Genomic DNA, 72089 nt, shown 5'->3' with positions numbered 1-72089 from the left:
GTGATGATGAAATAGTGATGATCATGATGCGAATGGATCGGGTTGAGGCACCTATGGATAATAACCACTGGAAAGACTACGATGCTTATATTAGCATCATTCATGTTATGAAAGTGGACATGTTAGATGAAATCAAAACCGAAGTTCGTTCTAGGTCTGACAAATCTAACCATCTGATAATTCTAAACAAAGAACAAACCAATAAGTTTATTGCTGAAGAACAGAAATTAAACGCATATTTTGGTAGAAAGAAAACACGATTTGGTACCGTTCCCGATGAACAAAGTCCGTGGTTTGTCTTAAATGATGAAGAGGCGTATCGTCTTTTCGAAATTTTGAAAATGGAGAATACAAAAGAAGTTATGTAATAATTCATACATTTTTTCCCAATTGATAATAAATAAGGTTTTTATAACACCAAAAAATTCTGATATGCGTGATTTTGGATCAAGTATAGCCAAATAAAGAATAACTCATTTATATGCTATATTTAATTAATAAATCTATCTTTTAATAAAACCAAAAGAATAAACCATCAATTTTTAAGATGATAATGTTATTTAACCTATTTGATTTTTTTAAACTTCTATTCGTGTTTTAAGTAAAATAAGTGAAAAAAATTCATCAATTTTTGTCCTTTAGAGACTTTCCAGAAAATATTTTTTTTAAAAGAATAAATTCATATTTTAGAAGTTCATGGACGTATTTTGCTTAAATTGGCGTGAATTTTCTAATACTCGATTCTGCATCCCTGAACTATAACCTAGGATCCCCTAACCGAATATATTCTAATTCTAAGTTTAATTTTGTCAAAATAGTATTTTTATCTGTAAACTTTTCAATATATTAAGTAATTATTTATTTGTAACTGTTCACCCTACGATTCTCTTTTTTAACATTGTTAGATTCTAATTACACATAAAATTTCGTTACATTACTCGTCAGCTATATTTAGATCTCGTAATGAGGATTTCAATTTTTTATTGACTATCAAACTTGCATGCAGTCTGATAGATGTCAGGAACAATAAAAATATAATTCTGTAAGATATTTTGAAGTCTTAATTATTATAGTATTTGCATCTATCGTACTTTATTTAGTTAAACGACAAAAAATTTCAAAAAAAATATGAACTCGAGTATGCATGGACAATTAAACATCTGATAACTATTTGATCTTGTGGATTTCTTGCAGTGCTTCAACAGAACTCTATAAAATAACAGAAAAGTTGCGAAATAAAATCTAATAAATAACATACAAGTATATTTCAGAAGTACAATATTTATATTCAGCGAAGATAAACAAAACTTCTTATTAGCGCCAGCTTATTTTCATTGAATTCCTTTCTAAAAAAAATACAAATCTTTCTAAGATGCATATTTATAATCGTAAGCTTAATTTCAAATAGTAAGAATTAATTCTTTCTCACAAATTTCATATTATAAAGGTTTTTTTGCAAAAAATATTTGCAGAAATTAAAATCATAAACTGAATTCCCAATTTATTTTATGGAATAGTATGTGGTTCAAGTGTAGTCAATAAAGCTTTTTTAATTTCTAAACTTGTGCTCTATACATTTGATTTAAAATTGGGACATATATGTCTTCGATATATTTTCTGTTGTTTTTTTTTGGTGTGAGAAGAGATTTGAATATCCAAAAAATCATTTTTCTTAATGTATTTATCACCGTATATATATAGTTTTTACAATATAAACAAAAAAAATCCAATTTAAAGTTAACTTTTGTAAATAATTATTTTTATAATGCAGCTTAAGATGTAAATATCTGATTTCCGAGTTTTCAAATAGCAACATCCTTAAACATTCTAAAATACAAATTAAAATTTAAAAATTTTTTAAATAGACTTTAAACTTATAATAATCTTATTATAAAACTTAAATGAAAAAATAAATGTATAGCATCAAATATATATATGTTAAATTAAAAAAAAATTGATACAATTTATGGAAAAGCCCTGTTTTCAGTGAATAATAAACCACATTTTAAAAAATCTTAAATTAGCTGTATATTAACTTTTTGCGATTTTCTTTAAATATTGAAAAGTTTCCTTTCCTAATTTATATTTTTACCAAGATAAAGCAAACTAGTGGAAGCTAATATTACGTGAAACTCTTTTTGCGATATAATGAAACTTGAATTAGAATACAAGCAAAATTAAATCATATTAGATAAATATAAATGTATATACATGTTTATTTTGGTCTATAGGCAGTTAAATCTAAATATAATACAATAAAAATATGACCATTATTTAAATCTTTAATATATTATATATGGTTATTCAACTTACATTTTTCTATAATAATCACGGCTGAAAGCTCAATCTATTCCATAAATATATCCTCACCAGTAATTTATATTTTTTTTTGATTTTAGTAGTCTATAAAACAACATAAAATCATTTTAAAAAAAGCTTAAAACTAAGAAAATTAGCAATTTTAGTCTAAATAATATGTAATTGCAGCAAAAATTTATTTGAAGAAATTTTTTTCTGCTAAAACGGCATAATATATTGATATTTTGGGCATGTATCGGCATTATTGTTTATTTTTTATTGTTATATTTCTGATTTCAGAAAAAAGAAACTATAAATCAAGGTCCACAACTCGAATGCACTTATATTTGACTTTATTTTAAAATTCAAATGATTTGTTTTTATATTATTGTCATCTTTAATCTAATCATAACTATCGAAAAAATTTATATTTCCACCCTTTCACAAAAAAAATGTGCTTACTTCATTACAATTTTTTCAATGCTTCATCTAAATTGTATTATAAAATAAACATCATCTTCATCTTAGAATCCAATCCTGTCTGATAAATTCTCTTGGTTTTATATGGATGCTAGTTATATATTATATAAACAACACAAAAAATACTATAAAATTATTTTTATTTACATTATATTTAACATTTTTTTATTATCATTTGACATATATTTCTTATAATTAACATTGATCCCATAAATATTTTATAATTTTTGCCGTGAATTTTATAAGTTTTAGATCCTTTTTTCACAAAATATTTTGAATTTATTATACTCGTTCTCTTTTTTATAGTATTTTAATTGTGTACGAATACACATCTGCAAAAATCTTATCTAATTTTTCTAATATTTAAGGTGTTTTATATATAATCATATAGCAGGCCATTGAGCAGCTTATCATACATTAAATCTTTATTTTTCCTTTTTCCCCTACTGGTATAAAATCACAACAACTTTATTTTAGAATCCTATTTTCGTCTTTATGAATATACCCTCTCTAATTTTACCCGCATTTTTTATTATACATATATTTTTGTACCGATTTACTGTCATCTATCGCTTAATTTAGAGCAATTTATCTTTATACTTTATGTGGAGAATTTTAAAGTAATATCTATAATTTATTATACATTTATATGTATGGAAATCACTAAATATCGGAATTCAATTTGCATAGATTATTATTATTGTTTATTATAAGGGCTTTTTCTTTTGGAACTTAAAAAATACATTTTCGATTTTCATTAATTTAATTTTAACCGAAATTTAATATTATCTTTTTCCTTTTAATCGTCATCTGCATATCTTTTTTCTCATTGCGTCTAGATTATCTGTTTTAAACGTTCTGGTATTTAATATGAAATCACAGCATGAATTTTCTTGATATAAATATCCTTTCCAATTATATTTAATTCTGGTTCATATTTATATTAATTTAAAGACCTATGTACTGTTTTTAACTAAAATATGCGTTCATTAAATTCATTTTTGAAATTTTATATTCCACAAAGTATAAAAAACATCGCGTTTACGGTACAAAATATTTCTGCTCTATAGTAGTCAGAATCTTTGATGCACCCGTAATCATACAAGTTTATCATGATTATTATTTTGTAATTCAAATTGAAACATAGACATTCCTATTTCATTGGTTATCAATCAATATTCCTTTTTAATTCTTGCAGTTTAAATATACTAATCATTCTATATGCAAATTTTTACCTCTAGAGGAAATTTATGTATTTGAATGTTAAAAGTTTCAATTACCGCACAAAATTTTATATAAGAGGTAGATTGAATATATATAATAAATGATAAATTGACGAAAATCCTCAGATAGTTCAAAAAAACATTTAATTGCTGTTATATTCACATTATTCAAACAATATTAACTTAATGTTATTTAATTTTTCTTGCCTCTAATTTAGTTTCATTATTGTTTATGCCGGATCGCTTGCTTTTTTTTTTGAAAATTTCACATTTTTTGTTTTATTTTTACATATTTCATTTATAAAAACCATTATTTATTTGCTTAACTATCGTTTTTCAAAAAAAACACAAAATCATTAAAGCATTTATACATATTAAAATAACCTTTTAAATAAATAAAAAGACATTATATGCTACATAAGTCATAAGATTAAACTGGATTTACAAATACCAAAGAGATTGCACCAAGTAAATTCTTTTAATTCAAATTTGGACTTGTTTTTTCCCTCGGCTATATTGCACAGATATAAATCTTTATAGCTAAAAGAAATTCAATATAATTAGCTCGCAAATTGTATTCATTTTCTTTATATATCTGAACATTTAAAATGACTTTGGTCAATTTTTTAATTCAATTAGATATCAAACGATTATTATTATACTACATGCTTTAATTAAACTCCTAATTTTTTTTACAATATATAGCTGTTATTTTCTCAGTTCAAAAATTTTTCCCCATATTACAAATCCCATACTAGTTTTGCTAACTTTAAATATAAATGTTCAGCTTTCTGTGTAAACTCGAACACAAATTTTGCCAAAAAAGGTCTTTTTATTGATCTTTCGGTATCAAAAACATTTAAAAGCAACTTTATACGCTTATTAAATTATTAATACCTTTAAATCTGTTTTTTATTGTATATATACTATCTTACCCGCATTTTCTGTGCTTTTTTTGCTAAATCTAAATTACTTTTACAATTCTAAAGTTTTATTCCCAATTTCTTAGATTTAAAGGTTTTTTTTGAAAAGGTTTTGTAGTTTCTTATAAATTTTCTTCCCTCTAAAGTATATATTTACCTGATCCTTATGTTTTTAATCTATGCATTAACATGGTATTTCATCCTTGTTTTTCTTATTATCGCAATTTTTTGATTTATCACAAATGACAATACTTAATCCAATTGTAGTATACTGCCATTATTTTTGATTAGTAGCTAAATTAACGTACCATTAATAATAACACCACCCATATAAATTTTTGCTTTAAGTTTTATTGGTTTACTATAACTCCATATTTTCTTTCCAATCAACTCTTTTATAATTTTTTGATCATACTTTTATATAATAAATTTACTAGATAACTATATTAAGGCCAATGTTACTGCATTTTTTTTTAGCAACAATCATGGTCATTACTGGTTTTCAATCACAATTATATATTGATTTTTTTTATTCTCTAATATATATTACCAAAGTTTTCGCTTGCTTATATTTATAAACGTAGTTGTTCTAAATCTCAAGCATCATATATCCATCTTAATTTAGCCTTAATAATCTGTAATTATGACCTATAAGATAACAGAATTTCATAATTAAGCTAACAAAAGCTATAACAATTAATAGTACCTGGTTATGAAAATATGGTATAAAAGCAAAACTTTAGATCAAATTGTAAACATGTGTTTTTTTAGATTTCTCGGATATTTTTATATAATATACTTGTTATGAATTTACATTTTTAATTTGTAGAACACAATCGGAGATTTATAATCAATACATCATCAGTAGGGTATAATTACCATCATAAGTTTTCGGAATGTTTGTGTCCTTAGTTAATCATAAATATACTTCTGAATATTTTGGTATGTACTAATACAAATTAAAATTTTTTAGATTTGGGGTTTGTATCTTATCTTTTATTCTGTTGTGTGTGTTATTAAATGGTGATACCCAAAATTAAGTTTTACGACCCATGATGATTTTATTTCTAAAAATTGATGGTGTGCATCTTCTATGTCTAAACACAATTTTATTCATTTCTTTAGCTAAAAAAGCTTATTATTTGTTTCCGAACCTATGTTAAAAATTATAATTCATAAATATATTATAATTTGAAGAGCGATTTTCGAGGTTATATATAAATATGTAGTTCTAATTGTATTTTTTTTGGCATAGTACTATGTGCAATAATATAAAATTTTCACAAAATACCATAAGTCATATATTAAGGGCTTAAGACTTCTAGCAGCAGCAGAAGTGTACACATAAACAATATAATCGTAAGAAAAACTTAAACTAATATGTCCTGCAAGAAGAAAAAGCATTGTGCAAGAATTTAAATATAATATGGTTGAAAGTATTATTAAGAAATACTGTTCTATATAAAAATCCGAAGCTTTGCTTAAACAAGCTTAAAAAGCTAAAAAAACAAATTAAACTATAAAAAGTTATTTTATTTGGCCAATATTTCACATAAAAATGAATAACTAAAGAATATATGTTGATACATAAAAGAATATGATATATTAAGCACGAGCTTGTTATTATGCCGAATCCAAATATCAGTATGGATTAACGAAATGAATAGGTATATAATATAATAAAAAAACCTTTAAAAAAAATCCATTATCTTAAAGACGATATAAAGAAAATTATAGGGACTACGATATAAGCTTTGTTAAGAAAATATAATAAATTTGGAAATTTTAGTTGCATTATATTTTTCATGTAAAAATAAAATTACAACATAGACGAACGAATTCAAATCTTTAAATTTAAAGTGAAATAACATGATAAAAAATGTAGCTCCTTACAAACTCATGCAAGAAATACCACATGCACTTTCAAAAAATTATTTCATGGCATAGCAAAATTCCAAATAACAGTTTAAAGTAAAATTCTGTAGTTTAAAATATTTATAAGAATTTAAATTTAGCTTATTTGTGGGTTATTAAAAGTATTAATTGGTATTCTAAAGATTTTCTGCAATAAAAATTTTAATTAAAACTATCGCTGCAGTTTTCGAACATCTATGTTCTATTTTTTTGTTAAGGGTAAAATATATTTATTTATCGAAATATCGTAAAAAATTTATATTTCAAGAAATAAAAGCTTTATTTAGCAAATTCATAGTTGTGATAAAATAAGGAAGACTAATGCATGTAATTTCAAGATTAAATTGAAATAGATAATAAATTATATCAGCGTTTATTAGTAAAAATACTATTAATTAAGAGACAAAAAGCTGATCTAAAATTTTTGATACTATTTAAATAATATTATGCACAAAAAACCTTTATTTTACATACTACATAAAAAAACTTATTTGATTTATATTTTATAGTTCGTATAAAAACGCTTAGTTTTCTCTATATAAAAATATTAAAGATTAGGTTCGATGTAAATATTTAGCAACCAATGAATTATATTCTTTCTCTCATGGAAAAAATAATTAACATTGAATCAGCACAAATTCTTGAAAAATCATATTGTCTAGTTCCGTCGTTTATAAATGCATTGTCCATAAAGTTATCTATAAAGAATGAAAATACTATATTTGGCACAGCTAAATAAAAACAAAAAAAAGACAACGGAATTTTTTATAAAGTTTGAATATATATTAATACAAAAAACAAACTTAAATATTTAGCATAAAAACGAGCATGATGTTAGATGTAAAGATTAAAACTTTTTAAGCGCAGTAATATATAGTTATAATATGAAAACGAAGCTCATAAATCACAAAATATAAATTAAATTGTCATTTTATAAGTCCAAATATCAATAATTAAAAAAGAAACATAAAATTATATTTTACAACCTTTTAATCCATATCACAAAGATGATTGTATTTATAATAGTCGCTGGTTTTATCTAGATTCAGAATTATGGAAAATAAATCATACTAATTTCCATAAAAACAAAAAAATTTCAAGCTGTTTTAATATAAGTGTTCATGCAATTTTAGATATAATAAGACAATAATATTTTTATTTTACTTTTTATATGTGTTTTGACTGTCTGATACAAACAAAGGCCTCTTTTTTTATGGCACTGTAGATATTAACTTTAATCCTATACTATAAAATCCAGTCTATAATTCTATAATCTACACTATATGTATACATACAGTTGAGTTTTTTGTGTTTAATCACTTTTTGCGTGGATCTATATTACATACCATATATTTTTGATGGATGAAATTAAAATTTTTCAATTGTTATAATATAAAGAAATTTTGCAATATTGTGAAAAATTCAATCAAAATGTATATTTTTCTATGGTGAATGGTTTTATTTCGCTTACTTTTTGTTGCTTTATCCTTAAATTGATTGTAAAATTATGGAGTGGCTGGTTTGCACCACCTTTAATGGATGTAATCAAAATGTTAATTTTTTATAATTTGTATTTTTAACAACACATACGCTTAATTTTAAGCATTTTTTAAATCAATTCTAATTATAATGTAAGATTTAACCAAATTCACATTATGACTGGCTTTTAGAATAAGTAAAGGCTATTTGTTTATTTATAAACAATAAAAATAGCCTTGAAATTCATGCGTAAGGTTTCACTTTATTATTATTGTTGTTTCTGCTGATCTTATAGGTAACATGTCATCTATTCATTTTTAATAAAGTACGATTATTTTGAACGTATTAGTTTTTGAATTTTTATTACTATCTAAAAATTCTTTGATTTGATCAAAGATCAATAAACATGGACAAACTTAAAAAAAAGTTAAGCGTGTAAACTTGCTTGGAAAATAAATACAATTTTTTTTTATTGTGAAACCTCAAACCAAATGTCAGTAAAACAAATTTATAATTTATCAATTGTCTTTTAAAGCTGTAGTATATTGTTTTATGTATGAACCAGGTGGATTACCATCTTTTAACTAAATATAAATATATTCCCATGAAATTAGATTTTCTATAATTCCAAAAACCTTGATATTTAGTTTGTAAATAAAATCATGTTGTAGCCAATAATATAAACAAATGCCTTTAAATGGAAAAAATAGGCATAATCAGATTAATCGAATTTTTCATACCTTTATGAACTATATTAGAAGCATATTTTGCAATGGAACTCTGTTATAAAATAAAAAAGAATTTTGATAGCTTTTGTGATTTGAGTAAACGTATATTGACGATTCACTCACACGAATTATAGAAAACTATTTCCGTTCTAAGATATTATCATGAAAATATTGTAAAAAATAAATTAAGCATAATATGATCATTTATCGATTGATATTACTTTTACGGATCTATTTTAGTGGACAAAAGTTTTAAAAAACATTTTTCTCAGTTTCACTTCCCCTATTTTATAATAATTTCTTGTTTTTTTCTTAAGTGCATCATACTATTAGATGATAATGTCGTGAACCAGACTGTATTAAAAAAAACAGTAGTGCTAACGTATTTTTGAATATGATGATAATCTAAATAAAAAATGAAAGTATCCTAATATAAATAAACGGAAGATAGATGGCATAAAATAAATAGTGCAAATATAAAAAAAATTCATTTCAAGTAGAATAATATATTACTTAAGTTGAACTTTTTTAGTAAATGTTCTGAAAAAAAACCGCGTGCTTATGTTATTATTAATAATCAGAACAAATATTGATATCACTTTATTATTGGTAACTTTAATTTTATTCCTAAATAAATACATTGAATCGTCCCAGTAAAAATAGATTTAAATTTTTAAAAAATAGAAATTCTCTACTTTCAATCCGATATATTCGATATAATATACACAATAAATGCCCTATTTTCAATACTCTATCTATCATATTTTTGTGTAAAGTTATGTCAGAAGTATTAAAAGAAGCTAATATATTAGATTATATATACTATTGCATAATTTAATGATTCTAAATTTTTATTTTGAATATTCAATTTTGGGCCTTGTTTTCAATCATTTTCGAGAAAGTAAAATCTTGAAACCACATATGTGGAAACACAAATATAACTATAGATTAAAAATTATATTATAATACAATCCATTTTTTTTACTTTTTTAAGTTATTTATAACAAAATATATAAATAATCTGATAGGGTTTTAAATTTTTAAAGATATCTCGTGGTTCAAATCATTTACATTACTTTTTAAAAACAATACATGTAGTTGTAAACCAAGACCCCCTTTTATACGTGGCAACATATAACCGAACTCGCACATAATAAAATTTGAAAAATTATGATCTAATCTAGTACCTAAACAGTATAGTATATTTTTTTATATTCAAACCTAATTTTACCTAATGTTATTGATTTTATTTATGTATTAATTTGATTTTTAGCTTTTATTTGCTGTTCAAACAAAACTCTAGATTGTTCATTTATAATATAAATACTTTCATAGCTACCAAACAATAGAAATTTACTAAAATAAGCCAATAAATGGAAGTTAAATTCTAATCGAATTTACTTTATTTATTTATGTTTTACTCCTATTACTTTTTAGGAAGTTCGCTTTATATACATAGGAACTAATGCTTAACTGCTGCGTCTCTCTGTGGGACTCCTCCAGCACTTCTTGTCACCCGTAATCACCGTGGATTAGGCCCTTTCTCATAGGCGGCAGTCATTATGTGGAGGGAATGTGATTCTGTCTACTGTAATGGAAGTTAAATTATTCTTATCTAAAATTATTTTTAGATTAATATATTGGAAAGAGGAGGATACTAAAAAGATTTTAATGTTGTCTTCTCGATGATTATTTATAGTTTTACTTGGTTGAAAAGGATTCAAAAGTAACATGATTCTATTAGCACATAAGCAAATTCAAATTAATTATTATATGGACAAAATTATAAGATTGACCCATATTTTGAAAATGGGTGATCTAGATAGAATTCTAGAAAATGTAGGAAATGCCTTCGTAGTTTCTTTTATGTCATCATGTATACTCAATTCATTACAAAAAAGGAGTACGAAGAGTATTATGGTAAAATCGTGTAGAGCAGCTGGTGATAATGCAAAAACCACACTTCTTCACGCATTTGGACGATCAGCATTTAAGAAAATTATAGACAAGAATCCATCTATTTTTACATCATCATTTATTTCGGGTTCTCTATTTGGAAACCAGAACAATCTTCGTTCTAGTGTAATTAATGGTCTAAACTCTGGCGTTTCAGCTGTAATTTTAGATAGAATATATAGAAGATAAGCGTTGCTATTCCATAATCATCATATATGTGTAATAAATTAAAATTAAAATAATAATTGCTGTTCTTTGTTTATTAAATTAATGATAGATTGATCGGAAAGGTTTTAAGCTATAATTTGAACATCAGTGTCCACCTATTTTTCTTTTTTTTTGTGTGTAATGTGGCTATTTTTATGTTATACCATGAATTATCGGGCAAATTATTGAATATTACTATAAATCTTTCTATCGAAATTATAAATGCTGAGATAAAAGTAGATACGAAATTAAGACTGACATTAAATTATTAGTCACAGACCTGATATATTCTATAGGACAAAAATAAATATACGCAGCATCCTGATAAAAATAGATGTAACTATTATAGATATATAAACATGGTTGAAAACGAAAAAACAAGAAAATACGGTTTACTAGCATCTGCATCGCGATTAATTACATGTATACGACAAATATATACCATTCGTCTTAACATGGAATGAAATAGTAATACAATATAATAAAAGGTACCTGAAAGAGTTTGAAGTCACAAATCGAATCGAGGCATATATTCAAACAATAGGATTGAGGTAACCCCTTAACTAATATGTCTTAAAAAGAGGAGTGGTATCGTAGAAATTGAAAAGAAAAAAATATAGCCAATATCATGGATATTACGTGTTCATGGTCTGTTGTTCAAGTTAAGCTTGAAGAAAAATCTTAAAATTACAGTGCCAAATTAATAATTGAAATTCTACACCATAGAGAAATTTTAGGGAATGATAGAGGATACTTTTATCTCTTAAAGAAATAGGAATAATGGTATGAAAAACTTGACCAATTTTACAAGATAGAAGCCAAAAACATGATAAATTAGAAAAAAAGTCACTTAATTTACAAGCAAATACGTCAGACACATAGGTAAAGTGGCCATAAAATATCCTTTATGTTGTTTAGGGGGTTGTAAACACCAACTGAAACAGTGGAATACACACAATTGATAATACTAAGATAAAAGCTTGAATTTACAAGTCTTAAAGGAGAGGTGCATAGAGGAAGATTATAAATATGAGGCGATTAAAAAAGATGTCATAAATTATGCTCTAAAAAGCGTATCAAATAATATATAAAACGAATAAAATGGTCGAAATTTGAACCCCTCGGTCAAATATCCTAGAAATTATGTTGAATCTTACATAATAAAGAGTTAAAATAAATTATGGGTTAAAAAAATATCAATAAGAAAGACAACAATAATGGTTCAATAAGTGTTTACAATCAGGCACACTCTAGGGTAAAACAGCGCTTATTGGAATATTCTTACCTTATTAACATATTAAACATATAAAATGTAGTTTATAATTTTATAAGAAATAATTCTACCGATTACAAGATTTCGCTTGGGTATATTTGGCATAGTTTGTTTGTATAATTAAAATATAATATATAATCGAGCTTCACTTGTAAGTACATCTACTATTTATGCACGAAAATTGACCAAATAACCATCATAGTTTGTTTTAAAGTATAAGATATACCAAGATGTAAGTTTTTCAGAAGAATGTCTGTTTATTTAGTACAGAAACAGTGCTTCAACTTAATATTAAAATAAAACCACGTTAGAATGTTAAAGCGAATAAAATATCGATCGACTGGAGCTTATAATAAATTGAAAATATTATTTTTTCTTCAGATATTAAATATTCGAGGGGCTGTGTTCGCCAAATATTCCAGAATTTTTCGCCTCAAGGTTCACTATATATACCATATATCATGACCACAAGAATATTTAATTATTTTCTCTAAGGTTTACGAGTTAGGAACCATATTTACTTTTTATGATCAAAATATTATATTATAAATTTTACGATACAAAATAGCGATTATAACGATGGAATAACTATACAGAGTAGCCAATAGGCTTCAAAGGGTTGAAATATTAGCCCTTTACCTTTATGAATATTACCAACTCAAAAAATAGATGATCTTGAAGAACCAGTTTGAAGGTATATAAATATAAAATAAAATATTAGGCTCAAACCTTAAAAAGAATGTATTTAATTTTATACTTAGAACCAATAGCCTTTGCCGCATTTTTATGATATTAAAAGGATACCTCTAGATCAATATTATTAAATTTATGCCTGGTTAAAAACCATAATATTTTACAGGATAGAAGCTTACCCTTATTGAAAAATATTTCATTCTAAAATAGATATTTAAAAAAATAAAGTGGAAAATAAACACGAAGTCAAACAAATATGTTTTTTTTACTTAAATATTATTATTAAAAATTAGACATATTCTTTGTTAAGATTTGATCTAAAACATTTGTGAATATTTAAGAAAAAGCCAATGAAAATTTCTGGCAATCTTTAAGGCAAAAAAATAGATGGTAACTAATAATAGCTCATTTTTTTGACATATGATTCAACCTCTTGTTCAATTTTCATTTTTAACTAAAAAAACATGATTATAATGAATTCTTTTTTTCATGTAATTTTCTTTTCTTTTGCACACATTGCAACACTAGATGATTAATTAACCTATTTTTTCTAAACGTTGAGATACTTAATATATCAAGCGATGTATTTCTTATTTAAATATATTTTGTGGCAACTAAAACAGCTTATATTTCGAAAATTTTTTAAACTATCGTAGGTTATATATTTTAAAAAATTAATTAGATTTATTCTACGGAATTTCATCAAAATATAAATTAACAGCAAATTGAAAAGCATAAAATCTTGAATGACCTATATAATTTATGTGTATAAAAAATCTTGAATGAACTATATAACTATTATGTATAAACTATCGTTCATAATATTTTCAGATGTAAATGGGATAGCCGGCATAATAGCATAATGTTTGTTTTTGATGTACAAAAGAATATAGCTAGAACGCAATTTTAATAAAAAAAATGTCACTTCATCTATTAATTTTTAATCAGATCTATATTTACGATACTTATTGTTTTAAAATCATAAAATAAATTAGAAAATTTATGTTAGGGCGGGGCACACAAACATCCTAAAAAAATAGATTCCGCTTTTTATATATATTTAAAGAACTAAAAATATAGTAAATATGATAGTAATTAACACTTTTTTGTGTTTTCCGTCATGATATGATTATTATATAGAATCAAAATATATTTTGTGTGATCTTACCTTATTTTGTGATAATTGATATAGACGGTTGGCAAAACTTTTAACCATTTCAAGTAAATTGGTATTATAAAGCCATTAGTCCAAATTTAAATGCGCATCTGGAAGCTTTAAAGCTTCTGATGCATTAAATGCGCTTTTGAGTTTTGATTTGAACTAATACCTACACAAGTTGTATATTTGATGGTTTATCGGGAACAATATTAGTTTTATTCAAGAATAAATAGAAAAATTTTTCTATCATTAAAGAGTGGATTTAGCTGAGTGATGAAAATATTACAAATAAACGCCCTATCGACTAAATTTTTGAACAAGAAAATAATCGTCGGAAAGGAGTTTTTGTGTCTCTATAAATGGACATTTCAAATAAAATATGTATTGGAAGTCGTGTTTTTATGTGTTTTTGATGTCAATAGCTCGAAACATGATAAAATCACAATGAAAATGAAACATATATGGCATATCAAAAAAATAAACAACTATATACTAATAGTTATTGTATTTACTTCATATCAACTACTCGAAACACGATAACATCATGGTGGCAATGAAACATGCTTTAGTTGGCTTATCAAAAAATAAACAACTATATACTAATAGTTATTGTATTTACTTCATATCAACTACTCGAAACACGATAACATCATGGTGGCAATGAAACATGCTTTAGTTGGCTTATCAAAAAATAAACAACTATATACTAATAGTTATTGTATTTACTTCATATCAACTGCTCGAAACATAATAAAATCACGATGATAATGAAACATATGTTGGCTTATCAAAAAATAAACAACTATATACTAATAGTTTTTGTATTTACTTCATATCAACTACTCGAAACATAATAAAATCACGATGATAATGAAACATGCTATAGTTGGCTTATCAAAAAAAAAACAAATATATACAATAATTAATGTATTTACTTGGTATAAAAAATGATAACATTATGGTGGCAATGGAGCATGCTTAAGTTGGCTTATAAAAAAAATAAATGACTATATACTAATAATTATTGTATTTACTTGATAGTGATAGCTCGAAACACGATAAAATTGCCCAAAGAATGAAACAAGTCTGACCTAACGTAACAAAAAACACAAAGTTCATATTAAAATTTTTAGAAACTAAAATGACAAAGGTTTTTATTAGAAATAAGTTTCGCGTTTTCATACTAGAAGGCAGGATGAAATATGAAACGAAAATATAGAATGCAATGTATTTAATTAAGCCTAAATATATTTTAATATTATAATTAAAGATTTAATTTAAAGAAAGTCTGTAAAAAGATTTAGATCGAAAGTCGAGCGGGTTTGTCCCATTTCTTCGTAAATTTCTTTCATAACTGTTAAATCATCAACAAGGGATATGGGCTCTTTAGAACGTATTTTAAAAAAGCTTCTTTCTTCATTTGTATCACAATTTACTTGAACATTTTTATTGGTAGTAACCAAAATAAAAGGGGCATATAATTTATCGTATGGTGCCACTGTCTTTCTATTTCGATTAATGATAAACCACAATGAATTACGGAGCGCTTTAAGATTTTTTACTTCATTATGTTTATAAACCACACGCTTTCTTACGACATTTATTGTTCGATATAGTGTAAGATCATTCATATCCCTGATTTTCTTTGTTTTCATTACTGATGTCTGCGAAGTGTTATCATTATTGTTTTCGAGTGTGCATATATTTGAATATGGTGTCAATAGACAAAAATCTGTTTTTTCATATGTCTTTCTAAGCTTGTTAACAATTCCTAATGCTCTAAATACTGTTAAAACATCATAAACTCGTCTACGGAGTGTGTTTCTATTTACGGAAATGACATTTTCAAGAATTTCTTCGTATGTTCGTGATGATGTTGTTTGAAATAATTCAAATATCTGCGCTGATATTGATTTAAGGCCACCAGGTGAAATATTCTTTTCAGACTTAGAAGTTGGATTTGAAGGTTCTTCGGTTGTTTTACAAACCTTTTCTGCTATTTTTTCGGTTGGTTTAATCATTTACAAAACTATTTGTTTTTAGTATTTGTTGAACCTTAGACTATGCTAAATTACTCTTGCTTGAATATGAAGTAGGCGGTGTCTCTTATAAGTGAGATTGGCTCGTATCTTGTGTTTCGATTGTTTTATTTGCTATTTTTGTCTCTGTCTCTTTCTTTCTTTCTGTGATTAAGGGAATTAAAATGTATGTCTTGCTCGATTGCATTTTGGAGGTAAAAAATTTAAATATAGAGCAGAGAGGAGAAGACGATCAGCAGATCAATGATAAGAAAAAATATATTATTTTTATGCTTAAAAAGATTTAGAAGAAAAAATTTTAAATTAATGAGGCTAAATTCTTATATCTAAAATTGGTAAGATTAATATTGTTCTTAAAATTTTAATTAAAAATATTTATCTCAATTTTGAAAATATACACACATTTAAAGATAAATATAGAAATTGACGTAGTTTTTGTTGGTTTTAAAAATTAAATGAAATTTCAACTTTTTATTTAAATACTGCTGACTATTTCAAATTAAAGTTTGAAAACTGGATTATATATAGATAAGAAATGATTAAAAACATAGGTTATAATTGCCCACAACTATTTTTATGAATAAAAATGCAAATTTGGTTTGAAAGAGAGCTCTGGATGTATATTTATATTTCTTAAAGATAATAACTTATAAGATTAAAAGATAATTTCCATCATTAAAAATAGAAAAATCTATGATATAAATATTAAACAATAATTCTTATCATGCTTCACTGAATTTCAACTATGAGAATTAAATGTAAAATTATTGTAAATATCTATTTAATTATAACCAAAATCATTTAATCTTGTGAAAAATATAAAGAAAAAATAAATTTAGTGGCTTCTTATTGAATATTCGTACTAAACTGTTGATCAAATTACCTGTAAACCAACATATTTTGTATAAGGCAAATTTAAAGAGATTTGAATACCATATCTGTCCATAGGCTTTTTAATCGAAATATTCATAAATCAATCAATGTATTCATTAAAATATGCAAAATTAATGTTTTTATTGTGATGTGGCGCAATATCACGTAAACAAAAATTTTAGATAATTTTTTTTTAATTGATGAATAGTGCAGCTCTAAAGTTATTTTTAGAATCTTGTATTTGCACAATCTCCCTGCTTTTTTGAAAATATTGCGCATATAAAATGGAAATATCAAGAAATTATTGTTTATGTATCAATATTCAACTAATATATATGCGTGGTAATACTGTTTATTCACAACCGAAACGAATAAATAATTTACGATAAGATGTATGTTAATATATGGTAAGCGAAAGTTTATTTGCAGTAAAATTATTTTAAAGACGTAAAACGTAGCTCATGGCTCAGAAATAACCAAAAGAGATGAAAATATTTTCATTTTGAAATTGATAAATTAATGATTATAATTTCCGATAAAATCAAAATTACTATCAAAAAAATTTAAAAAAAGTTTATTATAAGGATAAAACAGTGTGTCACTTATAATTGGCATTTTTATTGAGGCGCATATACATAGGGGTGGCGGTATATAAATTGGTAAAAAAGGGGTAGGAAAAAAGCAATATCATATGGTTAAACATCTTACAGTGACCGAAAGAATAGTATTCTGGTGAATTATGTTAGAGTACAATGATCGTTTCAATAATAGATATCGAAACATTCGAAAGTATTTGTTCTATGGTTTATTTATAATATTTTTCAATGTTGACTAAATTATTTTTAAGAATATTCAAAAAAATATATATTTAAATATAGCTAAACACAAAATTATTAAAAAAAATCTACTAATCTGTAAATCTAAATTATACGCTTCAAATAATTTTTTTTGGGATTATTTATTTCATTAAACGACTAACACTGGTGTAATTATTTATTACGTTGAGAGCATTAAATATAGTAATACAATATGATGCCAATATTTTTATCGTTTTCCCTTTAGATTTCTAAGCATTACAGAAGATTCTTCAATAAGCCATAAAATTTTATATGTGGTGTATCATTATAAAAAGCTTTAACCTTACATCCCGTTTAAAATATAACAAGAGAAAATAGGTTTATTTATTTCAACATAATAATGATGATTCACCTAAAACTATTGAATATGTCAAAGAATTTTTGATCATTCCATCTCTATACCATCAAAAATAAATGGTACTCTCAAAAATTTACCGTAAAAGCAAGTTTTAGGATCTTTCTTAAGTTTTTTTATACAATGTTGTGATTTTTTTTACAAATAAGAACTAGGGGCCCTTACCAAAGGAAAAATATTTACAAGTAGATTTTGAAAGGTTATTAGATTGAAATAAGTATAAATATTGCCTTTTCTATAAAAACAAAAAAGTTATGCTCATTTTAAAATTTATAAGTTAATATAGTAATTTCAACCATGAATAATTATTCTTAAGAGTTTGTCTTCTATTTACGAGATTTCAATTCTCAGATAAAGGATATGCTATATTTTTCCGCATTTAAAATTTTCATAAAAAATGCATGGATACTTGAAAATTTTTGAATATAAAATAAAAATTTAAATGCGGTAGTAATTTTTAGAATTAAGGTTGTTTAGTCAATTTTTATGATAAGTGTATTGGAAGTTATGCACCTTAAATAAGCTGTTAGCCAATTTAAACAGAAGAAATTAATCTACAAATTTGGATTTTTTATTCTTTTTCTCTGCGCAACAAAAGTTAAACGATATTGACTACATCAATAGAGAGACCGCTACTGGGAAACATCCCGAAAATACCAATATGGCATTGAATATAATTGCGATTGAGTTGGGAAATTTAGTCAAGCTGTTTCAGTTTCACAATCAAGTGTATGTTTTTAGACGAACACTTCTTATTAGTTTGGGTCGGCCTAATAGTGTTGGCTGTATCCCTTGCAACTAAAGGTCAATAAATATCAGTTCGCAATTTATAAATGTTTTGCGTAAAAAGGATTCGAACATTCAATCATTTATTTAAGATTCTAGGCCGAATATTTACACCACTCAACCATCACTAGTTCTGCATAAAAAATCAAAATAAATAACAAACATTTGCGATTCAAATATAATCATATATATTTCTGGTATTAATTAATATATAAGGATTATATTAATAACTTAATTTGTTTTATGGTCCTGATACATTCAACAATAGGATAGGGGCTTTCTATTGGTTAAAAACTTAAAAAAACTTAAATACTAGAATTAGAAATGTTTTCAAAAAGTAATATAATATAAATTGAACATTTTAAAACACTAGAATTCTATAATATTATTTCAGAAAACATCCTTTAGATCTGCTTAAGCCACTATTAGATTTATTCAACATTGCGAATACAACAAAAAAGAGCCGGTGATAAAAAATATTTTGTTTCTCTAAATCGATATATACCCATTTCAATACACCTTGAATTTTTCACAATACATCAACTTAATTAGAAAAATTATAAAAATTTGTTCCGAAACTAAACAGATCGACAAATCTAATAAATGCAAAATACAATGAAAATAGCTTTTTTCCTGTCTATCGAATATCTTTACTCCTTATTTTTTGAATCTAGTTATCTTATCATAAGACCGATACTACTTTAGTAAAATTTTTTACAGATTGTCTTGTTTCAGTTTAAAATATATTTGAAATGATAAAAACCGTTTTTTATAGAAAAATATGTTAAGATCTTAAATCTATTTTATACCATCATAAAGAGAATGCAAAATTATGTTTTAAGATATCAAATAGTCAATGTTTTTAGATTATGCGATCATTAAATAACCTTTGAATCAAAAATTATAGCTTAGTCAATATTTGAATTCGTTGCATTTAAAAATGACAGTGCAAACTTTATTAGTAGTTTTTCACATATTTTTTTGCATAACAGACCTGATTTATATGTTTAAGTTTCAATCAGTCAAGACAGTGCTTTGGAATTATTCTGTATGCTGAATTTTTATAGAGAAAATCATTATTGATAAAAAAAACCATACATTAATGAATTCTCACATTCTGTGTTTAAAAGGCCTTTAACTAATTATTATATGGAATATTAAAATCAATATCTGCAATATCGTAACATTAAATTAAAATTTTTTCCATATAAATTATTTTTCTATTTTGTGTCTAATAAATACCTATATTAGTTTTAAAAAATCCCAAAATCTCTATTTTAAGATAAAATACACTAAAAAAACAATCCTGCTGTTTTTTTCGTTGTTTTAATTTAGTATGTAAAGATATTTTTTTAAAAACAAAATGTTGAATATTTCTTCACAAACATACCCAAAAATTATCCATATTTTTGTATAAATTCTATAAATTCAAATAAATTTTGCATTAAAACAGTATTATTAATGTATTATAATGTTTTTTAAAATAATCACTTTCATATTGGAGCTATTAGATGATCAAATAAGGAAAAACGACAAATAAAATAGATCAAACTATTTTTTTTCGCAATTATAATGAGAAAATTTATATGAAATGTACTAATTCTAGTTTTTGGTTTTATTTTGTATCTGTATATTTCAAATTTAAATTGTTTATTTAAACCTGATGAACTTTATATCTGTATTTGATCAAGAAAAATTTTAATTATCTTTATACTTGTTGATAAAATATTTTTTTAGTAATGGTTGCATTCATAAAGATGTTTTTAAAAGTAATTTATTGCTGTCGTCATATGCTCGTATCTAATATTATCACAAAGGGATTACAACTTGATCTATAAATAAGTTCAGATACTATAGATTAAGCATAATGATTTTTTGTTTGTATTTTATTAAAAATTATCATTTAAACACGGATTATACATTTTTAATGATAAATCTCATAAAAAACAATTGTTTTTCTTTAAAGCCTTGTAAATAAAATAATGCATGTGTAAGGCTAATTAAGTTCAACATTTTTACTATTTGATCTGAATAAAAAAAACTTTTCATTGATTTAATAGCATCATAAACCATGTAAAGACCGATCACTATATGTTAGAGCAGACTTTTCATATAAAAAATTTAAAAACTCTAGATCTCCAATAAGTTATTTTATCAGCAATAAAATTGTGAATTTATATGAAATAACTTGACATTTTATTAAATAATAATTTTTCAATTTACTGGGAATAATGCTCGCAAGAAATCTATTCTATGCAAAATATAACTGTTTAAAATTGAATCAAAATACTAGAATACTAAATTAATTTGATATTACCTCATAACGTTTTTTATTATCGCGAAATTTATTCATCACAAAACAATGTTTAGGCAGCATCAGCAGCATCTTCCTCTGGTTTCACGGGTTCTTTAGGCTCGGTTGGTTTGGCTCCACCAGATACTTCTCGGAAGTGTGCTGGTTTCAAAAGATCCATCAAAGCAAGACTTTCACAGTTTGTGGCACAATCATCTTGGGCACCGTCCATACTGTTCGCTTTTTTATTTAAATTTGAAAGACAAACTGCACAAGGATCATCTGTTTTAGCTGGAGGAAGCTCACCTTTCTGACTTAGGAGGCCACCTAATTCATTAAATTCAACCTCGACTGTTGGTTTCTTGAGGTTATCACTTTTAGCAACTTCTTCTTTGGTAATATCATAACTTAGAGTTTCGACGACCGCCATAGCAATTACTTCACCATTTCTCTTCATTTGTACGACATTTCCATATATATCAAGGGCCCAGAATGGTTTTTCTACCATCTTTTGTATAACTTTTTTGGTATGACAAACCATACTTTGTTTGCTCACCTTCACATTACATTCACCCCCATTCTTTGATTTCTTGACCATTTCTTCTGCGATCTCTTTCTTTTTTTGTGCTTGTTCGATGCATTTTTTGCGTTGTTCCTCTTTGATTGCTTCAGTTGCGGGTCCGTTTCCATCAACTAAAGCCTTGGGCTCGCATACTAAAGGCTCACCACTTGGACTAACTCCAATAATCTTTTTTCCTTCTGCCGATTGCCCTGTCAATTGATTGAGTGCACTGTTAACCATTCCATATGTTTGCCCTTTTATATATTTAAGCTCGTTATTTGAACCTGTTCCCCCACCAGTTGAGGTGTCTTTACCAGCCTCGGCGGATGCTGCACCACCTGCTGACGCCGACCCAGATCCACTCATTGAAAGATTGCTTGATCTCATTCCAGACATCGATGCAGAACCAGACATCGATGAAGATCTTGATGCGCTAGCTGATCCCGACCTACTTCCAGAGGCTGCAAAGGATGTATTAATTCCCTTTAGTGCACTAAGGCATATTATCGTGCTCATATAAATTTTAGAAATGTTTGCTAATGGAATCAACATTATCTCTTTCACAAATAGAATCTTAAGTATTTAATATTAAAAATGTAACCACGTTTTAAGATTATCAAATCAAAAACATGTTTTACATGGGTTTCAATCGGTATCTATTCCTAGGAATCAAATTTTACCGATAAAACATTGTTATGAAACAAACGAATGGTTTTGAAAATATCAGTAAATACAATGGCTTTAATAGTTAAAAAGGAAAATCTTGTAGACAATTTTGTGATATTTAAACTTTTGCTCTAATTATAAAAAATATAATTTCACAGATGAAAAATCGACTATTAAGTTTTTAATTTACACTGTTAAATTCGTTTTTTTGGCTGATTATCTAATTATCTCGCCATAAACTTAAATAAACATAGATATGAACTCTTATTCACTCGTCATGTTTACCTGTGTATCATATGAAAAATTTTCGCGAATCGCATTGATGTTTGAATTCTATATTTAATTACCCATCATAAAAGCGAGGTAAATATGCTTTTTTATCATGTAAATTGAAAAATAAACTAATCATATTTTTCGGACTAAAATATTACTTTTAGATTGATAATTGTACAATCTATTCGAAGAATAAATATGTAAACAAATAGAATTATTAAAGCGGAATTTGATTCTCTAAGTGCACGCGTTTTACAATAGTCAGAATTCAAATTTAATGCAAAATCTATATCTAAAGCATAATCCGCTATATAATGGTAGAAAAAAGTTTATTGATACTTATGCACAATTTTTTTTTCGATGATAAAAGATCCTTAAGGGTCGTTTAAAAATATATAAGGTTTTTATAATAGATTGCACAATATTTAAGTTTCCGAGGCATGATAAAGACATAGAAGACATAATCACCGGAAATCTTATAATTATAAATATCTGACTAATAAAAGTAGATCCTTAATTTTTCTATTGTTGAAAATTAATATATAATAAATCATTTTATATTCTAGTTGCGCTATAAAAGCTTTATATATTATTTCTACTTTTATTTATAGCATTTTACTAACATTTTACAATATCCTCTAAATATATTAATAAAAACCACAAAAATCCAGTTCTGATCCAGACAACAGAAATAACATGGCTATGGAGCACTAATAATCAAAAATTTTATTTGAATATTTGCCATTGTAAATTTTTTGAGTGTTACCGGCAACAAGCTTGCATTTAAATTTAGTAAAGATTATAAACGAAACGCTGTGATACAATTTAATTTCTCCTAGCGACAAAATGATCTTAGATGAATTTTTAAATTACACGTGCAATAAATCGCTATAGTATGATAAAATTTCTTGTTATTTTTAGAATAAGTGTTTAAATATGCAAGGCAATCCTTTGTATTTACCAAGGACGAAACAAACAATTGCTAAAAAAAAGGGAAAATAATCCACGATATACGCTTTATACATAAACCAAAAATGTTGGATGAATGATGGGTATATTATAAAACAGAAGAAGAAAAATTATAAGTTATCAAAGTTAAATCTCAACATTTATGTGATCAAACATCCTATTTAATATATGTTTCCAGGCATAGCATATAATAATTCATCTATGTTTAATATGATGTCTTTTGTAGTTAATTTGATATTACACGCTGGTTCTTTCATGATATAAATCACTTCTAACTACACATCAGATGCCATCAATTTAAAAAAATAAGAAGAAATGCATTGCATTTTAGGTAATTTTCATGTATTTATATTTTATAAGTAAGAATGGTACATAAATTTCGTTTACTTAAAATCTACTAGAAATTAGTGCGTCTAAACCCGAACATTCAAATAATTTTTTAAAAGTTTCTGTTCTCTTCGAGTCAATAAGAAAATATAGAATTTTACTTTTTATATAAAATAAATAAAATGATTTGAAGACAATGTTTATTAAAATCTCATCGCGTCTGGAATGCAAAATTTGTTTTACTGAGCTTAAATACGGCAATATACTCAAAAATTATGATTTATCAATGTGTTAGGGAATTTAATTTTAGTGGTCTTAATTTTAATTCCATTCATATTTTCCGTCATATTCGCAATAAAAAAATGTATATGATCTGTTTATACTGATTAAATATCGAAATTCAAAATTTTATTTTTTTTATAAATGTGCTCTAGATTGCTTCAGTGTGCGCATTGTTGTTTTTTTTTGCAACTATTTCCAAAATTTCTTTTTTTATTTCCATTACCAAATTATAAATCTCAGTCGCCGTAAAAAATAATCTTATCTTAACTTAAATCTTAACGATTTTGGTTTATGAATTAAAACCTATAGCTATAAATAGAATTAATGTTGATTTCCCTTAAACATTATTTATAATCTAATTGATTAGTTAAAATTTAAATTTGAAATCAAAATTACCGATATAATTTTCGTTTTGTCACACTTAAAAAATTAATTAAAGTAATTATATGTGATTCGCAGTTTCATCTACATTTAAGAGCACTTTAAAGAATAGAAAAATAAGTTTAAATGTATTCTTATTTTGCAAAAAGAAACACAAAAAAAAATATTCAAAGTTTTAAATTTATGATCAAAATCGCTTATAATTCTTTTCATATTTTATTTGATCAAAACCCTACATTTATATATGATGTAAAAATTTCAATAGTGCTATTAATTGGTATTCTTTGAAATATCGACAATCCCATAAATAACCAGTAAATTAAGGCCAACCTGATAAGTTGCCCATTAAAATCTCAAGATAATATTTCACAGCCACATTAAAACTTGCTTTTGATGTACACGATTTAATTTATCCTTAAAAATTATCACATTAACTTTATAAATATCTATTCTGTTGTATATCAGCATATGTGCGATAGAATCGATACACTAACATTTAATAAATGTTATTATATCCTTTAAAAAAGCTTAACAGCTTCTCAATGTTTTTTCATTCACATAATACCTATAGAAAACCGAAGCTAAAATTACCATATATTTAGATGACAAAATATGCTTAAAAAATATTTAACACGAAAATATATTTTTTGAAATTAAAAAATAGCAAAATGATATAATAATCTAATCATTTTCTTTTTGGTAAAAAGAGATAGAAGAAGTGCGGATATAGAACAAAACGATCCAGCCATTTTTTTAAATACTAAAATTTTGTATTATTTTTCAAATATATTAAAAACTCTAAAATTTGTGCTATACAGATCAAGCAGTTAGATAATTTTCTATTTCCGAATTATTTAGGATCGCTTATGAATAAAAGTATAGTATATTGCTTGAAGGGTGGTATGGTTGAGTGGTTTACAAGTCGGACCCCAAGGTGAGGGGTCCCGGGTTCCACCCACCCCACTAATTTCCGAAACGAATTTACTCTAAAGAAAAATACCCAAGGGGGCGGCCAGTGAACAATTAAAGATAAACCATAAAGCACTGACAAGCCATGAGCAAAGGAAGGTTGCTGTATAAGTCGTTGAACTGTGCCTCCAGAATGAAAAAGATCCCACACCGTTCATCAAGGATATAGGCAAGTGTAGAGTGTGGTTGTAGCTTGTAGCGATGAACAGTAGACAGAATCACATTCCCTCTACATAATGACTGCCGCCTATGAGAAAGGGCCCAATCCACGGTGATTACGGGTGACAAGAAGTGCTGGGGGTGTCCTACAGAGAAATGCAGCAGTTAAGCAAAATAGTTCCTATTAATATAAAGCGAACAATCTAAAAAGTAAAGAAGCAAAACATAAATAAATAAAGCAAATTCGATTAGAATTTTAAATTTTATTGCTTGAAAATAGTTTGATTTTATTTTATATCGTTGAGTTAAAAGTTTAACCATATATACATCAAAGGATGTCAAGATTAGCTCGCCAACTGTTGTTTATTAAATAAATAAATATAAAATGCTCTTAAAATTTCTTTATAAATATTTTTTCGGATAAAAAAGCATTTCTAAAATCTAAATATGAAGGAAACAATAATTAAAAATGCACGAGCTTATATGTCAATAAAATATTCAAGTGGTAACAAAGCATGATAAAAACCAGAGAAAGTCAAACAAAATCGTCATATAATTTAAAATAAACTAAAAGTCAAAATATGAAGGCACTTATAATGTTCAAAACAAATATATTGAATCATATTTATTGGAATATGTATGCTTACTTAAATAATACAATACTTTTTGATCTATTAATTTTGATTTTCGGATTCCAATATTCAAAATATAATAAATTAAAACAATAACTTAATTTCAAATAAAATGAATCTATTGGAAATAAAAAGAAAGAATATATCCCTATAGTAACAATACAACAGCAAAATAGTTCTTATGCTTTATTTTATATAGAATATTAGATGCGTTTAGATTTTTTTTATTTCCTTTTTTACGAGAATAAAATTTAGATCATATATTGAAAAAAATATATATTGCATGAAAATTTTCCTAAATTACATCTGTATTCAAACCAGAGCAGTAGATTTAGTAGGTTTTTATTAAAATATCAATTTGCTGAAAATGTGTAGTTATTTAAAGGTCTGGATAAAAATATTTTTGATATTCCGAGGAAAGAAAAATATAGTTTTTCTAAGAATAAAAAAACTTTAAATATTCACAATATTCATTTTCGATATATATCGAGCGCCCTTGGGCTCTAGGAAGCTTTCTTATACGATGATTTTATTGCTTTCGCTATATAAAATAATTATATTCATATTAAGACATTTTCAAAAATATTATCATGGGTAAAAATCTATTATTTAAATGTTCAATATATACATATAGTTTTTCACTTGCATATATATCAGGGTCTGATATTCCTTTTATGGGTTTCTATATATCCGCCTTATTTTTTTTAGATGAAAAAATGTTTGAACCAATATTAGTGGTTGATACTATTAATCACACCATAAATTTAGTTTCCTTGAAGAAATTTTAATGAAAATAAATATCAGCTTTGCAGATTTTGATATATCCATATGGTATTACCTTATAATTCAATTTGCCCTAGTGACTTTTTATGATCACATATCATTAAAAATACATTTATTTCAACCAATATTGCCCAATATAATACAGATAATCTTCGATATCAAATAAAACTTCTTTAATTAGATATCCTACGACCATTCGATGATAATAGACACATATGGTGCATCTAAAGATCTTTAATCACGTAAAATTACAATTAAAATAGTTTTTTATCTTGTTAAAAAAATATAGTTAAAGGTTTTGTTTATTCAAATAAATTCGCAACATTGTTGATGTTTTCTTTCCAAAATTTATAAAATTAAATCTACTTTATGCTACTAATAAGGTTATTTCGGCTTATAATTTTTCTATTATTAAGTTGTATAAACTATAGTTGAAATTTACTGGATTTTAAATTTACGAAACTATAAAGTATTTTAATGGTTTTAAATTAGAAATCCAATGAAATTCATTTTTTATACACAATTTCAAATATAGGTTGTCATATTTATAATGTATTTTATGCATTAGGATATAACAAATATCCTCTAAATTGTATGCTTAAGGAACTTTCCATGTAATACCTGCCATTCATATTTAGAATATATAGTAATTTTTGCGACCAATTGATTATAGCCTATTTATCTAGCAGTTATTATTTTAACCAATAATTTAAAATATTCAGAACAATTTGTGATCAAGCCACATATAAACTATCAAAATATTCTTATATTCGTGATTAAGTTTTAATCCACGGACATTATATAAACCAAAATATACATCAGCATAACCAAAAAATCATACTGTATTTTTTTATAAAACAATACCTTGTTCACACTAGAATATGCAAAAACGGGTTATTTAAAATTCTTAGCATCTGAATGAGTCTTTTTATATGACAAAATAAAAACATTTTAAGTTTATAATTGCGTGATTTAATAAATTTGACTTGTTTTTTGCTCAAAAATGCTTAATATTTGATATTCTTAACGAATATATAGGCGTTCTTAAAGATGTCTGAATTCAATATATCCATAATAGACATTAAAAGCATACTTTTTATAAAAATATAAGATCGGTTATTCGATTATTAGGATATTTGTGCGAATGATAAATTACTGGCTAGGTATTTCAGCCTATGTTTAAGAAAGCTCGCAAATGGCATCAAGCGATATTGTATATGGTCAGAAGAAATCATATATCTATTGCTCTAAATATGTTAGTAGATTTAAATACATATTTTTAAACTTATTTTTGCCTAAAAAAATTCAGATAAGCTTATGTATGTTGCTATCCTACTCATAAAAACGCAATAAGTTTATCAAAAATACAAATATGAAATGAATAAAAATTTGAAGAATATAAAAATACGATTTAAAAAAGCCCCAAAAGCCTATATTTTATATTATTGTCGTATAAATTTATTTTTTGAAAAAAAATTTAATATTAAAAAACCGAATAAAAAAATTTATCCAAAGAATTAAACTCTTTAATTCAAACAGACAATGCAACTGGATTTTAAAACCTTGAATCATAAAAAATACACCAAAAATATAACATAGCTTATATAATCCAAATATATCTATTTTTATCAAACTACCCATAGCATAATTTTCATTCATGAACTCTACGAGATACGACCGATTGATTGTAAAGCCTGTAAATCAATCATAACTAAATCTATAAAATATTTAGCATATGATATGTGTCTATTATTATTTTAAGGAAATGATGGATATATTGTTGTTTGATTAATATTAAGGTTTGTAATTTTCACATTTTTATAATTTTAGTGTAAAAGTCTAATCAAAAAATTTTCTAAAAATAATAAGTATAGGTTTCTGGCCCACGGTAATTTTTTATTTTAATTTAAGTCAAACCAATTTAGTGTTATGTTGAAAGACCTAGAAATGAAAAAGAAACATTTATGGGCACATAAAACCTTCAATACTTTCAAAAGCGTATTTGAGCCTAAAATTAAAAAAAATATCACATATGATACCACTTCAATTAGGGTAATTCGACATCGAATAATACCATTATAAAATGATACATGATTTAAACCCTTACAAACAAAACAGGTAGCATAATTATCATTAAAAAAAATCTTTAAATTATAATTAAAAGATAATCCCGCAAAATTCGAACTTATAGTATTCAAAAAGAGTTTTGTTTATTGCATTTTCTATAATTCGTTTTCAAAATAGTACGTATCTCAATTATAAATGAAAAAATATTTTGGACATAGTTTATATATTTTACAGTAAAATGGTTATATTTTAAAAGATTATAAAGGTTTTTTTGGCTCATACAAAATGCTATCAATAATAATTTATCTTTTTAATATTAAAAAACTTTGTATGAAAAATCATAATATGATAGATAATAATATAAGGAAATAGTATTTGTATCGTATCTTATTCTATATATTCAATTTTTTATCAAAATATTGTAAGAAATTAAATTAATGAACTTCAAACTTTCTTTTACAAAATATTAAATTGTTTGCTGCAAATACAAATAAGAATATTGTAAATTTATCTGGTCTTCATGCGTTTATTTAAGTTGAGGAATAATTATCGTGAAAATTTTATGTAGACACAATACCTTTTTTATCATTGATCCTAATGAAAAATAACATAATCCAAAAGTCCCAAAATCTTTTATAAATATTGCTCAAAAGATTATTTTAATTCTGAAGATGATTTTCTGAGCCATAAAAAAAACGCATTATTCTCTGCAATAAAAAATATAAAACTCCAGATAAATTACAATTAACCGAATTGAGTTTATAAATTTATAGCTTAAAAACTTCATTTAAGAATCACAAGATAAAAATTAGCATGAAAATGACCTTGAAGAATGTATAACACCATATAAAAAATAAAAAAATCATTTTTATGGGTGTTGGATATAATACACCTATCATATAGAATTAAACTGTATATATATTATAGGAAAGAGCAAAAGCGCCTAATCCTACAATTTTTGACAAAAATTGTAGCCAGTATGATTTTTTCAAATATTGACACGGAGCTTCAAATATAGTTTAAAATTTTTTTAAAATCACATAATTGATCTGTTTCGTTGCATTTGAACTTACAAATAACATCTTAATTACTCTTGTTTTCCTACGAAGTTTATTATTTCATTTTTTAGAGCTTTTCATTGAAAAAAAATTCAATGGTTTTATGCTTCGGTTGTATACACTTCCGATGTATAATCACGATCTCAATTTCCTATCATTCAGTTGCGTTATTTTTTGGTTTATCAATGTAAAACCGAAATATTTAAATAAATTAATCCAAACTTCATCAAAATAATAATTTCATGGATCAATAAGAAGATCACCAATAAATTGTTTTGAAATACCTCTATAATTTTAGTATTTCGTTTTTTATATAAAGACATGCTCCTGATATACAATATACGAAGCTCAATTTCTTGTACGATTTCTAGTTGTATAATTGGGATTCAGATTGTTTCTGGGTCTATTAATATGAACTTATTTTTTACGCAAACGCAGTATTATACGGAAGAATTTGTACAAAAAAAGTGTATTTAATGTTCTACGAACATCGAAAATATTTGAACATATATATTGATTCTTCTGGCGTTCACTTTACTGCATTTTTTATTTTTAATTTACTTTCATGATGAAAATTCGGTTGTTTTATGATATTATGTAGGAAGAAATTGTTTTTGAATCATAATGCGTGTAAATATAGAATCAATAATATTTGTTTTATATGGACTTTTTTATAGCTAAAATACACCTTAAATTCAGTCAGAGTAAACGTCAAACCACCCGTAAAACATCCTTTAATAATCGAATGCTTTGAATTTATTTGATTTTTTACTGCATTTATATCTTTATTTCATATAAATCTTTTTTGAAAATAGGAAAATTTTATTGTAATACTTTATATGGTGTACTTAAATTATGAAAATGTACTATATTCAAATTGGTTTTAGGAATACCTCTTAATAGATACGAACAAAGGTGGAAATTTAAAATGTTGAAAATAAAATATATGCTCTAAGTTGATAGAAAAACGATATATTTTTGTATTGATTTTTTCAATTATAAAGTATAAGTTGATCTATGTTTCAGAATCTCTTTTTGTTCCCTTTATTATTCTTTCTTAGACAATTTTTCAAATTTTCATCTATAGAGCCGAAGAATATTTTTTATTTTTCCTAAAATAATTATATGTAATTATATGTAAAGTTTATTAACCAAGAACAAGATACATTTGTTTAAGATCGAAGCCCACTATCGTGTGCATTTAAAGATAAGAATACGCTATATGGCCATAAAAAAACGGTTCCATTTCAACGGGATATTCTATTTAGCGAAATTTTAGTTTATTTAGAATTCAATATTTGTTTAGCAATAATATTAAGCTTCAAAAAAATTCGTAACATTTAAACTTAAAATCTTAAGTATGTGTTAAAATATTATACATAAATTTTTAATATTTTTAAAATATTTCACCAGTATTTCGAAGCATATTCAAGGATTTTCTATCTGGTTCATATTTTTAAAAATCAAGAAAGTAAATTAAACTATTTTTTACCCATAACTTTTTTAGCTTCAAGTAAATTTTTACCTTCTTTATTTGGTTTAAAAAAGATAAAATATCAAAGTAAATGTGAAAATCTGTCTTAAAAACCTTTGTATCAAATATTGAATTTTCAATAAGCCGTAAAATTTGACCAGTGTATAAATGTGCATGTAAATCGAAGGCTTATATGTAGCGTAAGAAGGATCTGTTGCATTCCATTGTTTGCTAATTTATGGGGGGGGGGGGGTTTAATGTCATCTTGATTAGCTTATGTATAAATATGATATTCATCTATGCCACATCATGTATTTTAATGTATTTTTTGAATAGGTTTATCAAATCTTCATTGGTTTTGTTTAAATTCACTACTATGGTGTATCATCGAACGATTCTAGATACTATTGTAACTAAAAACCCATTTAATCAAAAAATATCATCTATTTTTATATTTCATTGACTTTATCGTAGAGTTAAAATTTCTAAAAAAAATTAGTATGTGTTATAGTGATAACACTTACTAGAGTTTATGTGAGTTTTTTCCATAGTTTTCCAAAAAAAGTAATGGCACAAAAATTGATACTTGAAAGTACTGGCATTCTATTCAATTACTGATTGTGTGAAAATGAATTTCGATTTTTTAAGAATGCGAAAGCCAATTTTTTGCAATACAAGCGTCAAATTTACCAATAGTAGACAAATTAATATATATATAATTGTTTTATGAATAAAATCTATACGACATGTTCAATAATATGATTTTTTGATTCTAATAAGACATTCACAATATGTTACAAAGAGTTAACATATATTTTAATTCAAATAGACCATGCATAGCCACACCACATGGGAACGCATATAAAAATATTCCCCTTGATTTGTTTTTATTCATTATTGCTCAACTTTCTAGCCATAAATTAAGCTGTACAGATATAAAACCAATCACCTATATCTAATAGCGGCATTGGGGTATAGAACGAATTTGAGGGGTGTATTTAGGCAATTTGTTAGAAAAATAATATTTATAGAATCAAATTGTCACGAAATATGAGACAGAGCGGATTTATTCTATAGAGGAACGAATATTAGTGGGAACTTATATTTGATATAAAATATTTTTAAAATTTGCTAATCAAGATGATCAACATAGAAAATAAATGTATTTGAAAAATTTTTTGCAAAATTTAATAGCCTATTATATTGTATTCAAGTAAAAATAAGATTGATAAGTTTTAATTCGATTTAATGCTAATATGATAAATGATTACTTTATTAACAATCCACTGCGCTGTTCATAGTAATTTGAGGTCCACTTGTTTTGTATGATGGAGCTACTGGCTGTTCTACACCTGCGATATTTATTACGGGCAATGAATCTCCAGTTTCACACTCATTTAGATTCTTCTTCTCTTCTTCACATTCCACACCGCCTGCTTGTTCTCCCTTTCCTCCTTCAGAAGCGGCTGAATCTCCAGCCATAGACTTTCCTTCTTCACATATCACTTCGCAATTCTCTCCTCTCATTCCTTGTCCACCCAATCCGCCTGATGGGGGTGCGACAGGTTGAGGAGGTGCAGGATTAACGGGTGCTGCTTGTTGTGCTTGGGCCTGTGGTGCTTCACAAATAAGTTCACATACTTGACCAGAACCTCCGCCCATTCCTGAGCCAGAGCCTCCGCCCATTCCTGAGCCAGAGCCTCCACCCATTCCTGAGCCAGAGCCTCCGCCCATTCCTGAGCCATTACCTCCACCCATTCCTGAGCCAGAGCCTCCACCCATTCCTGAGCCAGAGCCTCCACCCATTCCTGAGCCAGAGCCTCCGCCCATTCCTGAACCAGAGCCTCCGTTCATTCCTGAGCCATTACCTCCGCCCATTCCTGAGCCATTACCTCCGCCCATTCCTGAGCCAGAGCCTCCGCCCATTCTTGAGCCAGAGCCTCCGCCCATTCCTGAGCCATTACCAGATCCAGAACCTCCGCTTGTTCCAGAGCCTCCCCCTGATCCTGAATTAGGTGTTTCTTCATCACCTCCACCGGAACCTCCGCCTGGAACGAAAGGTTTAGATGTAATTGGCAAATATGGTGGGGCTACTGGGGGTGCTACTGGGGGTGCTACTGGTGGTGCTACTGGGGGTGCTACGGGGGGTGCTACTGGGGGTGCTACTGGGGGTGCTACTGGGGGTGCTACGGGGGGTGGTCGAGCTGTTATTGTAACTGGTGGTGGTGGTGGTAGTTGCTCCGTTACTGTTACTGGATACTTAACTGTTGAGCTGATAGTTTGATAAAGGACTTGAGTTTGTGGTGGCATCTGAACAATCGAAGTGTATACTCGTGGTGGGGTTGTTACATATTTTATAGGACCAGGAACACTTACCTGTGAAATTTCCGTTTGTATCTGCGTAATATATTGTGGGGGTTGTGTTACATACGAAGTTGGGCCTGGTACATACACAGATGAGTACTGAATATATGTGCTAACTACAGTTTGTGCTGGTGGTGTATAACAAGAATACATTACAACGGGTGGTCCTTCTGTAGTAGATGTAATTGTAACTGGTGGTTCTTTTACTGTCGATGGGGGTGTGGAGACTGTAATATAGTCATGCTGTGTTCTTGTTTCAGTAACTTCATTTGTAACAGTCGGTGGTTCTGGACACTCTTTTTGTTCTGTAACAACTGATGTACTAGTTATTACAATACTTGTAGTATAACATTCACTTGTTGATGGTGTTTCTGTTTCGGTAATCGTTACTGGTGGGGTAGTTGGTGGTTTAGGTGGTGGTGGTGGTTGGATTGGGGGTTGTGGTGGTGGTGGTGGTTGGATTGGGGGTTGTGGTGGTGGTGGTGGTTGGATTGGGGGTTGTGGTGGTGGTGGTGGTGGTGGTGGTTGGATTGGGGGTTGTGGTGGTTGTGGTGGTTGTGGTGGTTGTGGTGGTGGTTGGATTGGTGGGGGTGGTTGTGTAGTGGTGGTTGGTGGTGGTGGGGGTGTTGTTATAAAGGTTGGGGGTGGTGTGACTATTTTTGTCGGTGGAGGCGGTATCTCACCTCCCGGTGGAGGTATTTCCCCTCCCGGTGGCGGTATTTCTTCTCCCGGTGGCGGTATTTCCCCTCCCGGTGGTGTATATCCTCCCGGTGGTGTATATCCTCCTGGTGGTGTATATCCTCCTGGTGGTGTATATCCTCCCGGTGGTGTATATCCTCCCGGTGGTGTAAAGCCTCCTGGTGGTGTAAAGCCTCCGGTGGGTGGGCTTGTTACTCCTGGTGGTGTATCAAATCCTCCTTCTGGTGATGGGGGTATTCCTCCTTCCCCTCCTGGTGGTCCAGGGGGTTTTAAAAGCGCGCCTCCTGTACCTCCAGGAACGCCTACACAGTTGCAGATGGCTGAAGGCTGTCCACCACCTCCAGTGATCATGCCACCACCATTACCCGATCCACCTCCGCCTCCTCCACTTAATGGGGGAGATGATTTAGGCGTACCGTTACATGTAATAGAGCAGTCTGCTGGGTTGAAATTTATTTTTGCTTCCATAAGCCTCAGCAGTATAACTGTAAAAAGAATCTTGTCTTTCATCATAAAGTTGGGAAGTTTCTTGTTATTTATATTTAATTTCAAAACACGACGTTTCACGCTACCAGTAGTATGATATTCTATCATGCCTTATCTGCTATTTGCTAATCTCAGCCCCTATGTTTTACATGTTTGTTTCTTGGTTTTGGATTGATAATTACTGTTTGGGATTAGAGGTCTTAAGCCTTTTTATGTTTCAGGCAATCTAAAATTGTTTTAATCTTAATTATTGTTTTTTAATATTTAGTTTAAATGTTTACTAAAAGGTTATTCTATTGATCAAATTGATCTGATCACAAAACATATTTGATAATATACGCTAAAATATTGCTACAAAATATTTTAATTCGATAAATATTTATGAATAAACAAATTTTTGAAGAAGCATAGATGTTATTATAAATACAGAGATTGGTTTCTGCCCAAATTTTTTATGTAATATTTTTTGTCGAAAATAGAAATTCATTTCATGTCAATTATTAATTCAGCGCGAAAAATAAATGAGTTCCCGTAATTTAAGGATTAAACAAGAATTATTTTTAGAAAAACGATTTTTAGGCATATAATATACACGTCAATAACAAATCAAAAAGTGTTTCCAGGGTTATCAAATTTTTGGAAATTACATTGAGGTTTAGAAGTTCCTTGATACAGATGTTCTATTTAGATATAAAAATAAGAATTATACAGATAATAACATTATTAAATTTTATTATGATTGAATATTTTTAATGAAAGTTAGGACATTTAATTTTCTATTAAACAACAAAATAGGCCACACATTAAGATTAAAAAAACCAAATAAAATATAATGTGATGTTTCCAATTCAAAATAAGATTACCATAAAACAGGAATGGCGATGAAAAGGCATTAAATTTTCATTGGTCGAAATATTTCATTCTGTAATACATAACCTTTTGCCATACACATGATAAATATTTTTTATTTTAAATTTGAACTAGATAATTGTTAAAAAATATTTTTGGTTCAAATCAAATATATTGACAACAAAATTATGCCACAAATAAAATGAAAATTCTGTTACAGAAACCTTAAAATATATTCATTTTTAAATTAAAAATGTGAGAAAAAGTAGCTTGAAAAATAGATCCTACTGATCCAATGAAATAAAATCATGTTGTCTATTTCACATTATATAAGGATCGATAAATCATTGAGATATGCCCATTAAAAATTTTTATATTGTTTCTAATGCTTTTTATTAAAATTTAAGATTATTTTATTTCAATTATTTCCTGAAACTTTAATCATAGCATAAATTATGTAATGGACTATTTTAATTCGATTTAAAAAAATAGGGATTAGAATAAATAAATTTATAAAAGAAGAATAGGCTAAAAAATTGTGTATGGGCCGTTTCATTTTTAAAAAACTTATTATAAGACCTTCTTTTATTTTTTTAAATTTTATTGCTTCTTCTTTAAAAATTCAATTTAAAAAAAATACATTAGAAAATTTGTTTTTATCGCATAATTTATCTGCAATTATTTGCGCTCCAAAATTTTGATATTTTCATTACTTTTACTAATATTAGATGCATAATATTCTTCGCATAATCTTTGTCTTTAAATTTTTAGGACGAATAAATTTGTAAAAATTCCTACTTGCGATATATAATAGCAAATAATAAAATTTAAACACATAATAAATGGATAAATTTACCTTGTTTAAATAAGGATACATATAGAAAACAATCTAAGAAGTATAAATTATGAGTATAATCCTTTAAGTAGCTTAATATTGATCAATTCAATCAAAAATTTATTAATGAAATAAATGTAGCATAAAACAATACAGACTTAATCATAAACCATCACAAGATGTCGATTTCCTTTTAATTGTTCATTTAATGGATTAAAAGACCAGGTTTTTTTCGAATTCATAACAATGATAGTATAAATATATGGCTTAAAGTAGATATTACATTAAATTAATGATTGATCTACTATTTTAAAAAAAAGGAATTTATAATAATATTCCGTAAAGATGTACGCAAATAATAGCATTAATTGCCCCAATTAGGTCACATTTTATTGGAAAATATTCGAGATATTCCTTGAATTACCTTAAAATATATATAAAATATTTAAGTCCTCTATTTTATTCAGTCATAATAATTATATTCATCAATAAATATAATTGATGTCACAAATTTACGAAATTTTTACCCAAACTACATTAACAGAATTAGTTTTATGGAAAGAGCGGACTAAAATTTTTATAGAATGCAATATATTTGTTGCAATAATAATATAATTGCCTTATATAAAAAATATAAAATACTATCATGATATACTTGACAGTAAGTATTTAAAATAATAGGTTTTGAACATATATGATCTTAATCCAGCTTTATATTTATAAATATAACGAGTTTGTGCCAAAAATTCAGAATATAATATTTTAGTAATCAACTGGCATAATTATATATTCATTTTTTTGTAAATAATTGTTTGCAAAAAAAATTAATGGAGTTTGAAAATTTTTCATTGGATTCTCCAAGTAAACAAAGATGATGGATAAAGTAACGATGGATATATATCTTCTTAACGTATAGTAGATTATTCGATATATTAACAGAATCAAGTACCCTACTGGTCTAGAGGCTAGAACTTATTTGAAACATATGATGATAAAGTAATTGTTTTATCAAAAATCTAGAAACATTATAACGCTTAAATGATAAAAATACCGATAAATTCAATTTTAAAATATAAAATATCACCCAATCAAATTGTAGAAGGTGTTATTTGGGTTTTTAAGAAGCATTTATCCTTTAAAGAAATTTTATTAAAAATTATGTAATTATATCAGGGTATATCTGTTTATTCATGGGTTAAGTTTCTTTTTATCAATTTTATCTATGTAGACGTATTCAGTCCATTGGAAATATTGAACAACTCCTTGATGCATCTTTTGACACCTTCCCCTGATCTATCTTCATCAACTACACCTTTTCTCACAAATTAGACGCGTTAAGTGTATTGCGAAGTGTGTGAGCTTGCATGCGGGCTTCTACTTCGTCCGGGATTTTCAACTCCTAAACATAAACATATCAGAATAAATAAAAATACAAAAAAGATAATTGTTAAAAAAAAATTAATTTTTGTGTATTTATATATCTAAACAACAAACATTGAATTGGGTCTAAATACAATCCCATCATAAAATATCAAGAAGAAAATGGTAACTATTGAACCGAAATTCCGAAATAAGAGCACAAATTCTTTAAAAAAAATCTTTTTACATATTTTAAGCCCTTCTGTGTAGTTTGGAAATTTGCGAATCACATAAATTAAAATAACTCGAATTATAGTACAAATGCAGTTAGATTTTATTCCTTATAAATTCATTGCAAGAAATATTAATATATTAAAATTTATAAATAGCGATTTATATGAATTTTTGTGCCATAAATAGAGATTACTTCTTATGTTTTTTTGTTCCACATAGGTTTTTAACTTATTTATTAGACCTTTATCAGAAATCCAATAATCTGAACTCTTCTATCATAGACTAAAAGCCACACACATAAATAAATTAGCTCAAATTTAAATTTTATGATCTATAGCATTTCATCTTTTCGATATCGATGTTATCGGTGGATTGGAGGAAATGGGCATGATGCGAATTTAAAAATTAATTTTTAAAAAAAAGGTTAAATTATATTGTGCTATCGATTCAATGATTATATTTAAATATATTTAAAGTAGAAAAAAATATTAGCTAGTAATTGTGCATTATTTATTAGATATATACGAGGAATAATAAAATGATGACATATTATGTACGATTGTGTATCATGGGTAATAAAAGTGCAAATTTAGCAGTATAGTTTATTCATAAAAAAAATACCACACTCTACCACAGCAATAGGATTAAAATATATAAATATGCAAGAGAATTCAGTGAACATGCATTAAATTTATCAATATAAAGGATCTAAACACAGAAAGAGAAGTAAAAAATTATACATACTATATACTTTTTAGAATTATACCCGTTGTTTTTAATATTTATTTTTAAAAATCAATATAAGTTTTTGGTGAATAAATAATTGCCCATCAAAAGAATTAATTATAATCTTAGTATCATTTTGTTGAATTTTAGTGTAAAATTATATTTGTGCCTCTTTAATATATAGTTTCATCTGTTTACCATCACTTGTAGCAAATAAGAACGTTATTAATTTATAAACAGAAAAAACCATGTATAATGGTTAATTGTATCAAAAAAAAATACGCAAAACATATCAATAATAAATATAAAAAGGGTATGAAATGGTGCCCTGCGTTTATTATCCAGACATTAAACTTATTATATTCCAGTTAAATATTAAAATACATATTTATTAGAACTTGTATTATTATTTACAAACAAGATTCATTGAAACTATTTTAAATTAACTTTAATATCTTTACAAGAATTTCAATTATGATTTAAACAATTATTAATAGACATTTTTTCAATATCACTATTTTAAGTATTTTTTTGTTCCACTAATATTAAAAAAAAATTATTTCAATAAAATGCATCTATGAAAACGATGAGATAATATTATCATATGATGATAAGCGTTTAATTGTGAATTTAAATTCAAATCATTTGATTATGAACCATAGACAACTTATTATTTCCATAATATTCAAAAAAATAGTTTATTTACGAGGGTCTTGTAGTTTTATTTTTATTCATATTAAAACCTATTGGTCTATTTCGATAAATTTTTACATATTATAAACAGATGTACTTCTCTTTCTGAACTAAATCATATATTAAGTACACAAATAAAGCAATTTTTTGTTTGGGCATATTTTTGCATTCTTTTAAATTATCTTCGGTTGATTAAATAATAACGATATTTTTATTTTCTTGAAAATATGGATAATTGTGTAATATTTTCAACCCATAATAAAGGCAAAGAATGTCTTTATTTATATGGTAAATATTATTTATTAATATTTGAACCATGAAATATTAAATTCTATTTATCATTATTTTATAATTTAGATTTCTTGATACTTAATAAAGTAGACTTAAATGCCAACTAAATGCTTGATAATTACGCTTGTATAAAACATAAATAAGTTTCTGGCTTAGAAGGACCATTAATGAAGCTTTTAGGCCAATTATCAATAAAAAATTTACTTTTAAATTATTATTATTATTGTATTTTATAAATTAAAAATTTAGGGGGGGGGTAAACATCATGATTCGTATTTAAACTTCAAAAATTATAAATATGAATCACAACAATTTTTTTAGCTTTAGAAGTAGATGCTACATATAATGCAATACAATTAATGGACAATCAAAAATACAACACCAAATAAACAAAACATGCTTAACAATGTTTTTTCGCGGCAATAATCATATAAAACTTCTGGTTCAAAACATATTTTATGGATTTGAGCAAGTAAATAAAAATCGCCAAACATGATCTTTTTACTGAATACGAAATAGAAGGATTTTCTACGGTGAACGCGGCTCAATGTATAGCACTTCCGAATAAATGTTATATTATCATGACAAATGCATAAATATAAATTCATTGTCAGTAAAACAGACTATAACACAAGTTGAACGCATATTTTCAAACCAACTTCAAAGAAAACGCTATACTTTATACAATTTGTGCAAATACACTGGTTAGCTTTACTGTCGAAGAGAATTTTTTGTTAACAAAAAATTTATATATAATCAAGAAGGGTTATTTTTAAGATCTTATACGACTCACAAGTTATATTTTATAATTTTATTTTCTTATTTTTCTTAGAATTAGGTAATGGTATTTACATATATCCTCTACAATATAAATTTTTATTAGAAATTCTTTTTAAAAATACAATAAATAACAATTTCATCAACATTGTTTATTTATTGGTTAATTTGAATTATAGATATTCAAATTCTTTGAAGTAAAACCATAGATTGATAATGAAATAGGCTTATTTTAGCCACATCATTTCTATTTGCTCTTCAGCATATATTTTGTTTCAATATATATCAATTTAAGTGTTTTGCCTGATACTATTGTTTGGGATTACATTTCTGCTTAAGCTGGCATTCTTAACTAGTTAATATATGATCTATTGTATTTCGTGGTCACGATATCCCAAGCCTTGAAATATGTTATTTTCGTATTTTCATGTATAAATTAGACAGAGTTTATTCTCTAGTTAATCATGTTTTCTCGGCTATTTACTGCCGGTATTAACCAGGCTATCAATACCTGTTATTCTAATTTTACTAATTTGGTCAAGCTTTTTATCATAAACGAAAATATCTATTATATTTTGTGATAATTTAGAATCTTTTTTACGTTATAGTGCCCACTTACATATCTGCCAGTTCTATTCCCAATATTTCTTGTCTGATTGTCTTCCGATTTTATTTAATCATTTAAACAAGTTTTCTTCGGGTCCATAAAGTGTATAAATCTTGCCACTTGGTTATTTATTCGTATTTAGCCATCCTCAATAATTCCTTTACATATACTTATTGTGTTATCTACGTTATATATTGCTCTTCACACTGTTGGAACTTCGGTTTTTTTCGACAAAAGAAAATTCTATATAGCAGAAGGACCAATTTTGGCTTAGTGATTCCGCTTTACATCGTCTTTGCGATCTTACTATGTCAATGATAATAGATTAAAACAATTATTCAGGATAAAATACATTGTTTTAGCGAATATTAAAGCCACCTGATCAAAACAGCATAAATATTTTTGTTTTTCCATTATCAGAAATTGAATCTATTCATATACTCCCATCATTTTATTTACAAAAAACATTTCAAAAAAAATATCTTTTTTACATTTTGAGCGCTATATAAAAAATAGAAGAAATAGATCTTTGATTTTTTTACTTCAAGTAAAAAAAAATTAAAAGTTAATCACAGGGACTCTAAATTCACGTAAAAGAACACTGGCATTTAATTATTTTGATTTATATAAATAAAAGCAAGGAATTTTTAAAAAGAATATTATGAATACAATGAATGATGTATTTGTCTCAAATTTCAAAATTAAAACTGGTTATAGAAAAAAAATATATTCAAATTAAGAAGTGGTTAAAGTAATGAAGAATTCATTTCAGCCTGTTTATTTTACTTATAAATGTTAATTGCTTGTCGAAAATGATATTTTTATATTTAATTTATGTTATTAACTTCTTAAAAGGCGTTATTTATCTAATATAAGGCTGTAAGAATGTTTTAAATACAAATATGTTCAGTAATTATTCATAATCATATTTTTTCATCATGCCAATTTCTTAATATAAGGGTCCATTATTTGAGGAAATTATTCTGTTTGTTTTATATGAAGGCATTTATATAACGCTTTTGCATCTAATATATTTATATTTTTGTGAATTTTTTGTTTTTTATTTAGCTATGTGCGAAAGAAAAATCTGGAACAACTAACTTAAACCATAAAAATATTAATAAAAACCTGCAATATAATGTATTAATAATGTTGTTTTTTTTATATCATTACAATAAAATTAGAGGATTTTTTCTGTCAAATAGGTCGATTATGTGTTTTAAATATTTACAAAGTATATTTGCTCTTTAAAAATAAATAGGTACTAGTGTATGCTCTCTTTTTCACACCTTTTACAGTAAATTTTGTTTGATGTATCGTAAATTTATATTTTATATATATTAAATGCTCCATTTAATCGATAATAGTTATTTATTTTTTAATCATAGTTGCCCGTAATAGTTTATCCTTTAAAAACGAGATTTTTTTGTGCCAATACTACACAAAAATATTTTATGCATAATTTTTTTTGCATGTTCAGATTACTTACTACAAGAAATTTTTACATGATTCAATATTGTAATTTTAATAACTATTTATAGTTTCTGGTTTTTATAAAATATTAAATTAAATTTAAGGCTGAATTATTTTAATTCGATAAAATATAACTTTTATTGGTAGTACATGCTCCAGATATCTTTTCGTATGTTTAAAACCAAGCTAATGGGATATCAATTGAAAAAGTACGTCCAATATCTGTAAATAATTGTTCTTTTGAACTGACAGAGGCATAATGTATGATAGATTTTTTTTTAAAACTGAATATGATACCTTTATGCTATTTAGTTGTGAGTATTTGTGGGGACCAAATCAACAACTAATTTTTTTGTATGTCTGAAATTCATATCTATCTGAAGATAAATTAAGTGTTCAATATTAAATTCTTTCAAGAATCAAAGTTTGAAATTTCATTTTTCATAAACTGGCGAAATATATTAGTATTAATGATCAGAACTAATATAGCTGAATTTAAAAAATATTATTGGAAAGTTATTTACTAATGTGATTTTCGCAACACATATAAAATATTATGTTACTTGGGAAATATAAGTAATTTTTTAGGTGATGAGGTTTAGCCCAGAATCTTCGAGATACAAGGACATTGCCTTTTTAATATATAAAATAAGATGTAACATGCAGCTTAAATTTGGTTTATATAATTTGTATAACTCTAAAAAATTATATGAATAAAGTGTATATATATCTTTAAATAATAATTTTATGCTGCAAAGAAGTTTTACTAGTAAAATTATAGCAAAACAATGGGGTTCTTAAAGGTTTCTCAAGCTTATTGTATTAAGTTTTATCAAAATTAATGCTCTAAAAGACAAGTGATCTTTGTTTTCTAGAAAAAATTTCTTCGTATTTTTAAACACAACAATATTTTAATTTAAGTTCCTTGAAATATGCAGGCATTGGTCTGATAAATGTGTATTTCGTAATATCCAAGATTCGAATTATATTCTCTGTTTGATTTTAGACTAAATAAATAGTTCAAATGAAATTTCTTCTTAAAAACTTACTGTTCATTTCTCTTATTTTACTTTCTACGAAAATTTTATTGTTATTAATTTGTATCTGAATTAGAAAAATCTAAGTGTATGATATTAATTCATATATTTGCACTTCTAATTTTCAAAACAAAGAGGATGCCTCAGGAACTTTAATATATATTATTGATCGATAAAAAAAAATATACTGCGTTCATTTGCACATTTAATTCATTTTTTACATAGATTAAAGTCAAATATAAGTGTTGAGGTTTTTAAAGCAAAAAAAGATTATTTAAATGCTCAGTCAAGTAAGAAATTGGATTATTATCATACGAAAATGATAGATGAAAAGAGCAATATAATCTACAAATTTAATTTTAGCATTTTTAGGAAATTTTTTGACGAGTGTGTCTTTTCAGAAAGATCTTGAAATTTTGTCTTAATTTCAAATTGATATTTATACGATTTTTGAGCGAATTTTCTAACCGCGATATAGTTACGAATATTATGCGCTATTTTATACAAAATAAAATCATCATATATCCCCATTTTAAATTAACAAAATTGCGGAATACGAAATGCACCAGATATAAGTTTCAGCAACTAGTTGGGAACCAAGAAATTTTCTATTGCGTTTACTGTATAAAACACTAGCATTTATGGCAATATATTTACGTATTTTCTGGACATTTACCTATAAATTTTTTGCGAACGATATGTTTTTATTAAAATTAACGAGCATATGATAGAAAATTCATTTAACAAGATATAAATTATAATTGCATGCATTTTTATAAATTTATTATTTTTAGACCATAAATCGGGAAGTTCATATTATGGTTTACAATAAGATAGAATATTGGTGAATTTCATCTTATATTTTTAATAATATTGATGTTATTTTCTTAAAATTGCAAATTTAGTAGTATAAAGCATACTAATCAAATTTATTAAAATTTTTATATAAAGCTTACACAAATAGTGTGTTTTTTTAACAATTGAAAAAAATAATTGATAGTAAAAAAATAAGCATGGAAAAAATAAAATACCATATGTATATCCGATTTGTGTATAAATCCTTTTTTTTTATGAATATTCTAATAAAATTAATAAGAATGAATTGCGAAAATAGGATTTTTTTGATAAGCGTCGTTATAATATTTTCCTAAAAAAATATATTTTTAGAGTCGATATACCCAGAGGCGTCATTTACAGTTTACTATTTACCAACATGTTTGTGTAGCACCTTTTATATTTATAAATAAATTCGGTTAAAATAGCTATTGAAATATTTCTCATTTAATAGAACAATTATATTGTATAGCGAAAAACATCTTTACACTGGTGATAACACTATAAAACATGTGAGTTAAAGTAAAATCATATAAAAAACATAAAAGCAAAGACAATGAATTACTATATTTAGCTTAGAATGAATTGCCAAGAGATCAATTTTTAGTAAAAAAGCATATAATTTATGTTAAACGTATATTAAACTAGTAAATAATAAGATTTTTAAGCCTTTGATTTTTTTTCTTAATTTGATTTTAGGAAATTAAAAAATGTGCAAAAAAATAGAATAGAGCTATATATGTCTTTAACACTAATGATCTTACTGGTTATTTATATCAAATATTTTATATTTACATTAACAATTTACATTTAATATTATCGTAGACCATTATGAACCCTATTATGCAAATTATTAGAATTAGGTTTAACTAATTACGAAGGACATATTAATTTATAAAAAATGCTTTATTTTTTTTTATTCTATCAAAGAATCAGAATAAATTGCATTTTGATTTGTAGTTTTTATAATCAAAAAATTGCATAATAATTTTATAACTATAAAATTCTTATTTAATTTCCATTTTATATTATTAGACTCAAAAAATCACGTACTAAGATTTAAGTGAAAAAAAATCACGTACTAAGATTTAAGTGAAAAAAAATTAAATTAAATTTTAATGGGCTATTTTTCTAATTAAAAAATGAAATAATAATTTTTAAGTTAAACTAAATTGTATTTGATTTTAATGGGTTGTTTTTAGGCTCAAAAAGTCACGTACTAAGATTTAAGTGAAAAAAAATTAAATTAAATTTTAATGGGCTATTTTTCTAATTAAAAAATGGTATAATAATTTTTAAGTTAAACTAAATTGTATTTGATTTTAATGGGTTGTTTTTAGACTCAAAAAATCACGCAATAATTTTAAAGCAAAAAAAATTGTTTTTATTTCAATGGGTTATTTTTCTAATTAAAAAATGGTATAATAATTTTTAAGTTAAACTAAATTGTATTTGATTTTAATGGGTTGTTTTTAGGTTCAAAAAGTCACGTACTAAGATTTAAGTGAAAAAAAATTAAATTAAATTTTAATGGGCTATTTTTCTAAATAAAAAATGAAATAATAATTTTTAAGTTAAACTAAATTGTATTTGATTTTAATGGGTTGTTTTTAGGTTCAAAAAGTCACGTACTATGATTTAAGCGAAAAAAAATTAAATTAAATTCTAATGGGTTATTTTTAGAATTAAAGAATGGCATAAATAAATTTAAACTATAAAAAATAATATTAAATTTTAATAGGTTATTTTTAGGTTCAAAGAATCAAGTAATAATATCTAAATTATAATTATGCTTGCATTGACAAAGAATCAAATAATAATATCTAAACTATAATTATACTTGCCTTGACAAAGAATCCAAAAAAATAAAATATTAAGATCAATAAATTTTTTTGAATCACTTTAATATGAAAAAACTATTGACTGTTAATATAAATTTTTTGGATAATTCATTTATAATATAAATATAATAAAATAAAACCAGCACGAGTTTTAAACATTTTAGATCATTCTTTATATTTTAAGACAGTAAGTCTTTTAAAACAAACAATAAAAAACAAATTACATATGCCTTGTCTATAGGCAATTTCCAGTCTTGTTTCGATTTGATGTCAAAATCTTAGATTTGTGTTCCTCTACTTTTTGAAAATGTAAAAAAACAAATTAATACAAAATGTACACAAAATACATAAAATGTAAGGGTAAATAATTAGACTTGATATCAGCCAAATTTATAAATTACCACCTTTAATAATATACATTTAGAATATACGAATTTGGTGACTATTACATATAATTCATTTATTTACGAACTATTTTTACCATAAAATATTATAGATGGTGGAATTTCGCTATTTATTTATTTGTTTTTGATTATTTTCGCATGGCTGTAATCATCAAATTTTTAAATTAAGGTGGTGCCCAATTTTGATCCCATAAAAATAAGATTATTGATTTGAAAATTAAATTTTTACTGTGTAAATACCAGAGGATTCGTATTTGACTCGGTGTAATCTCTATTTGATCACATTATAATATTCCTTCTTTCTAAACAGCGACTTTAAATGATAATTTGCCCTAGCTAATATAGATATACTGTAAAAGCTCAGGATTAGACCTATATAACTTTAAAGGTGTGACAAATGAACCGTATTTTGTAATTTTTAAACCAAACTGTTTAAAGGTTAATATAATATTCAATCTTATACATTTATTTATAGTTTAATTATATTTTTAGCTATTTATAGTTATTAAAGCAAAATTTTGGATTGTTTCATAAAACAGATTTGGTTATATTCTTTTCACTTCATCAAGTTTAGAATGTTCCACGAGGCATCCTTCTTTATAAAGACTTATTAGCCCAAGTATCTTCCTCAAACCTATTTTATGTGTATGCTTCTTCTTCCGTTGGTATTCTCAACTCCTGAATATACGAATTATGATATTTTTTATAACTAAAACCATTCATGACATGGAAATATACTCTTAATAATATACAAATTGTATTGTGATCCATTCATAGTTTTATTCAATTTTTAAATTCGTTTTCATATTGAAATGTTCACTAAACAAAAATCATATTTATTGGCAATGCTATACTAAAAAAATCCTTCAAAATCATTTTAACAAATAAAGAAATATTTTACTCCATAATTTATAATTTGTGAGCTAAATGAGTATATTTTTAAATATCCACAAGGAATATGAAAATATGTTTTAAAATTAACATTAAATTTTAGAATAACCCATATCAAGCAATGGACAAAGATGAATTGGTTTCTGGATGCAAATTATTAATAAAAAAATCGATGGACGGGCAAGAGGCTTTGAAGGCCGAAATATTAGACATAAGAAAACAAAAAACTGTTCAATACTATGTTCATTATATAAATTACAATAAAAGATTGGATGAATGGGTATCACATGATAAATTAATATTGGATGAAGTAGAATTTCCCAAAAAGAAAAAGAAGACAGAAGATCGTAAAGCAGAAAAAAGTGTACGAAAAACAACAGAGCAAGTAGAAGAAGAAGAAAAGGAGAAAGATCCCGATTTGACTTACCGGGTCAAGAACGTAGACAAGATACAGATAAATAATTTTTTAGTAGAAGCATGGTATTTTTCTCCATATCCAAAAATAATTTCTGAACAGCCAATAGTTTATATTTGTTCGTTTTGTCTTTTTTATTTTGGATTCAAAGAGCAATATGAAAAACATAAACGATGCTGTAAATTAAAACATCCACCAGGAAATGAAATTTACAGGAAAGGCAATTTAAGCTTTTTTGAACTCGATGGCCACATACAAAAAAACTACTGCAGAAACTTATGCCTACTTTCTAAATTATTTTTAGATCATAAAACATTGTATTACGACATAGATCCATTTTTATTTTACGTACTGTGTGAAGAAAGACGCGACGGATATCATATTGTCGGATATTTCAGTAAAGAGAAGGACGGCACACAAGGTTTTAATGTTGCATGCATTTTAACTTTGCCTTATTGTCAAAGAAAAGGATATGGAAGAATTTTAATCGATTTTTCTTATTTATTAAGCAGAAAAGAGGGCATAGCTGCTTCTCCAGAAAAACCATTAAGCGATCTTGGACTAGTAAGCTACAAAAAATATTGGAAGGAAAAAATATTTGCTTTGATGAGCAGCAGAAGTGAAATTAGTGTATCTGAAATAAGTAAAGCTACAAATATAACCATAGAAGATATTATGGCTGTTCTCAGTGAAGAAGGATCTATTAAATTTTATGATGGTAATCCCATTTTTACCCTTAAAGAAAAAATAGATGAAAAGATCGGGGTAGATGAAAAGTGCCTTGAATGGGAAATACCCAATTTTACTAATTCTAATTTGAGAACCGTTTGAATCTTAAATATTCATTAAAAAATGTTGTACAAAAACCTCTTTAGCTGTAAAAAATTTAAAAAAAGTCTTTTAATGGTAACAATTAGGACTTTATTAGTCTATTATTTGATGGTCGTAGCAATTATAATAAATTTCAGAACATGTATTTATTGAACATTTAAGGGTTATTCCATAATATTAAAATATATAGGATCGTAAAAATCTTTTGCCGTGTCTAGATGATGATCCAAGCAGGGGTTCATTGTTAGTTAATTCATTTGATGAGTTTAAGAATTATAATAAGTTTGTTGAACATTTAAGGATTGTTCCATGGTAGATTTAATCTGTAAATTATTTAAAATCCTTTGGTGTGTCTGTATGATGATCCAAGCAGGGGTTCATTGTTAGTTAATTCATTTGATGTGTTCAACAATTATAATAAGTTTGTTGAACATTTAAGGGTTGTTCCATGGTAGATTTAATCTGAAAATAAATAAAATCCTAAAGTTTGTCTGTATGATGATCCAAGCAGGGGTTCATTGTTAGTTAATTCATTTGATGAGTTTAAGAATTATAATAAGTTTGTTGAACATTTAAGGTTATTCCATGGTAAATTTAATCTGAAAATAAATAAAATCCTAAAGTTTGTCTGTATGATGATCCAAGCAGGGGTTCATTGTTAGTTAATTCATTTGATGAGTTTAAGAATTATAATAAGTTTGTTGAACATTTAAGGTTATTCCATGGTAAATTTAATCTGTAAATTATTTAAAATCCTAAAGTGTGTCTGTATGATGATTCAAGTAGTGGTTCATTGTTTATTTTTAGTTAATTTATTTGATGAGCATAGGAATTTTAAAAAAAATAATAAGAGAAATAAATGAACACATTATATATGAGTTATGATATAGTAATTTGAATGCATGAATTTTCATAAATCATTATTTTTCAAGATATGATCCAAGTCAGGGGTTCATTCTTCATCAAGAGCGGAATAAATAACGAAAACAGTAAACCTGATGTTTTTTTTTCATTTTAAGAAGACAGGTACCAATTTTAAGACTAAATAAAATTATTTTAATAAAAACAACACAGAACTAAATTCTTTACGATTTTGCATATGCTTTTAATATAAATTCCTGGCACATGTCTTCATTTAAATAAATAACTTTTAAGAAACATTAGGAAAATGAAAAGTCGGTTGTTGTGCTGAATATCAGAATAAAATAATTTAATCAAATCCTCGCATGCTTACCAATATCTTTATATGATTAAAGAATCGATTTCACTTGTTGAAATGGGAATAACCACTACTTATACGCCAATAATGTTGAAAACGAGAAACCGAGAGAAGATGTATGCTAGAAAATATGCGTTTTCTAATTTAAAAATGGATATCAAGGATAGTTATATACGTTATAACATGTGATATATTGAATTATACAAAATAGAATCATTTGTATATTATGTAGTTGAATAAACCATGCACAAAAAATATGATTAGAAGAAGATGTTTTAATATATAAGTCTTGAGGATGTAAGATGCAAAAGTAAAGTTTATTGGGAAGTTATTGAAAAATTATAGATGTGGCATGCTTTTGGTGATCTGTAAAGTTATGTTTGATTAAAATAATAATAATTAACATATAAATAAATTTAGCATCCAATAAAATAACAGAATAATCGCATAGTTAGGCAAATACAGTATAAAAAAGATGCAATAAAATATTTTGTTCAAACTAGTATGTTCATTTGCTTCTATGAATGAATGAAAACGAATTTATAATTTAGACGCCCTGTAAATATAATATGTACCAGATACTATGTAATTCCACCAATTTCATCATCTAACTTTATTTATCTTTATATTATAATTACCACAATACAGTATTTTTTTATTTATGTTATTTTCTGATTGTTGTTTGGATTTTATATTCAAGCTGACGTTTTTTATTTACCGTGGGCACATAATATCTACACTCTTGAATCACAAAGAAGCAAATTGTAAATATTTACAAGTGCTATCTATCTAACATTTTTCAGACTCTTTTTTGATAACGAGCCTGTGTTTAGTTTTATAGAACATACTGATATCACTAAATTTATGTTTTCGCAAAGTATAAGACTCTAAATCTCTCCAATTATAATCTATTAATGCTCTTCTATACAGATTGTGTCTCTTTTAAACTATCTTGATTGTGATATTATTGTATAAATGTTTGTGCATTAAAATTTAGAGTAGTATTAGATCTTTTTTTGTATTTATTAGCCAGTTTCGTATCAAAATAATATTATATGTCGCGAAAAGAAAAAAAAACATGACACATCCATCTAGTTTTTATCTTGGTAGCGTTATTTACGTGGTATTTATACCATTCCATTTTATATATGTATGAAATCAAGTTATTCAATTTTAAGCTGTTTATCAATAAAATACATCTAATAATATATTGTGAAGATATGATAGAATTCATAATATTGCCCGTAAACAGGTCAAGAATCTCTTTTGTTTACATTTAATATTTAACATTTATATATGAGAGTAAAAGTTGAAATTTCAATTCTTGGGTTATACCAGCTACAAGAAGCTATGAGTAATTACTTTTAAATTTAAAAATTTTTGTTCATAAAATCTCACGTATTTTTTAATGCCTTTTTAAATACATTTCTTATAATGAACTATAAGTGCAGCTGACAAAAAAAAACTAAACATAATGTTTTATTACACTTTCAATTCTTTTATAAAATTTTACAGCATATTTTTATTCAAATTTTAATTTTTTTTGGAAATAGGGAATAATGGAAATGCATCCCATAGAGTATCTAATAAACACAATCTTTAATTTCTGTTATAAAGTTTCTTATAGTTAGATCACATATTTTTTTATCATAAATATGAAAATTAAAGAAGAATAAAACTAAGATTATCATTGCGTCTTTTTGTTTATTAACCCGATATTATTACTATTATATTTTAATGTTGTATTGGATTTATATTATATCAATGAATAGCTTCGGGCATTGTTTTTTTGTGTTAAGATATAATTGATGTAATCATCTATCGTTTATAAATCCTTTTTTTTTAATATCGAAGCAATTACATTAATACTTCTTTGTTCGAAATCGTACTAATGCAATAAGATATTTTATTCGTGCCATTTAAGTTTCTTTAAAAAGCACACGCCAATTTAAGGCTATATTTAAATAAAAAAATAAAATAATTTGGATTTCTAATCTTTTGAAACGTGCATTGCTTAAAGAAACAAACAAAAACAATATTTTTTTATAATCATTTTTAAAATATTGTAAAGCTTTTTTTAATGTAAGCAAGAAAAATCATTTAAAGATAAAGTTAATCTTTCTAGTCGTATACACTTCGAATATATAGAATACACCATAAAAGGTGCAAATATACTATTTAAACTAACTTAAAATTAATTGATACACTTAGTTGCAAAATATTGATTTAAAGCACTTGGTGAACGCATGTAAAGAGACTTTCTCTGTAAATCTGGTTGATTGTAGCACTGACTTATGTAGAATCAATATTGAAACTCAAGAGAAAATATTTCAATCATTAATTTGGTATTTTTAGTATGTTTGGTCGAGAGGTATGATTTATTGGACAATATAAAATAATTGTATTCAAACCTATATAGTTTTATGTAAAATTTATAATTAATAGATGGATTGTTTAAAACCTATGAACAAAAAAAATATTAAAATAATAGCATTATTTTTGACCAATTCTACCATATTTGAAGACTAAACTACGGAAAATTTCAAATGCATATCTATGCTGCCAAAATAATTTATTGGGAATCTAGATATTTTCAACAGTTACAAAATATTCTGATTAACATATATTTTGATCTTAAAAAAAAATTAAGAGGTATAAACATTTTTTTCGAGTTTTCTTATATAATTTATGCGCTAGTTTGAACAGTTTTTTTAAAATGGGGTGATTCCCGATTAGATTCGCACATTACCTAAAAATAGGCACAAAAATTAGTCAATGCCGGTCAAAGAATAATTATTCATGTTGAGAACTAAAAATGAAGATTAAACTTAAACTTTATTAAAATTCATAAAAAGGTTTGAAAAATTTATACGATAAACAAATATATTAATAATATTCTTATTCAAATTAGAGGCATGCAAGAAATATAGTCTTGCTTGTATTTGTATTCAAGAATGGATTAAAACTATAGAGACTCTATTTTAATTCAATTAACTATACAAGATAAAAAAAGGAATATGTATGCCAAAAAGTGCACCAACATACAATAGGAAAGACATACTAAATATTAGGATTGTTTAAATAATTTTTAACCATATTTACACACCAGTCGCCATTGAAAAGCGCTCACAGGCATAATAAACTCGACCTAATTGTAAAAAATATGGTATTATATTGGCAGATTTTAAGATCAATATGTCGAAAGCTATAATAATAGGAACTTCATACGTCCACCCCTAATCATGTATAACAAAATTTTTCATGCTTTTTTAAATAAAATACTAATTAACAGAATTAAACAAGTAAAGAGGCTCGAAAAATTTTAGTGGCAATGTTTCGTATTATCAAAGTGTAAAATTAGAAAGGAAATTTATTAGACTATACAATAAACTTGGTGTTATGTAAGAAACGTAATAGTATTTTATTTGATGCATCATTTTAAAGACAATTTTTATACCTTTACAAGATATTCGAAGGCATGAATATGGTTGTGGAATGCAAAACAAAAAAATAGCATATGTACTGGAATTATAAAGAAAATACTAAAAAGAAATTTTTATAAATTTAGAAGAATAATCAAAAATTTTTATAATAATAAAGGTGTAGGGGAAATAAATTATTAAATCCTGAATTCATATTGATAAAGAAAACGCAATCGGGTACACAAATTTGAAACGGTCCTGATTATAGGATGTATTTTAGAAAATTTATAATAGAAATATCTTCCTCGTAACACTTGAGGATAGTCGACAGTCACATTATTAATGATTTTTATTGGCAATTTTATCGAGAATTCAATGATATGCATATTATATGGTAAAAAATCGCAGATGTTGAGGAAAAGTAGATTCAACACGGTACAGAGTTTCACTGAAAGAGTCATAGAATTACATACAAATGAAACCAAAATAATTAAATGCAAGCAGAAATCAATAAAGATGCAAATTAATTCAGCGCAGTAAGCTTAAAGGGCTATCTCTCTATATCGCAGTTTTAAATTGTATAATATATATAAAGGCACAAAAATCATTTATCATAAGCTTTTGCTATCTATCTTCAAACCTAATGTTATTTCAAAAAAATCAATAAAAACCGTTAAAAATATAAATAAATCAATATGTATAGAAAAAGAAGCAGTTTTAGATAAATATGATTATTAAATAGACCATTCGATAAATTTATTTTTGAAATATCATTGATAACTATATAGAAATTCCTCTTAATCTATGAACCATTTCATAATCTAAGTATTTCGAACCACTAACTGTCTATAAACATAATGAACGCATAACTTTTGACTATCAACATCGGAGAGCATTAATTAACAGTAAATTTTTTTGTAAAAATAATCAGCTTTAGTTGATTTAAAATAAATTAAAGAATAATTAATCAAAAAATTCAAATTAATACAATTTAAAAGCAAATTAATATTTAAAAAAGAAATTTGTTTATGAAATAATCGGTCTTGTAAAAAAGTGGATATAATTATAGCTATGCTTAATATTAAAAAAATGCATGGCACAAAGGAATACAGCTAAAAGAAATTTAAAAATTAAAAATAGGCAGCAGAAGCATAAAATAACCCGAAAAATTAATGATATACAAGTGCAATATGAATTTCTAATTTATAATATCAATAACCCACAATGCTCACTAGAACAAACAAATTTCGTGTAAATAGTATCCTGAATAATGGGAAAGGCTGAGATCATGTTAAATAGCATATTCTACTATAAATTATTATATATTATGAAACTGAGACTTGCATAATTTTAAATAGTATAAGAGAGTCGGTATATGTTCAAGCATCGAGAAATTTCTTTTAAAAGTTAAGATATAAATTGAAATTTTTATCATCTAGATAATTTATTTAATGCCTCTCAAAAACATTGAAATTATAAAACCGAGCTTTGATATTACTCACCAAATACATATATGATAACTTATGATTTTCACAGATCTTTTATTTGAACTAAAACCTATTTTATCTCATTTTAAATCGTAAATTGAATTTATCATAATTAAATTATTCACTTTCATTGTTTTTGACTAGATATACTTGTATTATTGCCTTTGATATTCATTAAATTTGAATTTGGCAGTTTAGGTAAAGAAAAGGGTTTTGCGTGTATAGGTAATCATATAGTGTGTACATATCGTTCGTTGGCATATTCTCGATTCCATTTATATTTATAAATCAAAGTAATATTGGTATTGTTTTGCTGATATTCCGTATTTATTTTTTGAACATTTTTTCAGTCAATGGTTTTTTTAATTGAGTTTTTAAATCGTGAAGAGATGAGTCTGATAAATAATTCACAAGTATTTGAATACGGTCATCATCTAAATTTAATAGATGAACACACCAATGTGAGTGAATTTATAGAATGCTATTTGAATTAAGCTATGTCAGTTATACGCATTTTTTAGATTATGTATTAGCATTATCGACGGGTCTTGATGTGATTTATAATTCACATTTTTTGTTGTGATTGCTTTGTCTTATTTTATGATTTTTTAAGCAGATAAAAACCAACATATATTGGGATTTGAACTCCATTTTATACGATTTTAATAAATTAACAGTTAAAACTCGTCATTTTTAGCCCACTTTTGATAATAGTTCGAAAAAAATTTAGATTTATTTATAAAGTTATTGAAAACCGTCAGAAGTTATCCAAATAAAAAATACAGCATATTTGCCGAAATAGAATTTTAAAAGCACACAATAAAGAAATAAATTTTTTATAAACAAAGACATTGTTTTGAATAAATATTAATATTCACTATAATTTTCATGAAGAGAAAATATTGTTAGTATGATCAATAGATCACGAATAGGGTTGTTAAAATGAAAATAAAAAGTGTGAAAATCAAAAATATATATTTAAAACAATTCAAAATATCTATGGTGTTATTTAATTTAGAATCCAAGAACTGCTTGCATACAATTGTAAAAAAAAATACAGTATAAATATATAAAGAGCTTAAGTAAACTAAAAATTAACCACGAAAACTATGGAAATCTAAAGAAAAGAACCATTTCGTAAAAAGAATTGTCGTAGTGATGCAAAATATAAGGTTAAATATAGCTATCGCATATATACTAACTAAATAGCATCACTGTATAATTTTTAAATGGATTCCATACACGCTTATATAAATAAAAAAGCAAGCACGGAGCTGATGTGCATTTATAATCGGAAACAAAGCGAATAAAATCTAAGCATATATTAGAAATAACAAACAAATATACAGAGGGAACACCAGGAAACAAATTCTGTGAAATAATGATAGAATTGATCTGGATTTTTTTAATGTTGTTTTTTTATTTTGCCCATTTCAAATTTCTTAAAAGTAATCATTTATATAATTATAGCTACTCAGTAATTATTAATTCATTTTTTATTACATAATCATATTGTTCTTGTTTTTATTTATTTTAATAATTACATATAGATTATATATCATATTTGTCGCTAGTAAAATATTTATATAGTTTTTGTTGATTCTTCGTAGGGTGTTACATTGGCTAAAGAAATAAGAAATTAAGAATAAACAGATACTTCATCCAATTTTTAAAATAAAATTTGCATATTAGACATGTTTTGTTATTTTTGTAGGCCATCGCCATTGATTTTTGATTTTTTTATATAATTAAAATGTTTACTAGATACCTTTAATCTTTTTCTATAGGCTCTATTAATTAACTTGAAGCAATACTGTTTTTTTATATGTTTTTAATGTGGCAACGATATACCTTCTTTATGTGATTTTTAAAATATTATTGGTTCTCTATATTTTATTTTTAAACACTTTCAATTTTTTTTTACTGATAAGGATTTTACTTCCCCTTTTTCTTTATAAATCTTCTTAATTCATATTTTTCAAGTTTTTTTTATAATTTTTTTATAATTTTTTTAGTAACTTTTCGTGTATGCGGAATAGAGATATTGATTTTACATAATAATTACTAAAATCAATATTCTTTTTTTAAAAAGTATAAGATTTTTATTGTGATATGAATAGCAGGCGCATTCGTATCATAAAATAACTTGTTTTAGCGGTATGTAAAAATTCACATTTGTCTTTATAAAGAAAACTATGTTGTATATGTCAGAATTTAAGTAAATATATCTCAAATCATCCTATTAAAGATTTTTAAGCTTTAATATTCATCAAAACTTATAGATTGTATTAATTCTATTGCGAATATAATAATTTTACATGATTTTTTTCTTATCATTAAAAAAAGACGTAAATTAATATTGATAAAACAAAAAACTATATTTGGCCAACTTTTAGCTGTGTTTCTGCATAAATTGATATATTAAAATCCATAAATATTTAAATTTTATAATTAAAGTAAAAATATATATAGAAGCTAAATTTCATGATTTTTTAATACATTTTGCGCATAGTACTTCATTTTTTTGCATTTTTATTGTCATTTAACAGCTTTTCTTATAATCCATTATTAAAAAGTGGCGGTTTATGTTCGTATTCACATTTTATCGTAAACACATAAGTATGTATCTGTAAATTTTATTCTGCTTATAAATATATGTGAAATTTTTTTGCGTTAGATAATGTACGTCATATGGCTCTCGATTTTTTCACATTTTTTCAAGGCCGTGTAAATCGAAATTGATTATGATGAGAAGAAAGAGGCAAGGGTTTTTACTTGAAAATGGTTTTAAACTCAATAACCTCTTTTAGCATACTTTACTTCTTTTTCAACTATATTTTTTATATAAATTCATAATTATTTTAGTGAATTTTATTCATCATCAATATATTTTATTGCTCTCAAGCCTTTATTATTTTCGTTTGTTTTTTTGACCATATTTTTATTCTCATGTTGAAATTTATTAAATATTATTTCATTTATTTTAGAGAACCGAGATGGGCACAAAAATATAATCCTGTGGGCATTTTTTGATTGAAATATGATTATTTTTACCTAAATTATTTTATTATGAATATTTTTATACTATAATTTATCTGTTGTATATAATAGACATTCAACTAGATAGATAAATAATTATAATTAAAGAGAGCCAAGATTTATTTCAAACAAAAATATATATAAAAATAATAGGGGAAATTTTACTTGATTATTTATTAAAAGGATATGACCAGGTTTAGACGAGTATTTACCGCACATAAATCTTTTTTTATAATAAATTTTTATAAATTTAAGTTCAATGCAAGTAATATTTATATAAAATACAAATTTATTTTTCAAAGCTCCACACACATAAAATTTCATTGAATAACATCAAGTTTAATTTGGAAGAAATTGCAGATAGGGACTTTAAAATAGGTCTAAACTTATCTAAAAAATAATTTTTATTGATTCAAATATAATTATATGACTCTGAAAATCAATAGTCTTAATTAAAGCAAGTCATTAGTGATGGAAATATCAAAAAACAACGTGATTATTTCAATTTTATAATTCACCTTTTCGCTAAATCTTTGCACAATGCAAAGAATAAACTACACTAATTTTCCAATAGAAAATTTAAATGTTAATAGAACAAGTATAAATTGAAATTAGACTAAAAAAATCTGAAACGCCGATGATGAAAAGCCAGGAAATGGATTTTTCACGTTATAAAAGCTAAAATTAGGTATATTTAGGTCATATACGATATGATATTTACAAATTAAGACAAAAAAATCCAAGTGATTTTAAATAATATAAATAAATGATAATTTTGAATATGCAATTCAATAATATAAATATACTATATTTTTATATTACAAACAATGGTTTACTTCTAGACATTTTATAAAAAACTTAAAAGTGGGTTGAACCATGATAAAAATCAACACATTTCCTTTTGAAAGACTAAGTCGATTTAAATTCCTTTCACGCCATTATCGATTTAAACGCATATTTATATGCAAACTGGGCTACATTCCTGGAAATTTCACATGATTTCTATTTCTGCTATCAATATTCATCTTGATAAGGACCGATTTTCTCATAATTTACTATAGGTAACAAACTAGATAAAAATATATAATAAAAATTCACGATTATACCACTCTGATAAGCATATTATATATATATCTTGGATTTTAAAAATATTGCCCTGTATTTTAGAGTAATCATTTGAAATGACAACTGTCTGGCTTTTAAGATGCTTATAGTATAAAAAAATTAAAATATGCATTATACCAATAATATCGCATTAGGGTGCTATTTTGGGTTAGCCTAAAATCACTTTCGATTCCTTTTCAATTATATATATGTCCTAAATGGTGGTATATTCATTTTATCAGTTTACATATATAAAATACTACAAATTTTATTTATTGCCGGTTTTACATTCTTACACTACATACATCTTTCTTCTGCTGCTTTTTCGAAACCAATACATTTCCTGGAGGTATCTCAGAGTATCAATTGACTAATGATACTCATTTATCTCAAAGAAAAAAGCAAAATTATTTTTTGATTTATTTAAATTTATATTTAAAGTGGTGCTAAAAAAAAATTTTCATTATGAAGAGATGGTATTATTATCTAAAAATATATTTAATAAGGTAAAAACTAAAACAAAAGATTTAAAATGTGCCCTTATAATAAAATCTAGTGTTGTTTTTAAAAAAAAAAGAACCACGAGAACAAAATAATACATGTTTATCTATTTACATTCAAGATTTACTGATTTAGCAGCATATTTTTGAGGTCTAATAATTATTTTAGTGAAAAATCTGGTTCTTGTAAAACAAAAGCTACATAGAAGTTTATTGGCTACTGATGTCAGTTTTAAAGCATAGTTTATTAAAAAATAGGCATTATTATTTATCTAAATATAAAATTTACAATTTCTGGGATATGAAAATTGTGCAAGTAAATATTATATTTATCTTATGCAAATTTTATGATTTATATTATGTGTATTTCCACATCCATACTGACTATCGATAATCGAATCATCGAAATTTCTTATATATCTATATAGGTGCGTACGCCATATCAAATTTTATAATATTAATAGAAAATATTTTTTCTGATTTATTTGATGTTTTATGAACCCATATAGTAGAACCGTATAAGTCAAAATATTTTATTTCATATATTTTAGTTTACTTTAATCTATCGCACTTACCTATTATGAATAGAACTTTATTATTTATATTAATAGTCTTGCGGCAATAGTTATGGTATATTATTGTCAGTCATTTTTTTATGTGTTTTTGTGTGATTCAAATATCTAAAATTAATAAAATTTGTGACATTTTAAAGATTGATCCAATAGATTACAACAATGATTTTAAAATTTTCTGATATATGAACATAATTCAAATTTATTTTAAATTTATCCAATTTTATATATGGAACAAATTTGTGCATTGTTTTTATTAAACACATCCAAGGGATTAAAAAAGAAAATTGATAAACCATTATTAATGATTAGATAATTTATTTTTGCACTACCTCATTCGGTTTCATATTCAAATATATTCAGAATATTATGTATTTATACATTATTGCCCAAAATTTATAGATCAAATAAATTTTTATGCATAAATTATTTTGCAGGAAATCATTTGGGGAAGCTTCTGTCATGTATTGTTTTAGATAAAAAAGCCTTTTGAAACATTTCGAACCAAAATTGGAATAAGTAAGCACAAAATGTATTTATAATTCAAATCGCTCCTAATATTTTAAATATACTTGTATATGTAGATTCATAAGAACTATTCATCTGCATAAGCATTGGTTTTTTTTTCAAGAATAATACGAATCATACCACGAGTCATCTTTTATATATTACAGTGTTCATTTAAGCTGTATTTAGTTTAAAGTGTATAGATATTTTTTCATCTACTATATTTTTATATGAACATGCTTCACCTCGATTTTTATCCAATGTTTTCACTTTAGAAATTTGAGAACATATGAGGCCCGTATTTTTTAATTTTATTTTTATGTTGAATTACCGAAATTCTTATATATTATAATCTTTTGAAGGCGGATTCTTTAATTTTTATAATTATATTTATATATTACGTCGTTTATTTCATCATTTAATACATATAGTTAATCACAAAAAACGTTTATTAATTTATATTGTAACCAAGATCTATGCTAAACAATTTATTATTATTATAAAACGCATTACTTTTTTTATTTTAGATTTAAGAATATATACTATCACAAACTATCGCATCATAAATATGCGATATGGGCGATTTCTGGTTATTTTATCAGATTATTTCTTCTCATAAGTTGAAAGATAGTATTTAGACTTATTCGATGAGAAATATAAATTTATACCTTCCGTGTCACCTAGTATCGACCATTATTATTAATAGGGAAGATGCAAAAAATCACAGTCATCTTGTATAGTCTGAAAAAAAAATTATCAATATTAGACGATTGAAAACATATATGACCTAAATTGATGCACGATTAAAAGTTTTTTTTGATTTTTTAAGATATCCTCTTTCAAGTGAAACTAAGCATGACTTGGGCCTTGAACGACAGCATAATTCGTAATATCGGATTTTTTCTTTTATAGATAGATTTTCTAGATTCTCTACTGTATTTTCGATCAGGTTTTTATCTTCATCACATATTTCAGTATTTTGGAACTGAATTCCGACCTTTTTCAAATGAATTTTTTTATTTACAGCTGGATCTTTTTCTGATTCCATGTGAGCGAGACCTCCTAAATTTATATATGAAGACTGAACTATTTTAGTCTTATTTGAATCCAAAAAATTTCTTTGATATATTAAGTCTAATGTCTCTCTACCTGCATTATTTCGATTCAACTTAAAATCAACAAAATTTTTATTATATTCCGAATTTTCATGATTTATGTCGTATACCAAATAGGGTTCTGTGTTTTTAGAACCTGAAGAATCATTTTTCACTGTTGATTTTTCTTGCTTATCATCCATTTCGTTATCCCTATGTTTATTTTCATTAAAAACATTCGATTCTTGAATCTTACATTGTATCTTTTCATATATTTTTTTATCGGGGTTTAAGTTGCAATTTTCATATGAGCTTTGATCTGATGATATCTTAACCCCGCGCATAAGGGTTTCTTTATCGCTCTTAAATGTACAAAAAGAAGTTTTCTCAATGGGCTTATCATTTTTTGGGTTATCAGATCCATCAAGTTGCAACATAGCATGGTTATAATTTTTAGAAAGTCGATTTAGGCTGATATTATTATTCATATCCATCAAAAACTCGTTAGAGCTACAGGTTTGTATTTTATTTTCAAGGAAAACTGAATTATTTTCAGTAATGCCATGTGATTCTCTATTTACTTTGTGAAAATTCAGTTGATTATGCGGCCTATTAGTTCTAGCATCTAACGGAATTTTTTTTATATTGAATATCAAATTCTTTTTATTCGTTATATTTATATCTTGACTTCTCAAAAAAAAATTTGCATCTATATATTTTAGATCTAGGAAATTTAAGTTGCTGATGGCTACTGAAGTACCATCATGATATATTTTATTTAGATGTAAGTTGTCTTTTGATAATCTTATTTTTTTCGACATTCTATTTACTCTATAATCATCATATCCACCAAAAAAATTTAACCCACACGAGCCATTTATAGACACCCTACTTTCTGATAATGATCGCTCTGTTTTATAAATAATATTTTCATGATTATTTAGCAAGTGTGAATCTGAAGCACTCAAACTTTTAGAATAAAAAACTGTTTCAGTATTTAATGAATTCATAGATAGGTAGGAACTATGTTTATCTGGAGACTCTTTGTCATTGATTTTTTCATTGGCCTCCGCAAGTGACAAAGTTCTATTGGGCTTTATTTCAGAATTTATGACAGCGAGAAAATCTTTATTTTTAAAAGCTAATTTCATAGGATCAACACCAATGTTATTTGATGGATAAAGCTGATTATTGGGGCAGATTTCGGGTATAGAGGCCCTCTCATGCTTAGACTCAGATATTTTCGGAATTTTCATTTTATCGTAAATTAGACCATGAAAGTTTTTATGCAAATTATATAAATCACGTATAATTTTTTGATTCTCATCATTTTCTTCTTGAAACACTTTTTCACTTTGAGCCTCCACTTTTATTTCATTTTTTTGTGTAAGATCTCTACAGACTTGAATATAATCTGATTTTTCTTCTTCGTTGTTATTTCTGGCGCTAAAATTAGATAATTTTTTCAAATAGAATTCTTTTATTTTTTGTGTTTTATTTTCACAATTTTTATTTGTATGTAAGTTGGTTTCTACACGTTTTTTATCCCAAACAGTTGGCTTAGAATTTGTAAATATGGCGGACTTATTTTTGTTTTGTTTGTATTTGAAATAATTTCCAATAAAATTATAGCTACTTTTGTTTTCATGTTGATTAGTAGCAACAGTAGCTCTCCGCGTTGAACTAATATTCAAGTTTCTGCTACTTAGAGGCTTATCATCCACATTGCATTCTTTTGCAACTACATCATTTCCATTTTTTGTACGTGTACAATTAAAAATAATGATATTAAATGCTATAAAACTAAGAAAGTTCATATATACATCATGAATCTTTTCATTTTATGCTTATTGATTATCACTGGATCATTTCTGATATATTGCAAAATCTGTGGGAAAAATCGTAGAATGATTTATGTAATTTTAAAAAAAATGAAAGCTGAAAATATTACCATTTTTAAAATTATTATTGCTTTTTATAATTTATTGGATCTAAATATGATTTCTTAGTTATAATTAATATATTAAGCTATGGCATGCCAAGATGTCAAAAGTGTAGTGCAAAAAGTTTTATAAAATTCATCGAAATACCTTGCATCTAGAATTAAATTGCATAAATTTTTTGAAATATATAAACCTGTTTAATTTTTCAATTTATGCTACCGTTTAAATAAAATTTGGAACTAAATTAATCATGATAACACATCATTTTATTTGAATACATTCTAAATGATTAACCAAATTAAATCATATATTTTTTATGATTAGCTGTGTAACAATGATATTGAGAAATTTTTATTTATGGGTATAGCTTTGTCAACTCATCTATCTCCTTTGGTTAAGACTAAGTTTTCCAATTAAGGATATCACAAGACTACTGAGTTTATCACTTGACATCTTGATCTAAATTCTTGTTTTTTAAAAAACCAATTTACGCCAATGATGCATGTATAGGTGTCTTTCGACCGGTAGGAGTTTGCATGCATGTCACTACTTTTTCCAGTATTTTTATTCCTTAATATATCTTTCATGAAAATAGTGATATTATTTTTATTAATTATATATCGAAGATTTCATAAGTTGAAATTTCTCAAATTTGTTAGCGTGGACCAATATCCTTTATTCATTTATTTTTTTCGAAAAGAAAAATACTATTGGATTACAATATCAATAATTTTAATCTTAATAGCTTTATTAGAATATAAGATCAATTTTTTTGTTAATAATTTAAAAAGAATAATTACTATATGAAACCCAAAATTTAATTTGCGGTTCATAGTTTAAATGACATATTTTTCTAATATTCTATTAATAAATTTCAAACTAAAACCATAAACCCCGGAAGATGCTGGCGATTTTTCAGAAAAGCAAATTTATATACATTATAGAGTCAACTTTATATTTGTAATGGGTAAAAGATAATCTTATGTCATTATTTTTTATGAACGGGAATATAATATAGGCAAATTATACATAAGAGAGATAATAAGATGATGTTTTGTCATTAATTTTTTAATTTATAAAACATACTTGCCAAAAATTGGTTTAAAAAAATTGTAAAAAAGTGTAGCTGAATTTGATTAAATACATTTGAAATTATTATGATTGCCACAAGAAAATATACACCAAAACACTGTTCTTTAATCAAATGAAGTAATAGGAACATGTTGAAATCAAATTAAGAGAAAATATTTGGCTTAAGGTTAAATGCAGATAAAATTTCACTACAAAATCTGATCATCGATTAAAAAAATAACATTGGTTTCATGTCGCTAGAAAATTTAAGTATATTCCATTATCACGAAATAATGTGTTATATAAGGACTTAATAGCGCTATATATTTAAGCTGTATAAAATGAATGTACTAAATTCAATAAAATAAAGAATTTATTACATTGGTTATGCAATATTTCAGATAATGATAGCACCCCCTTAATAAAAGCATCAAAGATTAAAATAGAGAAAAAATATTTCTTTGACAAAAGAAATTTGTAGCACGTGCTCTTTCCACTTTATTAAGTTAAACTAGAAATTCTAAGCTATTCTTATAAAAATAAATTTATTTTCGATACTATGATCCGCCTACAGGAATTTAAATACGTGTGATTTTTTTGTAAGATGTTACGTTGTGTGAAAAAAATATAATAGATTTTTCTGAAAAAAAGCTTAATAAACTTTAATAGTGCATCAGATCACAATAAAAGTGGTTGAAGTTTATTCTTGTCTTATTCGATACTTATTTACAACAAAATATAGGCTCTATTAAAATTTGGGGTGAAAAGGTGTGGAAATATTACTTATATTTTTTTGCGGCAAAATTTTTTTAAATAATCTTAAAAGCAACCTTGCTCTTTTGAGCTTTTATGAGGAACATATAGAAAATTAAAATATGATATAGTCTTCAAATACATTTAACTTTTTCATAGGGGAATTCAAATTTCAAGATCGCAAGTGTAATCATTAAAAATAAATAAATAATTATATAAGACTTATTTTGAAACATAAGTATCGATTTCTTATTTTAAAAAACTATATATTCTTGCAAGAATACTATTCCATCTAATCGCATACATTCTCAGAATTAATTTAATCATATAACTTAATTCCCAACACGTTTTTTAAGTATAATACCCATGGTAAAAGGTTTTCAAGATGCTAAAGTAATTCAAATATATATGGGTTTCAAATTTCCACCAGCTACTAGATCAGCTGGTTTTACGATAAATGATATAGTAGAGCAGCAAAATTTGCCCTTAAAAATTAAAAAGAATAAAAAAATCTTTTTATAATGAATACAATCTTCCTGATAATCAATTGTATTTTAAAATTTGCTATGTAAAAGCTTGCTTATGACAATATCAAAGATTTTAAAAAACACTTTTTTCAATCACGCTGTTTAATTTAATCGTTATTCACAGCAAAAACAAACATCTGATGCATTTTTTTATTTTTTAAAATTGTTAAATTCTCTTTTAGTAGTTTGTATTAATCCTTTAATTTTGCGTTTATAAATTCTATGAGTAAAGTGGATTGTTTCAATTAATTTTTATGTGTATTTATTCAGAAATTATTAGTGAAAGGGTGTTCTAATATTGTCGCAGAATATTCTAAGCAAAAAAAAAACATATAATTGGAGTATAATATATGCTGGATCAACAAATTTTGCAGGGTTTTTGATTTTATTATGTTCTGATATTGCCTAAAATTTTATTACGAAATATTAAATTTCGAATAACATACAAGGGTTATTTAAAATATTTAAAGGTTTATTTTTAAGATACAGCCGTGGGAATAGGGAATCCGCAATTTAACACTTATTAAAAAGTATATACAAGTTTATTAAATTCATATGTTTTGGATTTTCTAACAATTCCCAAGTTCATATGCGAGTTTTATTAATCAAACAAAAACGTGGGATAGGCTTCTTCTTTTGGAGTATTTTAGACTTGAGCAGCGTTCTTATAAGATCTTTCTACGTTTGAAAAGAAAATTAATCTTTAGTCAGTCTAGGATTATAAATGATTTTACTTAAAAAAATGTAAATTAGATAGTATGATATTTCAAGGTGAAAATACCTTTCTTTAAATTTTTTAATGCTGCTTAAAAATATATTTAGCTATTACAAATGTATTTATCTGCAAAATACCTTCAAACTCAATGCCCATAGAAACAGATTCTTTATTTATATTTTATGCCACAAAAATTTTAGTTATATAGAGTTGATGGTGTATATTTATAAAAAACCAATTTTGTATATTTACAATACAATCAAGTGAAATTAAAAGAATTAATCAGCTCTGAAATGTTACTTAGATACTCCCAACTAGAATTAATAAATTTACAAACGCAATAATCTTAATTTGCAGTTAATTTTCTAATTTACTACACAAAGAGTGTTTTAAATGTGTTTTCTTGAATCAAAATTATAAAAATTCTTCGAAAAATTAATTAAGACAATCAAGGTATACTTTTTATGATATATTGATTATAAACGTGAAACTAAAAACTTGTTGCGCATAAAATCCACAGAATTATTTTTAGATATTATAAGCTGCCTTATAGACTGTTTATCATCCGTAACATACATTTAAACATTAAAAACATTTGTTTATTGTGGAAATAGAAAAATAAAAGATTTATGGAATCAAATCTATAAAATATTGGAAAGAATTCGAAGAAGCGAAATTTGTTGCGACAATCACACCTATAATAATAATTAAAATTAACGAGTGGTGTGTTTAAATTTCAAAAAAAATCGATAATGGATTATATCGTTATATTTAACATAAATGCTCGAATAATTTATGAAAATCACTGAATAGAGCATTAGAATATAGTAAACTGATAATCTTAAATTATTTCTAAGTTATCTTTGTTTAAGCATTCTAATTGTTTGTAAATTCATATGAAGCACATATTGTCCTTAAAAACCATAGCTAAAATAAGAAAATCAGCATAATTAATACTAGAAAACTCTACTATGCATTGAGTTTTTACCAAAATTACAGAAATTCAACACTTCATGCCTATTATATAAATTTTTTTACACATAAGAGAATATATTATAATTAATTCCTTATTACTGTCGGTCAAAATCTGCAAATTTTTAGATTATTTACCATACGCAACTTTAATTGAAAAATGTAAAAATTTAATATTACTGCACCTTAAACGACTTATAAAAAAAAACCAGGTTAACACACACCTTGTCAATTAATTAAAATCCTTTATTGCACTTTATAATTTAAAATATATTTGTGTGTATCAAAAATCTATAGTTTCAGGTATTTGTCATTAAATTTATTTGGACAAGAAGCATGAGGCTATACACCGCTTTAATATAATTTTTAATTTATAAAGGTTTAAGAAAATTTTGCGCCGGCATAATTTTTTGATTTTGATAATTTACTACTTATATTAAAGTTGAAGAATTTAACTACCGGATATAATGGCTAAACATGGTTGATTGCCAATTTACGTGTCAAAGAAAATAATGATAAATACAAATGGAATTGTTGAGGGCATATATAATGACTAGCACAATTTATGGTTTCGGGAAAAATGAAATTTGAATTATTTGAAAAAATCATCGAACTCCCAATAAAAAGGATATTTATACACTAAAAACTTTGTATTTATATTGAAAATACACACCAGATTCCATTATTATATTAAGTTTTTATTTATTTATGGGTTAATATAAGGAATTATCCCTAAAAAAATAAATTAAAATTAACCATAACTTTTGACTACAGTACGAAAATATTCACAATGATGAATCTAAAAAATAATTTTTGACTGCTAAATAGACAGAAGAAACCTACATATATGTTTCCTATTTAGAAAATTTGTATATGATATTTTCTTAATTTCTTTGTTTTTAGATTTTTCAATTAATTTTTAATTGTAAGGCAATGTTGTGTTGCAAAAGGTCATAAGTTGATCCAAAAATTGGTAATTCTAAGAAAATACATCTTAAATATAAGAAAGCAAATTTTTTAGGTAAAATACTGAATCCAAGAAAAATCCCGGGCAGATATATTATTTTTTTATTATAATTTTCGTACGAAGAGATTCAACAATAGACTGAACGTATCACTCTTATGTGATTCCAAAAAATAGTAATTGTATAATTTTCATATTTTATTAATGCATATTATCAATCTTTAAAACTAAATTTAAGTGTATATGACATAAAACTACCAGTAATAATTTAAAAATATTTAAATACTTAAAAAACCTATGGTCATCAATTAACATTCAGTTAAAAAAGCTCTACAAATTTAATTCCTATATATTAAATTTAGAAATTTAAAGGAGAAAATAAAAACGAAATGCAAATTATATATGGCTATTCTAATTTATTTGGTTTGTCATTTTAAGAGCTTTTAAGATTAGATCTGGAGAATAATAATTAACAAGGATTTATGTTGGATGTAAAACATTAATTTAAAATGTATATAAAGACCTACTTCGTCCTTTATTAAAAAGACTTTTATGCTTCATGGGTAATTTTTTTCCAAATAGTTTATCTCTTTACTTGATTAGAAAGGTATAAAATTTTTTAAACTATCCAACATGCTTTTTCAGATTTTTTATTGCGATTTTTGGAAGTTGAAAGAATTTCTTATTATCTGTAAGAATATTTAGTATATTATATTGTGTTTAAAATATGACACTTTGTATTTTTTTATTTGATATGATATGAATGGGCAATCTTTCGATAATTATGAAAAAGTATTTCATCTACATATTAGCTATTAAAGTAAAAATAAAAAAAAACATTTATGTGATTCAATATAATTGTAAGTAAAATTTATGTATTTTAAACTCAAATATCTAATAAATTGACGTTTGATTCATCATTTTGATTTATAGTATGTTATATATATTTTATGTATATATTATTTACACAAATAATCAAAGTATATAATAATGCAAAAAAATAACTCTATAATATGATAAAATTGAAAATATATAAACGTTTAATAATTTATTTGGATTTTGGTTTTATTATTCCTAAAACCCCAATCTTCCTTTAAAATTTGTTATAATTGCAAATTCGACTTTTTTGCATAAGCTAAAATTACAAAAGAAGTATAATTTCGGCCTTTTGAAGGTAAAAACAAAGATATATTTTATGTAAATACAGATATTTGAATTTTATAATGGTAATAATATAAGTCTTTGTTATTATTTATGTTCTAAACTGATGGTAATCGCTCCTTTAAGCAAGAAAATGTACGTTTGCGCATTAATAATTACATTCGATATAAACGATAATTGTCTTCAAAAATTTGTCAAACGACAAGGTAATGTGATAATGATCATATACACTTTCATATTTGAGAGTTCTTACTGAATGAGACGACCATGAAACAAATTAACGGATAATTTATCATGTTAAAATTTAAAATATAATTTATAGAAAGAAATTATTGTGATATATGATAAAAAATATAGAGATTCAAATTAAAAAAGTAAAGAATATTTGTGTTATAATATGTACTTTATAAATTAAAGATGGTAAACAATTGGAAAATGTGTGGTCATAATTGAATTGGGCATAATAAAAAATATTATCTTATCTCTTATCTTTTAAAAAACCACAAGATCCTTCAATGTCAATTATTTTACAATATGAACATCACTATCTTGATCGTAAAATATTTAATAATAATGCAACCCCATTTAAAATTATCTAATAAAATGTAAATCTAGATTTGAAATAAACTATAGTTAACATAAGTATGTGATTTTTCTGACCAAGCTATACAAAGAGCAACACATTTTGAATTATAAATCCCAATACAATAATTTAAGTAAAATATTTCAATTGTGGGTGTTATTTTTATGATTAGAAGATTAGATCTGAACTTTACTGTAGTTTATTAGTAAATCTGGTATTCTATTTTGAAATTAGAAGATATAGCATTATAAATGCATTTATCATATGAATAGAGAGAAAAACCAATCACCGAATCCAAAAAATAAATTCTCGTAAAGGATTTTAGAATGAAAGCTCAAAATTATAACTTTTAGATAAATTAAATTTCAAAGCTCGGAGTTCCTAATTCCGAAAAAAATCGAAAATGCATATAAAATGGTCCAAAGATTAATAATATAGAAATGTGGCTGCCTAATTGTAAACTTATTTACAAATAAAAATATTATAAATGTAAATACTTGCTTGTATAAAAGAAGAACCCGCTGAATTTAAGTAAAATCATTTTATATCAGGTAAAGCCTCTGCCGAAAAATTTAAAGATGCTTTTGTTAGGAAACGTATATAATACTAAAAGACCATTATTTAAGTCTAATACATTAATTATGTGTTTTTGAGGTAGCATATAAATACAGT

General features: G+C 25.5%; 3 protein-coding genes across 3 annotated transcripts; 1 reads left to right on the top strand and 2 right to left on the bottom strand.

Moving 5' to 3' along the window:
- Positions 1-21609: 21609 nt before the first annotated feature.
- Positions 21610-22494, bottom strand: LOC147066571 (uncharacterized). Its single transcript, XM_085955148.1, has 2 exons — positions 22395-22494; positions 21610-22307 (listed from the first exon to the last, which is right to left on the bottom strand). The coding sequence occupies exons 1-2, from the start codon at positions 22492-22494 to the stop codon at positions 21610-21612; spliced, it is 798 nt and encodes a 265-aa protein (XP_085811274.1).
- Positions 22495-24085: 1591 nt separating this feature from the next.
- LOC147066570 (uncharacterized) lies at positions 24086-34559 on the top strand. The gene is made up of 2 exons (XM_085955147.1): positions 24086-24089; positions 33788-34559. Exons 1-2 carry the CDS (start codon positions 24086-24088, stop codon positions 34420-34422), a joined length of 639 nt encoding a protein of 212 aa, XP_085811273.1. The 3' UTR covers positions 34423-34559.
- A 59-nt stretch (positions 34560-34618) lies between these two features.
- Positions 34619-35700, bottom strand: LOC147066569 (uncharacterized). The gene is made up of 2 exons (XM_085955156.1): positions 34893-35700; positions 34619-34630 (listed from the first exon to the last, which is right to left on the bottom strand). Exons 1-2 carry the CDS (start codon positions 35667-35669, stop codon positions 34619-34621), a joined length of 789 nt encoding a protein of 262 aa, XP_085811282.1. The 5' UTR covers positions 35670-35700.
- Between the last annotated feature and the right edge of the window lie 36389 nt (positions 35701-72089).

Source organism: Rhyacophila brunnea, unplaced genomic scaffold (assembly GCF_057557595.1).
Source record: "Rhyacophila brunnea isolate RB1 unplaced genomic scaffold, BYU_Rbru_1.0 scaffold_49, whole genome shotgun sequence".
NCBI classification, from domain to species: Eukaryota; Metazoa; Arthropoda; class Insecta; order Trichoptera; family Rhyacophilidae; genus Rhyacophila; species Rhyacophila brunnea.
Note: the sequence above shows the minus strand (reverse complement) of the source record. Positions and strands in the feature narration are given on the sequence as shown.

Coding starts and splice junctions, on each gene's coding strand:
- LOC147066571 (XM_085955148.1), bottom strand. CDS start 22,494: ATGTCTGGAATGAGATCAAGCAATCTTTCAATGAGTGGATCTGGGTCG. Junction 22,308..22,394: donor TGGTAAAGACACCTCAACTG/GTGGGGGAACAG, acceptor ATCAATTGACAG/GGCAATCGGCAGAAGGAAAA.
- LOC147066569 (XM_085955156.1), bottom strand. CDS start 35,669: ATGGAAGCAAAAATAAATTTCAACCCAGCAGACTGCTCTATTACATGT.